Source organism: Pholis gunnellus, assembly GCF_910591455.1.
Source record: "Pholis gunnellus genome assembly, chromosome: 10".
NCBI lineage: Eukaryota > Metazoa > Chordata > Actinopteri > Perciformes > Pholidae > Pholis > Pholis gunnellus.
In genome coordinates this window covers 1,453,929-1,526,017 of record NC_136537.1, presented here as the reverse complement: position 1 = coordinate 1,526,017, position 72,089 = coordinate 1,453,929, and the positions used below count along the sequence as shown (strand labels likewise).

The 72,089-nt window shown below is 42.0% G+C and overlaps 1 protein-coding gene across 1 annotated transcript; it reads left to right on the top strand.

Annotated features, from left to right (window-relative positions):
- Positions 1-26,368: 26,368 nt before the first annotated feature.
- Positions 26,369-67,287, top strand: slc7a11 (solute carrier family 7 member 11; the record flags this gene model as incomplete). The annotated part of the gene is made up of 12 exons (XM_079167876.1): positions 26,369-26,657; positions 30,242-30,368; positions 34,653-34,768; positions 36,888-37,016; positions 39,966-40,065; positions 44,974-45,018; positions 46,125-46,248; positions 56,076-56,179; positions 59,108-59,204; positions 59,640-59,789; positions 60,001-60,178; positions 67,170-67,287. The coding sequence occupies 12 exons, from the start codon at positions 26,369-26,371 to the stop codon at positions 67,223-67,225; spliced, it is 1,515 nt and encodes a 504-aa protein (XP_079024002.1). The 3' UTR covers positions 67,226-67,287.
- Between the last annotated feature and the right edge of the window lie 4,802 nt (positions 67,288-72,089).

The following is a 72,089-nucleotide window of genomic DNA, read 5'->3' as shown; positions in this document are numbered from 1 at the left end:
GAATACAAATACACAGAAAAATATGCAGGCTAATCTTATTTCAGTGTGGAGTGGACCTGGATGTGTCCCTTTTTGTGCTCTACCAGTAAGAAAAACGTTGAGGTGTTGACATGGACTCGGTTGTTCACCCCTTCTCTTTCCTTGTGGCATGAGGTGGGTGATGTAGACAGTTAACACAGATCACGCAAGCGTCTGTCGGTCAACTGCCCGGTGTGATCCCGTCCATGGTCACTGCATCGGTGGTGCCGGTTGGCTGACACTTGTTGTAGGCTCTGGCAAGCCCGCAGCTTCTCCTGGATTAGGAACCTTCTTGCAGTGCGACGCGTGGACCCAAGTTGCTCTCTCAGCTACCTTGACAGCCGTCTGAGTGGTGAGGAGGACTTGGAATGGTCCCTGCCAGCGTCTCGCTTTCCAGTTCTTCCTTCTGAAGTCCTTTACCACCACGAAGTCACCAGGCTGCAGCTTGTGGAGAAATCCTTCAGCTGGCTTTGGGAGGGCGGCAGACACCTGTTGTCTTATGTTAGATAAAGCAGAGGAGAGTTGTGCACAATATGTTAACATTCCATGTTCGCATAAGGCGGTTGACGGGAGGTGCCTTGGGAGCTTCTGTACCTACATGAGGAGGGAAACCAAACAGTATTTCAAAAGGACTCAAGTTGCTTCGTGTTCTTTTCCGCATGCGCATGTACATCAGCACTAGAGGCAGGGCTTTTGTCCAGGGCAGACCTGTGTCTGCACAACATTTGGCCAGTTTCGTCTTAAGTGTACCATTTTCTCGCTCAACAGCGCCTCCACTAGCTGGATGGTACGCACAATGTGTTCTTAAGTCAATACCTAGGTATGAACTTAGTTCAGTCATGGCCTGATTCACAAAGTGAGAGCCATTGTCACTCGATATTTTAGTCGGAATGCCCCATCGGGGAATGATTTCAGAAATCAGAGCTTTCGCTACTGTTGCTGCGGTTTGTTTACTTGATGGAAATACTTCAACCCACTTTGACCACATGTCTACCATCACCAGACAGTGTTTCTTACCTTCCGATGGAGAGAGTTCAACAAAATCCATCATTACGTGTTCAAAGGGCCGTGTAGGTGGCGGATGTGCAGCTTGGCTGGACACCGCTACTGGGCGACCTACGTTAAAGGTAGCACATGTTACACACGCAGAACAAAATTTTGGTGCGTATGCTGAGAAACCTTTAGTGACAGGATCGAGTTTTGCAGAGAAGTACGCCACAGGGCGTAATTTGTCACCGTGCGATTGTAGCAGCACAGAAGTCATACAGCCGGAACGTTCATCAACGGTTTGTGTAAATGGTTTGTGTGGATCTGGTAAACCCAAAGTTGGCGATGTTTGTAACGCACATTTCATTTGTGTAAATGCAGCGAGTGCTTCGTCGGACCAAATTATTTTATCATGTGCTGATAAATTTTTACCGTGTATTACCGCAGAGAGCGGCTGCTCCATCTGGGAGTAGTTAGGGATGAACGCACGACAGTATGAACACATGCCCAGAAAGGACATCATTTGTTTCTTGGTGGTAGGTTTAGGTATTGCGACGATGGATGCAATTCTCTTTGGTGAGAGTGTTTTACCCTCTCCTGAAATGTCATGACCCAGAAAATGAACCTTTTGGGTAACAAACTGTAATTTAGACAGGCTGGCCTTGTGGCCCTCGGCAGCTAGATGCTTTAGCAATTTCAAAGTGTCCTCTTCACATTGTTTCTGAGTGGGAGCTGCAATTAAGCAGTCGTCAACATACTGCAAGAGTGCAGTACCGTGGGTTAAAGTTAAGCTTTCTAAACTTTCCCTGAGTGCCTCGTTGTAGATTGTAGGCGATTCGCAGTAGCCTTGACACAGACGTGTGAAAGTGTATGGCTTACCGTTAAAGTTGAACGCGAACCAGAACTGACTGTCCTTATCCACTGGGACGCTGAAAAAAGCATTTGACAGGTCAACCACAGAAAACCATTTAGCATCAGGAGGAATCTGAGCCAAAATAGTGTCAGGATTTGGTACATTTGGAGCACGTGCATGAACTGCAGCATTCACTGCTTTTAGGTCTTGGACAAAACGCCATTCAGTTGGTTTTCCTGCATCTCTGATCTTTTTTACTGGAAATATCGGTGTTCTGACAGGAGAGTCAGGACAGGGAATGATGACCCCTGCTTTCAAGAGTGAGTTAAACACCGGAGTGATACCGTCATTGGCCTCTTGGCGGAGAGGGTATTGGTGTTTGTTAGGCCTGAAATCAGAGAGAGGATGGATCACCACTGGTTGGCAGTTTTTTACTAGGCCCACGTCATATTTGCTCGTAGCCCAGAGTGTCTGTGGAACAGAGGAAAGAGCAGGAGAAACAGAGCTGGCGTTAGTAACCATTGTAAATTTAGTCTGTGGTTGGTCTGGCAAAACATATACAGATCTTAACGCAGGCAGGTAACGTGAGCATGGAGTACTGTAAAACCCTGTGGAGGTTGACCGCAGAACTGCAGGGTCAGCTGTAGGGTGCCAGTCGTCCAGCTGTACACATTGAGCTACAAATGGACCCAGGTCTCTCCATTGATCGTCGCCAGCTTTTGACAGTGAGATGTGTGGGAAAGAATCTGCAACGTCAAACGTGGCTGCTTGTGCTGGAGAGAGAGAAACAGATACTGCAGATTTATGAGTGGACCAATACAGCGTCATGCTTGTTAGTCTGTCATTCAAATCATGCAGGAATCTAGATTGAAACTCATCATCTGAACCTTCGGAAACATGCGTGGTGCAGTGCAGATGTCGAGGCTGCATGAATGTTGCATGTGGAGAAACCCGTGAATGGGTGTCCCAACAAAGTTGTCGTGCAGCATCAACAGAAATCCACCACTGATAAACATAAAGCGGAACAGAGGGAGTCTGCATCATTTGAGATGAGACTCTACGCCTGGTCACCTTCAGTCCATCAGGAGAAGAAATCAAGTTGATGCCCAAAGAGCACATCAAGTCTCTGCCCAAAAGATTTATGGGACAGAAAGAGGAGAGTAGAAACGAGTGTTTCACTCTAACGTCAGTAGGTAGGTCAGTCGGGTCAGAGTGTACACTCGTCATAGGAATAGTAAACTTTTCTGTTACCGTTAAACCCGAAGCCCCCTGAGAATAAACATAGCGACCACTCATTTTTTGTTCTGGAAAATATTTCTGTTGAATTACCGAGTGAGTTGCACCTGAGTCAACTAAAAATGATATCTTTATCCCATTTACTACAACATCAGTCATAGGCATGTCTTTGTACGAGGATGAAGAAAACATTGCATATGTGTGAGGAGGGTGTGGTGTTGTCATGTTCTGCTGTTGCTCCAGATGAGCAATGATACTTTGAAAAGCAGCTTGCTGTTCAAATCGTGTGTGTGTGTGAGCATGTGAAAGCATTTCTTAATTGCCAGCATGTGTGTGAGTGTGTCGGTGTGTGTGTGTTTCACTTCCCTGTTCCGGAGTTGTCATCGAGGCAGATGTCGTCCTCTCTCCACATGCACTTCCTTCCTCCTCGTCATTGCGTCAGTCTGAGCCGAATTGGTTGTTGTGGTGACCACCTCGCCTGTCATTCTCCCCGTCACCTGCTTGGTGCTGCTGTTGTCCCCGGAACTGGCCTCTATTGGGGCAGGTGTTAGACCAGTGCCCAATTTCGCCGCAGTTGAAGCACTCATTTCGACCCACGTCCCGCTGATTTCGTCCTTGGCGGCCATTGTGGAAACGTCCGCGACCTCGTGTGAAGCCACGTCCTCTTCCTCTTCCACGCCATGGGGAGGAACCTTGCGGGGGAGGAGCGCCTCCCTCTGTGCCAAGCATCATTTGACTGACAGCCTGCAACATTGCGAGTTGAGCTTTTTCGCCTTGTTGTTTACTGCGTTTTTCTTGGCGAGCAGAATTGTCATTGTGAAGCTGGAAGTTGTGCCGTGCGTGTTTTACCACTTGGGCAATTCTCTCGTCCTCCATCCCTATGACAGAGCGTTCTGTCATTGCTTTGATGTCAGGGAGAAGTCCGTTCATGAAAGCATTTTTCAGGTGGGTTTCCCACACCGTCATGACTGTGAGGTCTTCTGGTTCTTGAATGCCACTGTGCAAGTGGAAAGCTGTCAACAGTCGCTGATAGTAGATCGCCACATCTTCCCCTTTTTGCTGCTTTGTGCTGTTGATGACAGCCATGTTGACTTTTACCGGAAAACCGTCTGAGATGGCCTTACACACAGCCGTTACGTAGGTTACGTAGGGCGCGTTGTCTGCCTCCTCCCATGCTATTTTTAGGAGTCGTGAATCGGCCCCGACACTTGTGACAACGAGTCTGATCTTGCTGAATTCAGTGGGACCCATGTGTTTCACTAACAGTCTGTGGATTTCAGGCCCAGTGGGCGTGAATTCTTTGCAGAATGTGAGGAATTCTTTCGCAAAACTCGCACCGTTGGTGACTGGTGGAAGATGCTTTGATGCTTGTTCAATGTCAATTGTTGTCCATGGTCTGAAAACGAGACCTGGAGCGCCGTCACCTTGTGGGACCTGAATCATCGGGAAACTGTGTATTAGTTGGGTCAGTGGGGTCCGGTGGAGTGGGCGCTGAAGCAGCCGGGGTTGAGGTGAGGCCTGGGTCGAAAAAGGAGGCGATCAGTCTTGGCGTCCCTAGCCATGAGGCTGGACTAGCAAACGACCACTCTTGGGGGGCAATGGGGGTTTGTGGGTCAAGGAACGGATTGGAACTCTGTCTCTGTGGCGAAGTGACTGGATTGTCTCTGTAATGTTCCTCGAGTCGTCGAGCAGCCTCCTGTTCTTGATTCAGGCGTGTCCCTGGTCTGTTGGCGAGGGGTCCGTGGTTTTGAGGGCCAACGTGGGCGACTTGATAGGGCGGTGGTTGAGGGGGAGATTGGTAGCATGTGTTGAGAAGAGGGCCACCCGCTCCGGTGAGACTCGGATACATAGAGGAAGCAGACACAGGAGAAAAAGACGTATCAGGTTTTTCCTCTTTTTCTTTTTTCAAACATGTCATTTGCTTCATTTCTTGCTTTCTCTGTCTACACTCAACTTCTGTCTCCCAGTGAGCCAAACATTTTTGGTTCAACTCTATCAGTTCTAAGTCTTTGACTTTCTTCTTACTTTTCAATTCCTTCTCTTTCTTTTCTAAATCACTCCGTAACATTTTCAGTTTAGCGGGACTGAATGACCCGTTGCCAGGGAACCCATAATCCCTTGACCAGTAACCCAAACATGCCACACTATTTTCACCATATTTCTGTTTCATCGTCTCAACTATCGGACCCATAGGCTCCGCACATTTACTGTCCTTTCCACCCATCTTTCAGGCGTGGTTTATTAACTTTTACGTTAATTCAATACAGTCGTCACCGTAAGGCGTAGTTTCTTTATCAGAAGGAAAAACGTTGCAAAAACCTTATTCAAAGTTCACGTTGTATTATTACTTTATCACGGCTCTTGTCCAAGAAAGTGTCAGACTCACGTATTTGGATAAATATGTAATTAACGATTCTCACTTCAAACCTATTAGTAGTCAAGCGATCTGTGTCACGATCTCAAAAAGTGTCTCTTTTGAGTCAAAATCTGTCATCGTGTTTTCCACAATCCTATCTTACGAAATGTGAGAGACAATGCTTCAGAAATACAGAAATAACTGTATGATAAAATAACACAATTGTACACCCCAAATAAGACACACTACCTGAGCATTCATCTGTCCCGTATTATACGTCTTACGTATTTAATTTTTACTGTTTTACTGGAATTAAAAACGTCTTACCCGATCTTTGTAGGAATTAATTCTTTTTCGTTGGATACTGTGGAGAATTTAAGTATTAAAAGCATTATTTAGTAGAATTAATAACACCCCTAGTGGTGAATAAAATTGTCACAATGATGAGAATGTAAATTATGTTAAGAGTCACAATATATTTACTTATGGAATGTAATATAGGTTTACAGGATGTTTACTTATAGAAGATATTATATGTTTGCAATAAGTTTACTTGTAGGAGTCTTTAACATAATCATTGGAAGTATTGAACCAAAGTACAGTCACATAGGTATGGGGGTTCTGAGCCATGAGGCAGAGAGATCAGGGGAGATAGGGTCAGTGAGGAATGCAGAGGACAGGCTCTTCACGACCATATAAGGGAATAGGTTGTGGACCAGAGACATCAAAGGGGACACAGAGGAGCTGGACAGATGACCAACAGAGCAGGAGGAGTCCGGACGACTTCAACCAAACACTGAGCTGATAACTGGCCAAAGCCATTAGGGGTTTATTGTATTTCGGCCAATCACAGAGGCTGATACTGGACATTTAAACATTCGGACAGAGACTTTTAAATATAGGAGAGTTCCAGAGAGTTTTGGGTTCTGTTCGCGCCGTTACCACTCGGGAGTTGACCAGCTGGGCTGGCCGATTAGGTGGGGCAAGTGAGGACTCAGCCCCAAGGGACATATTGATATCGATAGAGTAATTCAGTTTGCAACTGTTCTAGCTTCTCATGTTAATTAAATACTTTTTGATTGTAAGCCGGATCCAGTTCATTTTTGGTGGGACTTTGCTGCAGAAAGTTAGCAGCAGCAGAAGTCCAGCGGCCTGGCTCTCCTCTGAAAAGGTCTCCCCTCGACAATACGCGTGACGTCAATCAGGTCTCCTCGGATGCCGGTTCTCTCTCTCTGGTCTAAGGAGGTATGAGACGAGATCAGTCGTTTGTTGGATCCCGGAAAGGCCTTTCTCCGGATGGTCCCCTGGAGCCTGACGGACAGTCAGCGTATCCCACTTCTGACACCAAGTTGTTGTGGAATATTTCTATGCAGATGCGGGATAAGAGTTGTTTAAATAAACAGAGTCTGATGAATACTCAAAGTAGTAAGAGTCAATTTATTAGCTTGCAAGCGGAGAACAGTTTCACAGATACGTATTGCAGAGTCTGTGGAAGTGACTTCAAAGAACAGTTGCACGTACAGAGTATTTATACACTTAGAAACCGTGTCCAGCGCGTTTCGCTGCATCTAGGTACCGTCCATCTCAAAGGTGTTATCGAGGTGTTGTTTCTACAAGGCGCTGGTTCCGCTTTTGCCGTCTGCAAACTGTCATGTTTCTGGTCAGTGCAAACTGTCATCTTTCTAATGAGTCATGTTTCTTAGAAAGGACAAGTCATGGTGAGTTCATGTTCAAGCACACGAACATGAGTTCATGTTAGGTGCACGAAAGCACACGAACATTGTCTTTACACTGTTATACGGGCCTAGCTGATTACATTGTTTGTTTAAACGTTATACGCACATAAGCATATATTTTACCATTACACAACACACCTGCCTGGCATACAGTAGTTACATCACACACCAAAGTCGTGGCTACTCACAATCAAAAACATCAGTGAAATTTACTTCACAGGAAAAAACCAGAGGGGCAGACTTTACTGATACTATAAAATAACAGTTACATGCAGTGTGTAGAATGAGTTAATGGAAAAGAAATCTTTTTTCTTTTAAACCCACAAGATGGTGGACTCTCTCTCCCTAATTTCAGATATTACTACTGGGCAGCAAACATACAGAAAATAATATATTGAATCAAGCTCCCTCAAGTAAGCTGGTGCCTAGATGAAGCTAAATCTTGCCCATCGTCCTCTCTTCTGGCATTGGTAACCGCTAGACTACCATTCTCCCCAGGAAAATATTCTTCCAACCCGATAGTAATTAATACATTAAAAATTCTGGCACAGTTTCGCACAAAATTTGGCTTCACAGATCTATCTACTACAACCCCTATTCATGATAATCACCTCTTTCCCCCACCCAGACTGGACTGTGCATTCTCACTATGGCTTAAAAATGGCATCTCCAACATTGGTCAGCTATACATTGGTGGGGTGTTTGGAAGCTCCGAGGATATATTTAAGAGATATAATATCCCTCACTCCCATTTGTTTCGCTATTTACAAGGGTGGAATTTTGCTAAATCTAACAACCCTAGTTTTCCTATTCGACCGCTGGACTCAGTGTATGAGAAAATTCTGAATACATCACCAGAGTTAAAAGGATTTATATCCCGAATATATCAAACTATCAACTCAATTACTGAGACTAACATTGTCAAAATCAAAGAAGGTTGGGAAAAAGAACTTGCCATGAACATACCAGACTCACTCTGGAACCAGGCCCTAGTTAGAGTCAATAACAGCTCTTCGTGTGGTCGGCTAAATGTACTACAATTCAAGGTACTGCATCGCCTGCACTACTCAAACTCGAACTCGAGATGTCACAGTTCACCAGCAGATCTTACACACATGTTCTGGTTTTGCCCCCAACTGACAAATTACTGGGATACAATATTCAAAGTCCTATCAGAGTCCCTTAACCTAAATATTTTACCCAATGCCTGGATGTGCATCTTTGGTGTTCAGGGGAATGAAGATCACACTTTAACTTTAATGAATAAACAAAAAAACATAATTGCCTTCTCAACCCTCTTCGCACGAAGGAGAATCCTATTGGACTGGAAGTCACCTCGTCCTCGTCCTCCTAACCCCTCCATGTGGTTGAAGGACTTGGTGTTCTTTCTAAAATTGGAGAAAATCAAGTTCTCGCTGCGGGGACACCCTGAGAAATTCAAATCTACTTGGGGTCCGATCATACAATACTTTGACAACTTGAAGACTCTCTCATTAGATTCATAACCCATCTCTTTGGCCTTGGACAGTTCTATTTATTTGTCTTGTCGCTGTTGTTGCTTTCTCCCATCCCTGACCTTGGGGGGAAGGGGAATTAGTTGTAATAGCAATACTTTCCAATTCAAAACTCATTTCTTGTCTGTACTATCCTCCTACACCATATGTACTTAATTGGTATATACTTAAGTTATTAATACTGTAATTTGCTTTCTGACAATTGAGGCAGTGATTTGTTTGGGTTTTTTGTGTTTGGGGAAATTGGGTGGGGGGGGAATGAAAAATGACATGTGCAATGTATGACTATGTACTCTGCTTTTGAGAATAAACATAATTTACAAAAAAAAAACACAAGATGAATGACTAACACATCATTTTAATTTTGAGAAAGGATTAACATGAATCCTTTAGCTGTTTTGTCCTCACATTATTAACTCACATTAAAGTTGAGTCATGCCCCCCCCCCCCCCCCCCCCCCCGAGTAAAAGGGCCCAAAACAGATATACATTTATTATGATGTTTAGATAAGAAAAACATTGAATAATGTCACTATTCTAATTCATTGTACCCTGAAATAACTTACAAAAGTCCCAAAAGCAATTCAAATATACAGCTTAAGTGTATGTTACTTAGCGTGTACTTCTACTTCAGAGTAAAACATTGTAGTACTGCATTTACTTGAAGGAGAAATGTGTCTGGTTACTTTGCAGATTCAGATTTGACCCGCAAAATATATGATTATTAAAATCTGACGAATTATTGTTCTTTCAACTATCCAGCATCATATTAGAATTGAAAGCTCCACATTGAACAGATATAAGTATATTTAAGTTTACTTACTAGAATGCAGGACTTTGACTGTGCATTATTAATAGTTTTACTTCAGAAATAAAGTTTTCTGTACCGTTTATAAAAGCTATGCAGTCAAAATTGTGTTTGGTTGGTTCAGCTTTCTTATAGACCATTAATTTCTTGTCATTCTAGCTATGTTACCCTTGTTGTTAATATTTTCCACAACAGACTACAGAGCCAACTGATATTCAGACACTTCTACTAACCAGCCTTTGTAAGTAACCTGGTACAATCTGTCCATTCAGTCAGTTTGTGTGATTTAGTTGAGTTTCCAGTCCACCCTGATCCCCCCTATCTCTCAACACCCCGATACAATGATGCTGGATAGGTGTTCTTTTGTGGAGCTCAAACCATTAAAGAAGATCACTAAACTTTGATAGCCAGCAACAGCTCTTTTCAACCGCTTTGGGTGATCTGTTTGTATAATCTACTCCAGCAGTCATAACCAGTTCACACCTTCCCTCATGTGTCTGATTCTCCTGTAACTAAGCTACGATGCTTAACATCATTGATCATTATTTATTGAGAAATGTTTTAATTGTGTTCCTATGTTGTTATCATTTGTTAAGGACTCGGATGATGATGACTCAGTTCGCCACATTGACATTGGGATCCTCCTTGTTGAGAATGAAGGTGCTGTGCTCTCATCTTCCCTACATCTCTAGGTCTGCAGAATCACCTCAACTTTGGGATGTGTGTGGTTTTTGGTGTAGCTTGTGGGTTTTATTGAAACACATGCTCACCGGTGACATCATCATTCTTGGCCCTGTGGTGCAATCTATCGGCATAGCCATGATGACACGACACATCTCACTACTCTACACTGAGACAGGAAACATTATTGTTTTGGCAGCATCAGTTCACTACAACCTTGTGCCTCTGTACTCATCATATTGTTATTGTCCCCACTTTGGCCCCAATAGCCCCTCCCAATGAACCACAAAATGGTTTCATTCCCCTTTGTCACCAACGATACTATTAACAGGTACTTGTTATTTTGAATTATGTTGGAAGTGACTCATGTTAAATGAGGAGCTGGAATCTTTCACCACTTGTGCAACATGTTGAAGTGTATACTGAGGACTGCATATTAGTGTTCAGTCGACTTGGTATGGTTAACCCTGTTCATCTGTTCTTTACCAGTCAAGTTAAAATGTTAGGCTTGTATACAGTTTGAATGCCTGTCTGTATGTGACCAGTCGTTCACAAGGCACAGACACTGTGTAATGCTGTATGTTCATATTCCTTCTCTAGACAAGTTGGAATTTTGACCAAGCAGTTTTAATGCCTGTTTTTACCTGTATTTTGGTTTACAAGGTTTTCTTTCATTGCTGCAGTAAAACATTTGAAGTGTTACAATGCAATGTTTTGAAACAATAAAACACATTAAAATGTATTGTTAAATTTCTTTCCTTCTATACAATTTTCTTAATCTCAAAATAAAACAGTATAATTAATTTAATTCAAAAGTAAAGAGATTACTTAAATAAACTCATTCGTTCTCAAAAGTGATTTGTACTACATGTGTACACTCTTCGCCCCCCCTCTAGTCCCCCAAATGGTGGACTCTCGGGTGCAAGAAGTTAAGTAGCAATAAATAATGTTATATTTATGATTTGTTATATATGATTATGTATGTTGAACTTAAGTTATTTCATTCAACTAAAATAAATTTAAGTGAACTAATGATTTTGAGTAAAGATTACAAATGTGGACTTAAATATGTCTACTGCATCTATTGTAGGTTCTATGTTAACACACCTTGACCCGTTTAGTTCCTCCATGTGTGAAAACTGAAATGGTTTGAGGCAACAGGTTTCCACATAATTTCAACTAATTTGGGTGTGGGATGTCATCATAGCTCTTGTTTCAGAGCTGTATATTACCCATGCCAGAGATGTTGATGCATACTGCTGTTTGCATTCAACCCACGTCACCTTTTTTGTTGCCACATACAGTCCCTGACAAAAGTCTTGTCGCTTGGGTACAAGTTGACCTTAAGTGCCCCTCAAATATATTTGTAATCAATTTTTTTTACAAGAAATGGCTAATTTCAATCCCAACAGCTTTTGAAATAATGTTTTGGTGCCAAACGAAACTGCTGAAAAGCATTCTAACGTTCACAGCTTGGTAAAGCCCACTGAGTCAGTTTTTGCAAAGACAAAAGTCTTGTCGCCTTGTCATATGATGCACCCAATCCTAGATTACAGTCTCACCTGTGATCAATAATTGATCAATCAATTAGTGGGTGTTTATAAAAAGAACCCCAGCACACCAGACCTTCACATCAACTGCAACTTGACCTCTGACAACATGCCTAAGATTCACCCTGAGACCAAAGCGTTGATTATCAAGAGGCTGAAGACCAGATCCACTGCTGAGGTGGCTGACACCTTCAATGTGTCTCAGCGTCAAGTACAAAGAATAAGAAAAAGAGACTGGAGATGTTTTTGACAAGCCCAGGTCCGGCAGACCCCGCAAAACAACTGCTCGGGAGGACCGTTTGTTGGCTTGAAAATCCAAGGCCAGCCCCTTTGTCACTGCAGCAGAGCTCCACCAGGCCTGGTCACCTCAAGTCCCCGTGTCAACCAGGACAGTTTGTAGAATTCTGTCTCGAAATGGCCTCCATGGTCGAATCAGTGCCCAGAAACCATCACTAAACAAAAGGCAATTCCAAGGCCCATAGCCTGCTAAAAGGATGGACGCTGGAAAAGTGGCAGAAGGTGGATTTCTCAGATGAATCTTCGGTTGAATTACATCACAGCCGCCACAAATATTGCAGGAGACCTACTGGAGCCCGCATGGATCTGAGATTCACCCAGAAAACAGTTAAGTTTGGTGGTGGAAAAATCATGGTCTGGGGTTACATCCAGTATGGGGGTGTGCGAGAGATTTGCAGGGTGGAAGGCATATATCAATAGCCAAAAATATCAAGAAGTATTAGCTACCTCTTACATTCCCAACCATAAAAGGGGTCAAATTTTGCAGCAGGATCGCATACTTCCATCTCTACATCAAAGTTCCTCAAGGCAAAGAAGATCAAGGTGCTCCAGGACTGGCCAGCCCAGTCACCAAACATGAACATCATTGAGCATGTCTGGGGTAGAATGAAAGAGGAAGCATGGAAGACGAAACCAAAGCATCTTGATGAACTCTGGGAGGCATGTAAGACTGCTTTCTTTGCTATTCCTGATGACTTCATCAATAAATTGTATGAATCATTGTCGAACCGCATGGATTCAGTCCTTCAAGCTCATGGAAGTCATACAAGATATTAAATATGGATCTCACAGCACCACTACTTAATTCACTGATGTTATGCAACATATTTTTGTATTTGAAGTAAATTATTTGTTCAATTTTCACATTACTCTCTGTAGGTGACAAAACTTTTGTCTTGCCAAAATCTGACCTTTCTGTGTTCATTAAATGATCAATCTTTCTTCAGTGAAGCAAATATATTTTAGTATATTAAACATAATTTGGGAGGGTTTTAGCTTTCATATGAGCCATTTCTGAAACCAATGGATTAATTAAAAGTCAGGTTATAAGCTGTTGTTTCTACAAAATGGATAAGTGACAAGACTTTTGTCAGGGACTGTACAGCTCCACTGCAAAACTCTCCAATGTTCTCTCAATTTTCCTGAATAATATTGCTGAGCACTCTGTTGTGCGGTGAATTTAGTATTTATTACTGCAATGGTGTCCAGTAATCTCCAGTGTGTTTTTATACAGAGATTTACGACTTTGGCTTTAAATTCCCTCCTGTGTCTTTATCTTAAACTGGGTTTGGCAAAATATATGATCTGTTTTCACCTGACATCTGTTACACCTCTGCTGTCTGGTGGGATGGGAGCTGAGCCTGTATGTACTTGCCCCTCTGCAGTATAACCTGACCTAAAATTACATAAGAAAAGGAATGTCAGTTGAGATTCCCACAGCAGTTTCCTCCTCCAAAAAACACCTGGGAATAGACAGAAAAACGACAGTCTCCTGGGAAATCATTTTCAGGTTTGTTCACAGCAGTTGAATGGGTGGTGGTGAGGACTAGCCACAATTCAAATGGCAATTTAACATGAATTAGAGGACGATTCTGTACAATTTTAATCTAATGAATTTCCCATAAAGATGTCCATTTTGGCTCTATAGGTCATGCCTCGCACTCGCTACTTCGTCATCTGGGCAAGTTTATTTATATGTGTCAGCCTTTGTGCCAGTTTTCTTTAGTAGGCTAAAAACGGGTACCTACCTGTTGCTCTCCAGACAGCTTAATTTTTTTTATTTCATATTGGTTATCAAATACTTAACCCAGTTAGTGAAACAGTGGCCTAAGCCAAAATGTTGTAGGGAGGTGAAGAGAAAAGGCCACCCTATCCTGGCAAACACCTTTTCTGCATCAAGGATTAGAATACTGTTTTAGTGTTGAATAATCTTCGCTTGTTTTCAATGGACTGCCTACCTTTTAGGAAACCAGTCTGATCTGGGTGCAGAAGTAATGGGATAACAGATTCCAGTCTTATTCCCAACGCTTTGCTTATCATTTCAACATCAGTATTGTAATATTAGGGCGGTAGTTGGAGCAGTGGATAGGGTCTTTGTTTGGTTTAGGGATTAGTGTAATCAAGGCAGTAGCTTTAGCATACGACTGATAATCATACGGTAAAGCTATGGAGTATATTGGGTATCATTTGAAAAAATAAGGCTGAAAGTAGGGCCCTGAAATCTTTCTAAAATTCTACTGGATATTCATCTAATTAATCAAGTTTTATTAATTAAGTCTGCTGTATTTTACAGAAATACAAGTAATCAAATCAAAAGTGTATGGTTCATACTCAAATACAGTCTTACACACAAAATGTCCATTAAATCAAAAGCTAGCTAGCTTTGCTTCAGAAATACAGAAATAACTGTATGATAAAATAACACAATTGTACACCCCAAATAAGACACACTACCTGAGCATTCATCTGTCCCGTATTATACGTCTTACGTATTTAATTTTTACTGTTTTACTGGAATTAAAAACGTCTTACCCGATCTTTGTAGGAATTAATTCTTTTTCGTTGGATACTGTGGAGAATTTAAGTATTAAAAGCATTATTTAGTAGAATTAATAACACCCCTAGTGGTGAATAAAATTGTCACAATGATGAGAATGTAAATTATGTTAAGAGTCACAATATATTTACTTATGGAATGTAATATAGGTTTACAGGATGTTTACTTATAGAAGATATTATATGTTTGCAATAAGTTTACTTGTAGGAGTCTTTAACATAATCATTGGAAGTATTGAACCAAAGTACAGTCACATAGGTATGGGGGTTCTGAGCCATGAGGCAGAGAGATCAGGGGAGATAGGGTCAGTGAGGAATGCAGAGGACAGGCTCTTCACGACCATATAAGGGAATAGGTTGTGGACCAGAGACATCAAAGGGGACACAGAGGAGCTGGACAGATGACCAACAGAGCAGGAGGAGTCCGGACGACTTCAACCAAACACTGAGCTGATAACTGGCCAAAGCCATTAGGGGTTTATTGTATTTCGGCCAATCACAGAGGCTGATACTGGACATTTAAACATTCGGACAGAGACTTTTAAATATAGGAGAGTTCCAGAGAGTTTTGGGTTCTGTTCGCGCCGTTACCACTCGGGAGTTGACCAGCTGGGCTGGCCGATTAGGTGGGGCAAGTGAGGACTCAGCCCCAAGGGACATATTGATATCGATAGAGTAATTCAGTTTGCAACTGTTCTAGCTTCTCATGTTAATTAAATACTTTTTGATTGTAAGCCGGATCCAGTTCATTTTTGGTGGGACTTTGCTGCAGAAAGTTAGCAGCAGCAGAAGTCCAGCGGCCTGGCTCTCCTCTGAAAAGGTCTCCCCTCGACAATACGCGTGACGTCAATCAGGTCTCCTCGGATGCCGGTTCTCTCTCTCTGGTCTAAGGAGGTATGAGACGAGATCAGTCGTTTGTTGGATCCCGGAAAGGCCTTTCTCCGGATGGTCCCCTGGAGCCTGACGGACAGTCAGCGTATCCCACTTCTGACACCAAGTTGTTGTGGAATATTTCTATGCAGATGCGGGATAAGAGTTGTTTAAATAAACAGAGTCTGATGAATACTCAAAGTAGTAAGAGTCAATTTATTAGCTTGCAAGCGGAGAACAGTTTCACAGATACGTATTGCAGAGTCTGTGGAAGTGACTTCAAAGAACAGTTGCACGTACAGAGTATTTATACACTTAGAAACCGTGTCCAGCGCGTTTCGCTGCATCTAGGTACCGTCCATCTCAAAGGTGTTATCGAGGTGTTGTTTCTACAAGGCGCTGGTTCCGCTTTTGCCGTCTGCAAACTGTCATGTTTCTGGTCAGTGCAAACTGTCATCTTTCTAATGAGTCATGTTTCTTAGAAAGGACAAGTCATGGTGAGTTCATGTTCAAGCACACGAACATGAGTTCATGTTAGGTGCACGAAAGCACACGAACATTGTCTTTACACTGTTATACGGGCCTAGCTGATTACATTGTTTGTTTAAACGTTATACGCACATAAGCATATATTTTACCATTACACAACACACCTGCCTGGCATACAGTAGTTACATCACACACCAAAGTCGTGGCTACTCACAATCAAAAACATCAGTGAAATTTACTTCACAGGAAAAAACCAGAGGGGCAGACTTTACTGATACTATAAAATAACAGTTACATGCAGTGTGTAGAATGAGTTAATGGAAAAGAAATCTTTTTTCTTTTAAACCCACAAGATGGTGGACTCTCTCTCCCTAATTTCAGATATTACTACTGGGCAGCAAACATACAGAAAATAATATATTGAATCAAGCTCCCTCAAGTAAGCTGGTGCCTAGATGAAGCTAAATCTTGCCCATCGTCCTCTCTTCTGGCATTGGTAACCGCTAGACTACCATTCTCCCCAGGAAAATATTCTTCCAACCCGATAGTAATTAATACATTAAAAATTCTGGCACAGTTTCGCACAAAATTTGGCTTCACAGATCTATCTACTACAACCCCTATTCATGATAATCACCTCTTTCCCCCACCCAGACTGGACTGTGCATTCTCACTATGGCTTAAAAATGGCATCTCCAACATTGGTCAGCTATACATTGGTGGGGTGTTTGGAAGCTCCGAGGATATATTTAAGAGATATAATATCCCTCACTCCCATTTGTTTCGCTATTTACAAGGGTGGAATTTTGCTAAATCTAACAACCCTAGTTTTCCTATTCGACCGCTGGACTCAGTGTATGAGAAAATTCTGAATACATCACCAGAGTTAAAAGGATTTATATCCCGAATATATCAAACTATCAACTCAATTACTGAGACTAACATTGTCAAAATCAAAGAAGGTTGGGAAAAAGAACTTGCCATGAACATACCAGACTCACTCTGGAACCAGGCCCTAGTTAGAGTCAATAACAGCTCTTCGTGTGGTCGGCTAAATGTACTACAATTCAAGGTACTGCATCGCCTGCACTACTCAAACTCGAACTCGAGATGTCACAGTTCACCAGCAGATCTTACACACATGTTCTGGTTTTGCCCCCAACTGACAAATTACTGGGATACAATATTCAAAGTCCTATCAGAGTCCCTTAACCTAAATATTTTACCCAATGCCTGGATGTGCATCTTTGGTGTTCAGGGGAATGAAGATCACACTTTAACTTTAATGAATAAACAAAAAAACATAATTGCCTTCTCAACCCTCTTCGCACGAAGGAGAATCCTATTGGACTGGAAGTCACCTCGTCCTCGTCCTCCTAACCCCTCCATGTGGTTGAAGGACTTGGTGTTCTTTCTAAAATTGGAGAAAATCAAGTTCTCGCTGCGGGGACACCCTGAGAAATTCAAATCTACTTGGGGTCCGATCATACAATACTTTGACAACTTGAAGACTCTCTCATTAGATTCATAACCCATCTCTTTGGCCTTGGACAGTTCTATTTATTTGTCTTGTCGCTGTTGTTGCTTTCTCCCATCCCTGACCTTGGGGGGAAGGGGAATTAGTTGTAATAGCAATACTTTCCAATTCAAAACTCATTTCTTGTCTGTACTATCCTCCTACACCATATGTACTTAATTGGTATATACTTAAGTTATTAATACTGTAATTTGCTTTCTGACAATTGAGGCAGTGATTTGTTTGGGTTTTTTGTGTTTGGGGAAATTGGGTGGGGGGGGAATGAAAAATGACATGTGCAATGTATGACTATGTACTCTGCTTTTGAGAATAAACATAATTTACAAAAAAAAAACACAAGATGAATGACTAACACATCATTTTAATTTTGAGAAAGGATTAACATGAATCCTTTAGCTGTTTTGTCCTCACATTATTAACTCACATTAAAGTTGAGTCATGCCCCCCCCCCCCCCCCCCCCCCCCGAGTAAAAGGGCCCAAAACAGATATACATTTATTATGATGTTTAGATAAGAAAAACATTGAATAATGTCACTATTCTAATTCATTGTACCCTGAAATAACTTACAAAAGTCCCAAAAGCAATTCAAATATACAGCTTAAGTGTATGTTACTTAGCGTGTACTTCTACTTCAGAGTAAAACATTGTAGTACTGCATTTACTTGAAGGAGAAATGTGTCTGGTTACTTTGCAGATTCAGATTTGACCCGCAAAATATATGATTATTAAAATCTGACGAATTATTGTTCTTTCAACTATCCAGCATCATATTAGAATTGAAAGCTCCACATTGAACAGATATAAGTATATTTAAGTTTACTTACTAGAATGCAGGACTTTGACTGTGCATTATTAATAGTTTTACTTCAGAAATAAAGTTTTCTGTACCGTTTATAAAAGCTATGCAGTCAAAATTGTGTTTGGTTGGTTCAGCTTTCTTATAGACCATTAATTTCTTGTCATTCTAGCTATGTTACCCTTGTTGTTAATATTTTCCACAACAGACTACAGAGCCAACTGATATTCAGACACTTCTACTAACCAGCCTTTGTAAGTAACCTGGTACAATCTGTCCATTCAGTCAGTTTGTGTGATTTAGTTGAGTTTCCAGTCCACCCTGATCCCCCCTATCTCTCAACACCCCGATACAATGATGCTGGATAGGTGTTCTTTTGTGGAGCTCAAACCATTAAAGAAGATCACTAAACTTTGATAGCCAGCAACAGCTCTTTTCAACCGCTTTGGGTGATCTGTTTGTATAATCTACTCCAGCAGTCATAACCAGTTCACACCTTCCCTCATGTGTCTGATTCTCCTGTAACAAAGCTAGCTAGCTTTCTGTTTGACAAAAGTCATGCTGGCCCACTGACCAATCACGGCGAACGTTAATGCAGACGTACTTAGGAGGCTACATCGGTGCCACTGGCACGTCAAAGAATACGCCCAACATGTCAAACTAAAGATCTGATTGGTTGAAGACTATGACAATCAACAATATCGTCCCCATTTACTTAAACTGCAAAGGCTCTCTAGCGGGCATCTGGCCTCTCTCCTTACATAGAGAAATAGGGGCTGAATCCGATTGGATAAAAGCTCTCCTTAAAACAAGCTGTGCTGGAAGCAGAGCAACAACGGAAGACAGGAGCTGTGCAATGAGAAAATAAGCTAATGGGGAAAAAAATGATAATACATGTAGTGTATTTGTGAAAAATGATTAAATTATAAAATAGCTATAACTTTGTGTTTCTGTTTAGGCCAGCAGAGAAGGCTTAGCTGGCCCTGACGACCCACCACTGTAACCCAAACACGCTCCTTTTCGTTCCCAACAGACAACGTTTAGCACAAAAAGAGATACAACAGTATTTTATTGTGTGGATAACTGGGTGTAAGTTAGGTGTGCTATTTAACCCTGCATTGCATGAAATAATATTAACATACAGGCATTAATATACACTCCTAACTACAGTATAAATTCATATGCGCACACGTACACAGACACATACACATTCATGCAGATGCCCACACACTGGACGTATGGTCTTGCACACACATACTTACATACATATACTCATGCCTATACACATACAGTATGTTAGAGTTACACACACATACCCACAGCAAAATCACTGTGTTCTGCCATCCACTGACTATATGTTGTTAACTGGCCTGTATTCACTGTTCCAGTCATCCTCATGTTCAGTTTATGTATTAGTCCCAGTTCCCATCAGCCAGAGATCACAGCCAGGTCTCTCTAATCACAAGAAGACAATAAGATAAAAGAAGTGGACAAATCCATTTCTATTTTTGAAATGTCTCATATCAGATTACCCATTCAGGCTAATGAGGAGATAATGCTCTGATGTGTCATTAATAATTACCTTTTAAATACAGGAGTGTTCACTTCACTTTGATCTGAGGAAGATCATCTGTGGCTGAAGGATTATATCAGAAGTCCACATAAAATAAATGCAGTTCATCTTTTCGTGTGCATGAGGCTGCATGTGCTAGTAGACACACACAGTGTGAATATTTAGATTACGCGGAAACCAGGAGTAGTAGTGGTTTTGAATACTGTGTAATTAAACTTTACATTACAATATTAACACTACAGACCCACCTGCTGTCAGTGTAGTGTGAATTTGCAAATACTGGCTGCTGCTAGTTCTATTTGAAGTCCATAACGTTAACTTTAGTTTAACGTTTTCACTTGTTGTGTCTAAAAATGTGTGGAAAACTCCAGCTGTACAGCTGTCATCCTCTGCCACTGCTGCTTCAGCAGAGTGAACAGATAGTCATGTGGAGGCATGGCTGCTGTGGGTTAACAGAGGCCAACATACCTGGGACCTGCTAGCATCATAGCCAGACCTGTAAAGCACTGTGTCAGCGCTGAAGGGGCAAGCTGACCACCTACATCTTAACAAAATATGAATGCAAAAAATGAATAACTAACGTGATGAATGCATCCAAATATATTTCTTTTTCTATAAAAATCTACTCAAGTAAAAGTTAAAAGTAACTAATTTGACAAGTACAATTTACTCAAAAAAGGTACTACTACTACATGCAACTTAAGTAATGTTTGTCAATACTACCCACCCCTAGAGAGTTGATTATATCACTTGATTTGAGAGATGCATATTTCCACATTCAGAACACAGACACTTTCTTTGCTTTGCTGTCCAAGGCCAAGTTTTGAGAGAAGGTGCTGGCTCGTGTCCCATTTGGGATGATTCAATGCCTTTCATATCCATCCAAAAAAGGACAGGAAGATGAGCCTGCTTGTGACACAGACTTGCATATGGGGCCCTGTTCCCCTGGAGGGAGAGGGTTTTCCTTCTCGGAGAAACCCCGCTAGGGAACCTTCCTTACAAAAGATCAGTGATCACAACAGATCCATCTCTGAGGGGCTGGGGAGCCGGCGTGGTGGATAGGATAGTGAGATTCTGTGGGAACCCCTTTGTTTATCAGAACATATAAATGTGCTCTAACTGATGGCCGTTCATCTTACTCTCAGGGTTCTTTTGCCATTCATACATCACACCGCCTGTGCTGGTGAGAACAGACAGCACTTCCACTTTTTACCATCTAAGCAACCAGGTTATAACGTAGTCACAATGCTCCAGGTGGCAAGGGAGCTACTGACACAGGCATGGCCTAGACTGAACTCTCTGAGAGCAGTCGACATCCCGAGTGTAGCAAACAGGGAGGCCAACTTTCTGTCCAGAACAGGGCCTCACCCTGGAGAGTGGTGTCTATACCAAGATGTTAGTGACCCAAATGGGTCCCCTGGGTAGCCCAGGTTGTTTATGGTTGTTTCTCCATAAAAACCTATTGCCTGGAATTTTACTCATTCATTGGTCAGGGGTCCAGTTTTGGCAATAGGCTTAACATATGCTTTACCCCCTCTTGCGCTTATTCCTCAAGTCCTCCAGAGGGCCAGGTGATTACATAATGTTGCTGGTTGCTCCACACTGGCCAGGAAGGCCATGGTTTCCAGACTTGATTCAGCTGAAGGTCACCTGTGTCAACTGCCATACCGAGCTGACTTTCTGTCACAGGTAGAATGGCCGATGTGGCATCCCAACCCAACTGCCCTGGACTTGTTGGTGTCTGCTCAGTCCGTCTTTTGTATGACAGTTACTGCCGTGAGCCCATCGCTTCTTGCTAGGCTGGACCTTGCAGGCAGTAAGCTGGGACTTGCCTCTTGTATTGAAGTATGAACCTAATGCTGACACAGACTTAACAGCTTTGTCTCTCAAGACAGCTTTTCTTTTGGCTCTGTTCTGCTAAATGGGAGTAGAGCTGTGGCCTCTCACTGTCCGTCAATATTGTTTACGGTGGAGGGCACTTTGGCCTAACCCTGGCTTTTTGCCAAAAGTGTTTAATCTACCTATGTTTATGAATCAGGAACTGCAGGGGGGTCAGTTTTAACGGAGTGGGAGGAGCTGCTCACCCTGTGTTCAGTTAGAGCATTGAATGCCTACGTAACTCGTACTGAGCCTCTATGAAAGTCTGTTTCTCAGCCTTTTGTGTGCTGTGGGAAGGCAAGATTGGGATAACTGCTTTCTAAGCAGCGTTTCTCACATTGGTTGGTTGATGTAACTTCCCATGCTTAAGCTGTAGAAGGGTTTTCAGTTCCTACAGGAATGCGAGCCTTCTTAACCAGACGTCAACAGTTAGATTCTTCTGTTCTACTGACCGTTTTGGTATTAATCGTCCTATAAAGACCATAGTGACGGCTGAGTGAGGTTGAAAGATATTGTAAGTTATGAATGTAACTATGGATCTCTGAGACAAAAGAATGACGGTTACTATCCTTGTCTCTCGAAACACACTGAGGCGTTAAGAGGACGAGCCAAAAGTTGACCCTGCTTTTATTGTGAGGAAAGCTCCACCTCATTGGCATGACTTTGTTTACATAAAGATCTCAAGAGCATGGGGACGAAAGCTATCTTTCTATTATGGCCATAGTGACGGTCATTCCTCAGTATTACAGATCTATAGTTAAATTCAGAACTTACTTTACTCAGCGTCAATGTAACGTTATTATACAGTAATGTATTCAGCAAACAGCAGCAAGAGTAAACTGGAGAGTTGCAGTCTGTAAAGGCCAGCTGCAGACGACATGCTCGATTCCACAGAGCCCTGCCGCTGCTACACAGAGCGCTGGTTACTTGATTATTTAATAAACCCAGCCAGTGTGAAGTAGATCGGATGAACTGTTCTCGAGACAGACACAAAGATTCATTGCTTTATAGTTAATGTTGGAGCTATTTATTTGATATTAGTATTTTGTTATTTAATTAAGTAGTATTGTTTAATTATTTTATTAGATTGATTGTTTAATATATTAAGAATGTTTTTTCTCTTTAATAGTAATTTGTTTAGTTATATTATTTTTTGTTGTTTGGGCAACACTGTGGGCACCTGTGGCTATATATAGGAGTAGATAGATGGGACCAGCATGCACCGGGGTGGGCTTATAGTTTTTACCAGCAGAGGAGAGACAGAGTAAGACAGGAGTTTTCTTTGTTCTTTTTGTATGTTTAATTGTTTTGTTTGGCTTACCTAAATAAAGAAGAAAAATCTACTCTCTTCTGCCTGCGTAAAAAGATAACCACGATGCATCAGTGGCGTTTGATTATAGTTTGTTTTATTTAGATTTATTTGACAAATGGCCACTACATAGAGTAAAAACTTCGCCCTTGGACCCAAAGGACCGATCCCTCATCATTGGACTGGTTGGATCGTTTTGGATTTCGGATGGATGATCAAAACGGATTGTTTCATTCATCACTCTTTTGGATTCAGTGTCAACGGGACAACTGCTTTGGCCCAGATCAACAAAGCACTGAAACCTCTCAGAAGAAACTGATACGTGATACGACTGCCGTATAGGAAGACGGTCAAACGATTGGAGTCAAAAGTCCGTATTCACAGTGATGTCCATGCTTCTTGATGTTTGAGAAACCTGACGGCATTGAATCGCTGCAAATGAACATTGCGCAACACCCGCACACCACTATCAGCGGCTTTCATTGATTAAAAACCTAACTTCAGTGTGTGTTTGTGTGATGAATTGGACCTGATCGGCCTGTAAGCAACTTTGCTGTTTTTTGCTGCACTTTGCCTGCATTTACGTAGGTCCGATGATGGATTTGATTTATGTGCGACAAGCAGTTTAGAAGAAGCGTTCAAAATGTCTGACGTTGAGGCGAATGATGTTGAAACGCCGTCAGCCAAAAGAAACATTAAATTGACTTCTAAAGGCTTGGGCTTCTACACGGAAATGTACCAGCAAAAAAGGACTGCAAAATGTAAACAAGCCAAAACGTGTATGAGAAACATAAGCATTAATGACATCAAATGAAAATGTAAATTCATTGAATGCTGAGATTTTTATGTTCATCAAATGCTATCAAGACGCAAATGACATGCATGAATCTTTTGTGAACTTACCTTTACCTCAAGATGAAGTTACAAGGCAAATTCAGTACTTCAAAGAAAAAATGACAATGTTCTGTGACTTCACTGAAAAGGTAAAAAGCTGGCTGTCTGAAATGGATCACCCATATGTGCAGCCAAATGAAGACTCTCTCGATGACCAAAGTGTTGCAGATGAAATAAACCCTGAAGATAGTACTTCTAACGTGTCAAATGTAAAGGTGAACTCTGTAAAGACACATTCCCAGCTATCACGGATTTCATCAACATCATCTGCATGCATTAAAGCTAAGGCCGACAAGGCAGCTCTGATGGAGCGCTTTGCTGCTCTAAAAAGGAAACATTTAATAGAAGCTCAAGAGGAAACGGAGAGAGAAAAGGAAAAGTTGAAGAGAGAAAAGGAACAATTGGAACTTGAAACGGAATTGGCAGCTACAAATGCAAAGCTTCATGTCTTGGAAATCAATTTATCCCAGTGTGGCTCAAAATGTTCGGACGGAATGAACTCTTATTTTGAAAGGAACAATTCTAAAGAAGCAAGACAATTAAATCCCTTTGTTCCAGTTAAAATGGATGTTATTTCTGTGTGTGATCCCATAACGCAACCACAAGTTGTTAGGCCTAAACAAAGTCAGAAACACAAATTGATGAGATGCTATTAAAGACTTAGGCTCCAGTTCAAGCGACACAAACTGTGAATGAAAATCAAGCAGGACTAGGGCAACCTCAAAGCTAAGCTCTGACTGAGAGCTATCAGAATGACATCTGTTGTGGCCTGTTGTAACAATGGCTACTCCCCAACGAACCCCCCCGTCCCCCGTTGACACCATCATAGGAGACCTCAGAACTTGTTTACACCTCCCCCACTGAAACTTATGGCAGAGTCTTCCCGTCCACCCACCTCACCACTCCACTGACACCCACTGCTGCCACTGCCACATCCCCCTCCTATCAGTTTGGACTCTACATCATACCCGCCCAGGTGAGGACAGCTGGAGAGATTTCACCTGGGTAAGGCTGCTGGACCGGATGGCATCAGACCCAGGGTGCTGTTGGTGTGTGCTGCCCATTTATGTGGAGTAGTCCAGCACCTTTTCAACATGAACCTGTACCTCAAGAAAGTCCCTGTGCTATGGAAAACATCATGCCTGGCTCTAGTGCCTGAAAAGGGGCGTCTCACAGAACTAAATCACTACAGGTCAATAGCACTAACCTGTCACATCATAAAAGTCTCGTCCTAGCAAAACTCAGTGGTGGGCCCATCTCCTGCAGTTTGTGTATCAGCCACATAGTCTCATGGCTAAGATCAGAGCCCCCTAGGGAACTGTATCATCCCTCTTCCTGTTTAACATCTACACATGAGACTTTAAATACAACTCTGAATTGTGTCACCTTCAGAAATGTACTGTTGACACTGCCTGTGTGTGTGTGTGTGTGTGTGGGGGTGGGGGGGGTGGGGGTGGGGGGGGTGGAAGGTGGCCAGGGGGAGGAGTATAGAGGCAGGTAGACCACTTTGTTCAGTGGTGTGGGGAAAACCACTTGGAGCTGAGTGTGGCCAAAACAAAGAAGATTGTGGTGGATTTTAGAAAGAACACCCCACCTTATCCAGAAGGTCTGAATAAACTCATAAAGAAGGCTGGGTCTGTCATTGGCTGCAAGCTGGACACACTGGGGGAGTTGGCAGAGAACAGAATATTGGAAAAACTGCTGGCAATCACGAATAACACCTCCCACCCCCTACACACATTTTCCTATATACAGTATATATTTCTGATACCGGCCGATACACATGCGAACATGTGAATAGGGGCAGTACTTTAAGCATTGAACTGGTGTGGATCTCTTTCACGTTCACAAGTAAATAGAGTATGGAGGGTTTGCGACTTGCCCAGATTCTGTTGCTTCTAACATACTACACCATACCACAACACAAAGTAATCTGTGAGAAATCAGTTATTATGAGTGAAGCCCTGTTTGCTGAGTCATGATTACCTTACACCAAAAAAACACGAAACCCCGTCCCCTTGAGCAACAGATGGTTTTATTGTGAGACTTGACAGAAACAGAGAAGAAGGAAGGGACTACAAAAAAACAGACACAGACCATACTTATAGAGAAAGAGGTACAAGAGGAAAACAGTTTGAAGTCAGAAAGGGGAAGAGTAAGCCTCCAAGGCTTTACAGTGGTTTATGAGAGAGAGAGAGAGAGAGAGAGAGAGAGAGAGAGAGAGAGAGAGAGAGAGAGAGAGAGAGAGAGAGAGAGAGAGAGAGAGAGAGAGAGAGAGAGTGTGTTTTGTAACTTTGCCTGCACCAGTCACACAGGCTGAGTGGTTCCAGGCTACACCAGAGGGACAGATTCCAGGTGAAATACACTCTGACTCTATTCCAAGGGAGACGGACTGTGTGCGGTTTTCAATGTTAGGAAGTGTTCAAAAAATGACCAAAAGGTCAGAATCTACTCAAAAAGATGGAAAAGTCGCAGCAAGTGGACACAAAGTTTCCAAAAATGAGAACCAGTCAGATCCCGGCAGGAAAATGCAGGACCAGGACGACAGGAAGGTGGGACTGGGGAAAAAGGTGACTCTGCTCCGAGGGATATCCATCATCATCGGCACCATCATCGGAGCCGGGATCTTCATCTCTCCAAAAGGCATCCTGAAGCACTCAGGCAGTGTAGGAATGTCCCTCATCGTGTGGATCGCCTGCGGTGTGCTGTCCCTGTTCGGTGAGTTGGTTCACAGGATCAGTAGATGAAAAAGATGTCTTTTCTACTTTTAGAGTAGCAACATTGAAAGGGAAAAGTGTTGGTGGAGGTTACAAAGTTACAAAACATGTCTGTACACTGATTAAATAACTAAATAAACAGAAGTCCATTTCCATGTATTGAATCAGCCCCTAAAACAGTTGATATGTAAATTACTTTATTAGGAATGAGTTACTTTATAAATCCGAATAGCCTACACAATGTGATGCAGGAGTCAGGCCTATACCTCACTCACAAAGCTGTGCTTGCTTTGCTGGTTGTGCATGAATAGTCATCAATGATGACCAAGACTGTATTCTTTTGCAATAGCAATTGCTTCATTGCTAATCGGGCATATAGGTTCAGCATTACTGTGAGTAGACAGTGTCTGCTTGGAAAGTTCTGGCCCTTGGATTAATGTAGTTGATTACCGGTGGTGTACATCATTTTTCTAAAAAAACATATATTCCACCAAGCAGGAGTTAATGTTTTTAACTTAACATTTGTAAATACACAGTGACTACATTTCACTATAAGGCAGTGGAGGGCCGTGCATTTTATACCTGGGCCTTCACTGCTGAAATACCACCTTATAAACTCATGATGGCGCCACAGCTAGGGTTATTATTCGTTTCTAGGGCTGTAAATATATACGTATTCATATTAAGCCGTTTGGTACGAGGCTTACAAATCGAACAATACGTTTGAATAATACTAGTACATTTGGAAAATGCAGAAGCTTAAATTGTGGGAAATATAATGTTTTCTGCGCTCACTAGGAGACAACGGTCTGTGTGACCTCTGAACCGGAACAACAAAAAACCACAACAAAAAACAGCTGAGGCTCCGCAAGTGTTCTGGGAGGCTAGGCTAACTAGCTTAGCAGGAAAACAACAGCAGCAACACGCATTCTGCTACACACTCAAGGGCCATTTAGATATTAGATGTAAAAAAACGAACCAGTTGACTTAGCAAATGATGATCACATCCTCCTTTGTTGACAGATTTTAATCCCACGGTTAAATCCCAACTCACAAATCCGTTTCTCCTCCAATTTCAGCCATTGAGTGTTAAAAAACAAAGCTAGGTAAAAAAAAAAAATCTACACCAAGCAAAATACAAAAATTATAATTTCTTCCATATCTTTCAATTTGAACTCTTACTACTCCGACTAAGCCTCTGCTAGCAAGCTTTATGTTTCGCGGGGACATAGTCAAGTGCTCGCCCACTGACCAATCACAGCACATGCTGCACCTCACTGCAGAGCTGCTCCTGAAAACTGAGCTGCACGTAATGCTGACGTACTTGTAGGCCAGCTAGCAGACTCTGGCACGTCAAAGAATACGCCCAACATGTCACACTAAAGATCTGATTGGTTGAACACTATGACAATCAACAATATCGTCCCCATTCACTTAAACTGCAAAGGGATTCATTTGTGAGTCTGAAGGACCTCTCTTCTTACCTAGAGACACAGAGCTGAAATCTGATTGGATAAAAGCTCTACTTAACACAAGCTGCACTGGAAGCAGAGCAACTGAGGAAGACAGTAGCTGTGCAATGAGAGAATAAGCTAATGGGACATTTTTTTGAATAAATTATGATACATGTAGTGTATTTAAGCTATAACTTTGTGATTCTGTTTAGGCCAGCAGAGAAGGCTTTGCAGGCCCTGACGGCCCACCACTGCTATAAGGATGCAAATAGTAACACTAACGACTGTTAAATAAGTACGCACAAAGAACACTGAACTTGACCTTGGCTTCTGGTAGTATAAGAATATTTTTGTACCTTTTTTAAGATTGATAAAAAAAATATATATATATACTATATATAAGTCTGATCTGGTCTGAACTGATCTGTGGTGTCTTTCTACAGCCTCCATCTACCCAAACCTACTCCTTTTCACTCCCATCAATAAAACATAAGACAAGCAGCGATTAGGTTTGTCACTACAGTGTAATTGGGAAAACATTATAGAACAATATAAAAGTAATTTCGTGGAGTTAGGGTTGAAATACTGGTGCTGCAGGAGGCAGTGCTGAAGTATTGCTGTGCAGTGCACATCTGTGTATTCTAGCATACAGGACTGTCTCAGAAAATTAGAATATTGTGATAAAGTTCTTTATTTTCTGTAATGCAATTAAAAAAACAAAAATGTCATGCATTCTGGATTCATTACAAATCAACTGAAATATTGCAAGCCTTTTATTCTTTTAATATTGCTGATTATGGCTTACAGCTTAAGAAAACTCAAAAATCCTATCTCAAAAAATTAGAATATTTCCTCAGACCAAGTAAAAAAAAGGATTTATAACAGCAAAACAAAATCAAACATTTGAAAATGTCCATTAATGCACTCAGTACTTGGTTGGGAATCCTTTTGCACGGATTACTGCATCAATGCGGCGTGGCATGGAGGCAATCAGCCCGTGGCATTGCTGAGGGTTTATGGATGCCCAGGATGCTTCAATAGCGGCCTTTAGCTCATTTGCATTGTTGGGTCTGGTGTCTTTCAGCTTCTTCTTCATAATACCCCACAAATTCTCTATGGGGTTCAGGTCAGGGGAATTGGCAGGCCAATCGAGGACAGTAATGCCATGGTCAGTACACCAGTTCATACTCCATGGAGATGAGGATTTCATTTTCCAGCATGATCTGGCACCTGCCCACAGTGCCAAAACCACCAGTAACTGGTGTACTGACCATGGCATTACTGTCCTCGATTGGCCTGCCAATTCCCCTGACCTGAACCCCATAGAGAATTTGTGGGGTATTATGAAGAAGAAGCTGAAAGACACCAGACCCAACAATGCAAATGAGCTAAAGGCCGCTATTGAAGCATCCTGGGCATCCATAAACCCTCAGCAATGCCACAGGCTGATTGCCTCCATGCCACGCCGCATTGATTCAGTAATCCGTGCAAAAGGATTCCCAACCAAGTACTGAGTGCATTAATGGACATTTTCAAATGTTTGATTTTGTTTTGCTGTTATAAATCCTTTTTTTTACTTGGTCTGAGGAAATATTCTAATTTTTTGAGATAGGATTTTTGAGTTTTCTTAAGCTGTAAGCCATAATCAGCAATATTAAAAGAATAAAAGGCTTGCAATATTTCAGTTGATTTGTAATGAATCCAGAATGCATGACATTTTTGTTTTTTTAATTGCATTACAGAAAATAAAGAACTTTATCACAATATTCTAATTTTCTGAGACAGTCCTGTATATTGTTGCAGTATCCCTAAATCTTTCAGTTTTTGCACAGTAATGAAAACTCCAAGCACATTATCCCTAAATACCCTTCCATAACCCCTTTTCAGCTTCCCTTAATTTGTATTCCCTGAACTTGTAATTAAAATGTGTCCACCTAAATCTGTTTCTCTTAAATTATGGGTTGAGATCCTGAAAGGCTCCCACAGTCATATATCTGGGTGATTGTGGGGGCCAGGGAGGGACTGTACATTTCTATAGATGTGGCTGACACAGTTAAACCGCCATGGGACTGTTGTGTGCCGGCCTTCTTGCTTCAGAGCCAGAGCTAATCAGTCACCTCTGTCCCTGCAGGAGCCCTGTGCTACGCTGAACTGGGGACTTGTTTTAAGAAGTCTGGTGGACACTACACATATATACTGGAAGCCTTTGGACCTCAGATGGCATTCATAAGACTATGGGCTGATCTCATAGCTATAAGGTAATGTCTGCCTCCTAACCTCAAGCTTACTGAGCCTAACTTAAAAAGTGCATAAATATTTTTTATACTAACAATGGATCAAATCAATATGTTCTCTTCCCAACTCGTCACATACGGATGCTTGGCCAGGACCCCTTGGCGTCAATTTTAACACACTGAGTATCCTTTAGCGTAATCTTTCTAATGTGCAGGGTCGTCCGATAGACCTCATTGTGGTTACCATTGTGAATTTGAACAAAACTACATGGTCAGGTTTAGGGAAAGATCATGGTTTGTTTTAAAATAACTTTTTGTTAAAAAAAATGTGTTTTAAGTTACGTAAGTTTGCATGTAAGTTAAAATAAGTCGGCCTTAACATTTTGTTTTGTCTTGTGGGTGTAAATCCTGTGTATGTTTTTTAACTTACATAGGTAACTTAAGTATGTTACACAAGTAACTTAAATATGTAATTTAAAATAAGTCACCATCCTCCTGGGTGAAAGTCCTGTGTCCCTACGCTTACTTTGTTGCTCTTTATACTACATACCTGCCTACCTTCTTTACTCCTTTCATAACTAGAGTCTGTCCTTCACGTGCAAAACTGAAATCTGAATTCTTTATCCCAAATTGTGTTGAATGGTCACGAAAAAAAAGGATGGCCCAAAGACATTAGTAATCTCTTGGCCACTAAACAAAAGCTTCCTGCTAATATCATTCATTCATTAGCCTCATTTGGGACTAGCACTATCCATTGCACCTACGTTATTAATTCAATTTTGTTTTGTATTGTGAATTCTGCGCCACAAATCGATCAGACTCAGTGTGCAAGGTCTCTGTATGTGATGATTTTTATTGGATGATGGATTTTTTAAAAGGCATACGGAAAATTCTGTGCAAAGGCCTTGATCAGAGGGGTACGTGGAGACTCAATATGTCATGTTAAAGGAGTACATTGTAAAGATAATTATCCTATTCTGCAGGTCCCCTCAGTTCTACTGAGCCTTTTCTTATTCATCAGCTCGTCACTTTGGTTTGACGGCCCAAAACTTTACTGTTTTTGATCATTCTCAGTGATCTTATCAGCCTGGACAGACAGATATTTTTCTTCAAGAATTGATGAACACCAAATCAGAACTAAAAGAGGGTGAATATTGGACTTATATTGTAATTGGCCCGTAGCACCAATCTAAATGAATGCTAATGGTGTTTACAGCTGGTGTTTTATCTATTATGTTCACTGTCACAACTTTTGCATAAACAGTGGATGAAGTGCATCGATACAAAGCTTCCTTGTACTGTTCAACTTTGGTAAACTCACACAAATCATATAAATTTGCCAAATTGCAAATTGTCTTGTCAGTACATGAGTCAGGAGTCAGTGGTACGCATACATTCCCTTGAATTAAGTGTGTTAACTAACTGTCCAGTGAAGACGAGTGGATGTATTTCGCTGTGCCACTTATACTTTGATTTGATTGCAATAAATGGATAAAAAGGAGGAACGGGGAACACCTACGGCTACATCCATTTCGTCAGGACGTCAGTGATGACAGGAGGAACATTTTGACGCAGATATGCCTTTGTGAAAACAGCGTCATGCAAATCATTCGTGCCTTCTTGCGTTCATTTCCGTCTTTGCATTATAATCTTGGTACGCGAAAATGTGCTTTGTGTTTGGTGTGAACACAGCCTAACACTGGTTGTAGGAATACTCCACAAAGAATGTATTATTTAAGTTTCAAACACTGCCTGTAGGCTTAGAAAGGTACCTCTGGAAGTTTGAATAACAGATTCATGAACAACAGCTAGACACAGTTGGGATTTGCGGCATTTATAATGGATTCTAATGGCCTTAATTGAGTAGATACGTTTTAAAACACTTCAGCATGAAGCTGAAAATGGTGGTTATTGATTGGTGATCATTTGCAAAATATATTTCAGTGGATTATGGTGTAATTTGATACATTTTGGCATGTGGTATATTTTTGGTTACCATTGAAACCCATTGTAAGTGCTGTGAACCCAAGTTGACTACAGCTGCTGTTCTAAATGAAGCTACGACCTTTCATTCTCTAGCATATAATCTGTGTTTCAGAATGTCTATTAGACTGTGTTGGGTGACAGAGCCCAGCACACCAGGCAAATAAAAGCCCTATCTGGCTGCGACCTCGTGAGGTGAGTTACTGAGTTTAGTTTAGACTAGTGAGGTGAGAAAAGGCTCTGTGTGCAGCTGTTTATGTACACAGCCAAGGCGAATAGTATAAACAGTCCAGTGGCTATCCTAAGCTGTCCAATGTTATGCTGGCCTCGGGCTAGTGGGACTCAATGGAAGCCATGGGAAATGAACAGAGACAGAGGCAGAGAAGGAAAACAAGAATGAGGGAGACAAAGAGAGATGTCCATGGCTTTAGCAGCTCAGTGGCTGCTGTGGGAAATGAGGGAAACACTGATGAGCCATAAGATGAGCCTATGGGACCAACCAACCTTATTTGATTCTTATTGAAGCCAAGTCTATAGCTGACCATCGGATACTACACACACACACACACACACACACACACACACACACACCATGGGGTTAGAAAAGATTATAGAGGACAAGATGCACGTACACATGGGTGTCTGATTATTTCCACAGTGTGCGTGATTAGTAAAACTCAGCCATGCAGATGTACGTGTTTTTGAAACCACAGTGGGCCTTCATAGACAATGAAGCCTGTTAGGCTGTTTCTTTCAGTTCGTAAAGTGAACTTTAATGAAACACCTTGGGAACTTGAACTTAACCACTGCATTTGCAGGTATATTTTAATTGAAAAAATTGTAATCCCTCCAGTAGCGTGAATTTTTTTACTCTCTTGCCTTCTCTCCTCATGTGGACACAAATGTAATGTGATCATACACAACAAAACCAAATGTGAAATGCTCATTTAACATCCCAGAATTAAATCCCTCTTTCAGTATCATGGATAGCGCAACTCGGTCAGGTAACGTATTTCCTATATGCATGTATATTGTACACATGCAGAATTTAAATGTTTAACTAAACACTGTGTGTATTTACTAGAGCTGTGAAAAATAACGCGTTAACACGTTATGATTAAATTACAGGATTAATTCGTTATTTTTTTTAACGCATTTAACGTATGCGCAGAATGAGCTTCCAATATCCCACAATTGACCGTTCGCCCCCTTAGTTACTGTTGCTACGTCGACAAAACTCCCAGGACTGTCAACCCAAAAGCATGGCGAGGACGGGGACCAGCGCTATATCTGTCAGTGTCAGTGATACTTTTTGGAGTAATATCTCCGCGATATTCTCCGGATCAAGGCAAAAGGGACTGCAATATGCAGTGGAAGGATATATCCAAAACATTAAGATCACGAAGGTGACACAACAATAATCGAAGCAAAAGCATACAGGTCTCAATCAAAACATCTCTAATGCAGTCAGACGTTAGCTGCTATCCAAACAAACACATGTAACAGACTGTCTCATGTTTGTCCTTTCTGGTGTTGAAGATATGTCCCATCAGCGTTGCCGTAGAGAGGGGGCAATTCCCGCCTCTAGGAAAAGGGGCGTAAACGTGAACGGGAAGATGTTATCGTTTCACCGTAGCACTACCAGCCTAAAGTACCATCTCAACGCGACGCATGCGTTGGTCGGTGAGGGGAGTTTAAGTGGAATGCGCCAAACCACCCTCACTGAACAACGTAGTTCCCTCACTAAGTCTGCCTGTGACAAGTTGACTAGCACAGTTGCCAAATGGATTGCAAAAAGCTGTAGACCGATTAATATTGTTGAGGACGAGGGGAAGTTTTGCGAGTGGCAACGGGGGACTCGAGCATCAAAGCACCGCAAAGACGCACAATAATGACAAAAGTCGGTAATATGTGATTAATCATGATTAATCCACAGAAACCTGTGATTAATTTGATTAAAATTTTTAATCATTTCACAGCCCTAGTATTTACTTTACGTGTGAAGTGTATTTACACTACACACGTGTGTAAATGAAAGCTACAACAATAGAACCGCGAATCAAGCTGTCTGTCTGCAGACAGATATTCTCTATCTTTTAGCTCTGCATTTGGTCACTACCAACTCCTGAGGAAATAACATCCCAGCTCTGTAGATGCTAAATGCTCCACTATGTTTACCAGCTAGTCTCTCACGGAGTACTTTGGATTTATCAGAGCTTTCTCACTGAAGTTGGGGGCTGTACAACCAAAACCATGTGCTAAGACATAGAGCTGAGTATTGACTAATGTTCTTCGTCCATCTCTGTGTGTGTATGTTTCTTCCAGGCCTGCAGCGATGGCAGTCATCTCTCTGGCCTTTGGTCAGTACATCCTGGAGCCTCTGTTCATGCCCTGTGCTATCCCCCCTATGGCTGTCAAACTGGCCACCGCCATCGGCATAAGTATGTATACCATTAATACATCGGTGTGGCATTATGTCAGGATATTATCCTTTTGATCTGTTGAATCCTATCTGTAAATGACAGGAAATGTGCACGTCTCTAAAGGAGGAGGAAGACAGTGGTGGAAGAGATACCAGGGTCCTTTACTTAATTAACAGTAGCAATGCTACAATGTAAAAAATACTCCATCGGGGGCAGCCTGGTAGCTCACTGGGTAGAGCTCGAACCATTAAGGCTTAGTCCTGGCTGAAGTGGACCAGGGCCTTTTCCTGCAAGTCAACCCCTCTCTCTCTCCAGCATTTCTCTATCACATAAAGCAGAAATGCTGAAAAAATGATCTTAGTGCAAAAACTACACAAGTAAAAGTCCTGCATTCAAAGTTTTACTTCATACAATTCTGATTCCAGCGATAAATGAGAAGCAGTTTTCTGCAATTTCCCTATACGGAATAAAAACATTTTTATTTCATCTTATCTTATTTCAAAGGACAGAAGTATCATAAACTAAATGTAAAAAAAGAAAGAAAAGTACATAGTATGAAAAATATTGACCCCCATGAGTGTTATAGTCAGTAAGTTAAGCTTTATTTATTAAGGAACTCTTGGTAAGATCAAGATGTCTATTGCAAAAGAGACCTGAGAACAAATGATATACACACAAGATCACAACAAGAAAATGCATTCACTCATTACAACCATCAACCACATACAGCCACTAATTCAAATGTATTTTATTTCATTATTATATTCCTGACACTTTAGCATTTTGCTATTGTATGTGGTTGAGTTGGGACTTATTTGAACTATTAAATATATAGTATGGTAGTTCATTCTATAACAACATAAATGTATCTCAGAATTCTACAGTACTTGAGTAAATTAACTTAGTTACATTCTGCCACTGGAGGAAAGAGAGGATGATGTCAGCTGTCCACATGAAAACAAACCCAGGACTATCTTTTCTGTGCATTAAATCAATACGTAGACATTACCGCAGCTGTTAAGTAAAATACAACCTAGAGTGAAATTTGCTGTTGTTGGATAGCTCAGCGAAGAAAACGCCTAACATTGCTGCCTCAAAATCAAATCTTCCCATGGTAATTTCTAGCATAATAAAGCCACATTCATGCATGTGTTTTGAATTTTGAATTGGCTGAATAATGATGTAGTATGTATCAGTGTCATAGGTTGTAATGTGCACACTCCTATAGTTAGGAATTAGTTGCAAATAAGTTACAGAAATCACAAAGATTATACAAAATCTTTGATTCCAGATATTTTCAAAGGAGTGACACATTATACAACGACAAATCCACTGGTTTTGGCAGTTTTAATCCAGTGCATGGATACATTTCTTTCCTTCAATGTCACATTTTCTCAGCTCCTTTCTCAGAATCCAATAGAATTGTTGATCAGATCAACGAAAAAATTATAAATGGACTGTATTGTATTTCTCTTTTCTAGTCTTCCGACCAGCTCTGTAACACTACATGTCATCATTCATCCATTCACACCCATTCATACACTCACGTATGCCACCTGCCCATCAGGACTATCTAACATTTATACTACAATCACACTCCGTAGGCACATCAACATGGTACTAGCAGAGCCGGGGATTGAACCGCCGATCCTCTGATTGAAGGAAGACCCTGCTCTACCACAGTTGCCCCAGTCCATGACATGTCCATACTATTTCAGTGCAAGTGTAGGCACAAGAAACAAGACAACTTAACACAAGAAAGACAATATCATGTGGACCAAAGTACTGGTTGTGGTTTGATCAGGCCATTAGGTTTTCAAAGGTTCTATTTGCTCTACCATCTATGGGTAAGGTTAGCCAACTAAACCACTTGGTTAAATTGAGGCAAAGATTAGATTTACGGTTAAAAAGATGCAAACATGAACTGTTAAACTGTGTTAAGACACAAACTTAAGTATACACATTTAAGCCAAACCTGCCCATGCACCATCTTAACTGACCTAACTCTCTGATTTGCTTATTGAAGGACACACTACTTGCTGCATTGGCACTGAATGTTGTCACTGGCCATAAATTGTGTGCTATAAAATTCCCCAATAGCAACCTAAGTCCTGTCTGTCTTTCTCTGTCCCTGTAGCTTCTGTTATGTACCTGAACAGTATGAGCGTGACATGGACAGCGAGGATTCAAATCCTCCTCACCTTCAGCAAGCTGCTGGCCATCAGCATCATCATAGTACCTGGAATGTACCAGCTCTTTATTAAGGGTAAGACACCATCATCATCATCATCACCACCTCTAGTAGAATCTATTAGTATTATTCTAGAGCCCATATACTCCAAGATATATAGCGGCTGTGCTCAAGTCGACTCGCTCTTTTTTGGTTTGCCATTAGCAAAATGTGTGGATAGTAGCTGGTAATTTTTGGCACTATGTCGGTGGTATACTTCACCGATACTAGAAGGTGGAGTCAAATCACTGCAGACCACTGATTGTTCAGAAAGACTTGTCACGATTGCGACACGGAACATTCTGCACAAACCTGCCATTTTAAAATAGCTAAGCTAACGTCAATAGCGACCTCAGTTGTTTTTCTTTACTCAACCTAAATTTTAAAAAAGCCTGCAAAAGAGTGCCGTACAACTGACAAAGATTGTCCTGTGTTTAGTTGCTGATGAAAAGATTCAGCCAGTGTCGTATTGTAGGTGATGTCACGGCAGTTTCATGCTGCCTTCAGCTGACAATCCCGAATACACTGAAGGGGCACTATCTGCAGTGGAAAGGGAAATAGGGAATAGGACCTGATTCAAAAAGTAAGTTGAGTTGAGTCGAGCCGAGCCAAGCCGAACCATGCAGTGGAAATGAGGTGTTTTGTCTAATGTATGATCCTACGGTTGCAAATGGTAAATGGACTGAAACTTGTATAGAGCCTTTCTAGTCTTCTGACCACTCAAAGCGCTTCCACACCCATTTATACATTGATGGCAGGGGCTACCATGCAAGGTGCCATCTGCCCATTAGGACTAACTACTGTACCTCATTCATACCCCACACATACACTGTAGGCACAGCCTTTGAGGATGACCCATGCTTCCTCTGAGCCACAGTGCAGGCTGGCACTTGCATGTCTTGTGCACGCCAGGCATACATAGTACTGCAGTGGCTTACACATAGCATGTCATTTATCTTAGATTTGCACCTACGGTTTTAAATCCTTTGTCAGACAGTCTTTGATTTATTTGATTGCTGCACCAAGAAGTAATCAGGTTGTTGTTGCAATAGATGTAAGTAACTGCTGAAATACTGCCTTCCGGCTCTTATGTCCAAATCAGATGTCAGCGGTGTCTGACGTATAACAAATGTTGAAGAAATCATTCAAGTCCAGTTCAGAAGTTGCTGTGGTGTTGTGAGTTTCATAAAGCATACCGGTATACTGGTGACCTCACAGACACAGAGCAGATCTGAGCCGGTGAGTTGACCCTGCACAAATGAAGAAAGAAGCATTTTATACAGGGAGCCAGATCAGTGGTTAGACTGGATGTAAATACTAGAAGACAGAGGTGAGGGGGGACTATGACAAAGGGCAGGAAGGGGGACATCCACATTCAGACCTGCAGGACAGACATAGAGTTGGCATTTGGTCAATCAAGGGGTCGACACAGCAGGGGCCTGAAGTAGCACCTAGGCTTCATCTGGTTAGGAAGTCTGGCCCCAATGTGTATTCTTTATCACTACGCCTGACACAGTCACATTTTTATGGAGGTGCGCAGCGCGTCTCTACAGCTCTGCTAGCTACGAAAATCTTCACTGCAGCTTTGCAGAAGCTCTGTGCAAGATTTATATAAGTCGTATAGTAATAAACTACGTGTTCCTGTTGTTGAGGAACATTCTCAGACTTCACACTGAATTTTCAGCTGTACAAATTAATATAGCTTTCTTTGTCTCAAACAACAACAACAACATGTACTAAAAATATAACCTTGAAACCTTGCAGTCCGTGATACACAGCTGCTCACAGCAAGAGCTCAGCCATTTCCCAATGTCTTCACTGCTGGTGTTAGAAGAGGCCCTACATCACAGCACATGGACACCATCTTCAGCTATGGACCTCACTTTTTTTTGGTGAATGTTCACCTCTACTGGAATTGATATTACATACCATATAGAATATTACTCAAAATGACTTCAGTTAATTATCATACACATCACACAGACCAGCTAAAGCCAATAACATTAACAGATCCTGATGATTACAGCATCTGTATTCATCCTATGACCCTCCATCATAAAAAGGATTATAATGAACAATTGTTCATTTAAAATCTGTATTTAAAAAGGTATACAAAGGCCCCAGTACAGATGACCAGGTTTCTGCCTCTGTTTTTGGAGGTTTATTGGTGTTTATTTAGATTTTATGCTCATACATGATTTTACGTAGATCAGGCCCCTGTTGGAAACACGGTTCCTTGGCATAGCATAGTTGGATATCTCTAACATGCAAATATTCAAACCAACTGCTGAATAAACTGTATATATTTAATATTTAATATTGCTTTAACTAGTGTGTATGAATTATTAATTTGAGAGTTATCAAAAACTGTACTCCTGATAGTTTAATTTCACTTCAGAAACAGACAACTATTTTTAACACAATCGAATAAAACTGCACTCAGAAAACTGATAGGGAATAATGTTAATTTCTGTAATCATACGTCTTATATGTAATTGTTTTAAATACATTACCACAAATGGGGGGGGGGCAGTGTATTCACCTCTGCATGTCTTCACAGAGTGCTCATTACAAACAATTCATGGCTCTCAACATGTTAGTGCAAAATGATTGTCCTATTAGATTGTTTTATGTGTTTATGAGCAGTTCTTGTCCGTAAATGTGAGCTCCTATATAAAAAAACTGATTGCATTGAGAGTGATTCAATCTGCCTGAAGTACCTTTGTTGACCAGAAGAATCTACTTCTCCAAGCTAATAAGGCAGAGTACTGCTGAATTCATCGGTTTTATTGTTGAAATTACTTTTATGGTTACTATTATCATTGTTATGGCTATGACCACTACTGGTGTAAGAACTATTTGTACAAATCATTCAATTGCTGCAACAATCCCTCTTCATTTAGGAGCAAATATGGTGCTTCAAAATGCCAACGAATAGTGTGTGTGTGTGTGTGTGTATGTGCGCATGCATCTTTGTGTTTGTAGGAGAGACCAAGAACTTTGAGAATGCCTTTGAGCTGAGCAATGTGAAGCTGTCTGGAATGCCACTAGCCTTCTACTCTGGGATGTATGCATACGCTGGGTGGTAGGTATGGTCCTCACACACACAGAGACACACCACACACTCTCATCACGCGTCAAGCTTTATATACCTGGGCAACCCATCCTGACCTTTTTGTCTGAGATTTCTGAATGACAGAGAGACCGTGATTCATACCTAATCGTATTATCTAAACCAGGGGTGTCCAAACTTTTTTCAAAGAGGGCCAAATTTGATAAAGTGAAGATGCCCGGGGGCCAATAGTTCCTTCTGACATTTTTTTAACCACAAAAGTTACATGAAAATACACACTGTTATAAAACAATTTTCATTGTCACAATTACCTTTTATTTTTCAAATGACAATGTAACCAAATATAAGCCACTCAGGCAGACGTGAACAACTCTAAAAACACAATTCTGCCTTTCATTCAGTCAGATAACATTGAACAAACTGTATAGAATACCTTCAATTTCCATGAGTTAAATATCTTTGCCTCATGAACATTTTAAAACAAGTGAATTTTGCCTTTGTCTTTTACAAGATCTTTCACAAAGCAATAGTTTGTGTCACATCTACAGGTACATAACATCAACAGTTATAACACATATCTTATTCAAGAGTTTAATAACATAAGTGCCATAAGTCCAAGTGCATTAGTGTGCTTTAGGCTTTTCACTGTTAATAGTGACAGATGTTACCGTTCAAAACACTCAATTTCAGATTGATCAAGGAACAGATAACTTGCTGACACTAATGGGAAGGGTGATACTGAGATCTAGATTTCAGTAAAGAGACCATGTCTGGCTTGAGAGCAGTGGTTGAGATGTGTAAAATGTCACGCAAGTGGGAGTCACTCATCCTTGACCTCAATCGGTTCTAGTTAAAGTTCATGACTTAGAATGTTTGCTCACACAAATATGTGGAGCCGAATAAGCTCAGCATTTTCTTAGCGAATGACCGCATTTCTGGAAACCTGCTTTTGTCCAGCTGCCGGTAAAAGTCAACAAGAGAACACTGCTGGTGTTTTCCGTGGCACTCATCGTCACACTGCAGCTCAATGAGCTCCAGCTGCAGCTGTGGAGGAGCATCATTATGGTCCACGGAGAAGGGAGAAGAGAACAGCAACATGTCCTTTTCAATAACTGCAAAGTCCCGAAAGCGTTTGTTAAATTCCACAGAAAGAGATGCGATAGCTGTTGCGTAACTCTTCATTTGCGCACCGATGTTGTCCTGTGGGAAACTGTCAATGACCTCTTTCAAAGCTGGGAAGTGCGCGGTGCAGGGCTCTGTTTGGGACAAGTGTCTTTGGAAAAGTTGCAGTTTGGTTCCAAAAGCCTTGATGTGAGCGTATAGCTGGCTCACCACTGCATCTTTTCCTTGAAGATTAACATTCAGCGCATTCAGATGCTTCGTTATGTCAACCAAAAAAGCCAGATTTGCCAGCCATACAGGATCGGACAGTTCTTCCATTGGTTGTCCCTTCTCACCCAAAAAATGTCCAATTTCCTCTTTGAGAGAGAAAAATCGCTGTAGTGCGGACCCCCGACTTAGCCACCTCACATCGTTGTGATATATTACGTCACCGTATTCAGCCTGGATGTCACGCAAGAACTGCTGAAACTGTCGGTGGGTTAGAGCTTTAGAGCGAATAGAATTGATTGCCTTTGCCACTGGTTTCATAACATCGTCAAATTTGAGATGTTTGGCGCAGAGAGCCTGCTGGTGAATGATACAGTGAAGTTTGATAGCGTTACCTGCTTCTTCGCTGACTTTATTGCAGATCAATGTGGACAATCCACTTCGCTCACCAGCCATGGCAGGCGCACCATCGGTAATGATCCCAGAAACTTTACTCCACGGTAGTTTCATATCATCAACAGCTTCACAAACAGAAACGAATAAATCTGTTCCTCTGGTTTGCCCTTTAAGGCTTTTGAGGTCAAGCAGCTCCTCTGTCACGTTCATGTTGTCATCAACTCCTCTTAAAAAAATAAGTAGTTGTGCAGTGTCAGATGCATCGGTGCTTTCATCGCAGGCTAATGAGAAATAATCAAAAGGCCCTCCCCTGTCCCCCAGTTGTCTCTGAATATCTGACGATATGTCCTCAACTCTCCGTGCCACAGTGTTGCGTGCCAGGCAAACATTCATAAATTCTTGCTTCTTCTCGGGGCAAATGTACTCCACCATTTTCATGACACAGTCTTTGATGAACGCACCTTCAGTAAAAGGTTTGCCATGTTTAGCTATTAACATGGCCACTTCGTAGCTGGCTTTTGTTATGTTTTCCTTTGACTCAGAGGCCCGCGTGAAGAATCGCTGTTGTGATGCCAGAGCAGCTTGGAGTTGCTTCACTTTTTCAGCGCGGTCACTCCCTGTTAGCTTATCGTACGTTGTAGCATGTTTAGTCTCGTAGTGTCTCTTTACGTTGAAATCCTTAAACAAGGCAACTGGTTCTTTACAAATTAGACAAACACAATTGCCTCGATTTTCAGTGAAGAAGTATTGTAATTCCCACCGCTCCTGAAAGCGGCGGCCCTCACTGTCAACTTTTCTCTTTTTTTTCGCGGTCGCCATGGCAGAAATGATTCGAGAAGGGTTCGCGGCACGGATGCAGAGCCAGATAGCATTAGAACGGTGCTGCCACCGTGTGGTGAAAGGAGGAATTACATCTTTACATTTGTATGATTTATTTATTCTGACAGAGCTAGCGAGCCATAACTAACACATTATAAGACCGAAGCTGCGGGCCGTATGAAATCTGACCGCGGGCCGTGATTGGCCCGCGGGCCGGACTTTGGACATGCCTGATCTAAACTAAACCATCTAAACTTACAATCTGTTCAAAACCGATTATCCTGCAGCCATAGCAGTCACAGCAGTCAGACTCAAGGTGTCCTTACGAGATCTTTCCGACTCGCGGTAGATCTTAAGCCTCCACCCCTCGATGGCCAAAAACTGCATACACCAATGTAATAGCCAACCAACCTCTCATTATCAGCAACCTCCTCCCTGCCAGTACACAACCCACAACCCTGCAGCCTGGCCCCCATGGAGCGCTTGCATTGCTACCACCATCCCCTCTCCCGCATCAAAAATATGGTCACATTATTCCATTCACTAGAACCAACCACAGTCAGTGTTGTTACATGACGTGCATGACGTTACAGGCCTTTCTGCTGCCTCAGCGGCCACAGCCCTCATCATCACCCCCCATCCTGGGGGTGGGGGGGGGGGCAGTTTGTCTTTTCCCCTGTACCTGCTCTTTCTGTGTCTGATAGGTCTCAGAGCATCTTAGACCAAACCATCCAGGTCCTCTGCCGCTGGTCATCTCAGGCATATTTGTTCTACATCTGCAACAGTCTTAGCGATCTCTGTCAAGCCCACATTCAACTCAGCTCAATTTAAATCTGACTCTTTTGGGGTCCTCTGTTCAGCTCGGGTTGAAACACGCCTGAAACGGAACCCCTATACTGAGTCATATAGATCAGAGGTCCCCAACCTTTTTTGCTCCACGGACCGGTTTGATGTAAGACGATACTTTCAAGGACCAGCCTTCAAGGTGTGGCGGATAAACACGACGAAATAAAATGATACGATCGGCATGAAAACAAATATGAAATGCATTAAAAATACAACTCACCATAACGCTGAATCAGTGGAGCCCTGAGCTGTTTCTCTGCAACGAGACGGTCCCATCTGGGGGTGATGGGAGACAATGACACCCGAAGTGTGTTCCTCATGTCCAGTCTACTCCGTTTTGTTTTGATTGCTGTCACTGCAGAACATCCCGCTTCACAAAGAGGATGTGTGAAATGGAAGCAGGGTTGTCAGTGCTTTAGTGGTGATCTCAGGATATTCAGCCTGGATTTTAATCCAAAACACCAGCAGAGCTGTTGTCTCAAACATACTTTTAAGGCCACCGTCATTTACAATCTCCAGCAGCTGATCTTCCTCTGTCGCCACATATCATGCAGAGCAGGTTTGGCGCGTCAGAAATACTCCTGATATTTAATTAGATTCCTGATATTGTAGGAAGTTGTCGGCTCTTCTTCTGTCTCCTTAGTGGCCTTTCTCCCTTTGCAAAGAAGCTCTTCAAAAGTTATTTACTCATTTTCGCTAGCTTGTGGGCTTCATTTTTTAGGTAACGTATCACGTGACCAAGACAAGCATCTTGACATGTGTCAAGAGGCACAGGCGGATGAAATTGGGAGAGAACCCGGTAATTTTTCAAAATAAAACTTCTTTCAGACTCTGATAATCAATAAAACGGAAATAATATAATATTTATTCTTTCTGTGTGGCCCGGTACCAAATGACCCACGGCCCGGTACCGGTCCGCGGCCCGGTGGTTGGGGACCGCTGAGATAGATGAAATTCCTCTTCCACCTGCACCGCTCCCCTCTACATCCATTCATCAGTACTGGACATCCAATACCTCCTGTTCTCTGCTGTGCAGCTGGCATACCACACATTAAAGCACTGACAGAGGATGCTTTACTGTGTCTGCAATGATCACTGCTGGGATGTTTGATTCAACAAAGGCAACCTACAATTGTCTATCCTGCGTCTAGACCAAGAGCGTAACAGTGTTTTTCACTCTCACACAACAGCTGTCTTTTTAATCAATGCAGGGGCCTACATCGGCGTCACAGCTCCGTCTCATGGGAGTAAACACGACTTGAAACGATACCTAAGGCTTCCACTCTATTTTTTTGACAATAGGCATGTAAACCTGAGCAAAGTTAGGGCCGTTGGCATTTTCACGAGAGGTTTCAGTTGGTTGCAATCTGCAACCTCACTGCTTGATGCCACCAAATCATACACACTAGATATTTAAGTGGTCTCAGTTTGATGCATATTATTTTGAATGACTTCAGTTCTGTATACATTTCACATGATTTACCATTCATTAATCCTTGGAGGTTATATAATAACTGTTTCCTTTTGCAGGTTCTATTTGAACTTTGTGACAGAGGAGGTAGATAACCCTGAGCGGTAAGTTTAATCTATGTATTGGCTGTATCAGCATAGTTTATCTATATTTGCTGGATTTAAAACCCAATGGAAAACAAGAAAATATTTTCCATCAGATTTTAAATTCAGCAGTAGTTGCACAAAGGTTAAATTGCACCATATTAATGGGAACGATTTTGAATGCAGCGATAATCAATATTTTTATACAAACAACAGACTGCATGATTTGTGAAAGGAGTTGCTCATAGTGATGAACTCAAAGAGTTATCTCCAGCTTGGCAGTATTAATTAGATCTAATTTAGCTTGTTGTTTTGATTTTAAGTCTGCAACTCTATTGAATTGGTTCACTCTCATGGTTCTCATCAACCTGGTTTTCCACCAGCAGGTAGCTGTTTTCAGGGAAAACCCGTTGTACACTACCTGCCTAATAGCTAAAAGGAAACGTTTTTGACTTGCTGGTGAACACAGGGAAGCATTTAGGAGCTTAAGAGACCAAAATTCAAACTAAAAAAGACAAATGATTATTTTGTACTGTGAACAAGTCACACAATGAATAAACTAACGTATTGTGTGTGCCTATCTCATCCGGTGGTGCCATATTGTCTACACACACTGTACTAGGTGACATGTATCTTCATTACTTTGAACACACACACTGTAGTTTGTTTCACTCAATCCCACACACACACCATCCTGCTGTAACAAAAACTCACTAGAGCACCGAATGTGAATTAGTCCGCTACTGGAAAAACAAATGCATTTCAATTTCCTCCTTTTTGAGTTTCGTTTTTTAAAAAGTACAGTGGTCATCTGTTTAAAAAATAAAGCTATATTTCGTTCATGTCTTCAGTAGGAACCAATGGGCTTGGGGCTGAGAGTCACAAACAGTGTAGGATAGACCACCATTTGAATAGCAGCTTTTATTTGATAATTTATGTTATATCCTCCTGAAATATGTTAACTGTGCATTGATTTCCTCCAGCAACAGTGTTTTATTTAGATGAATATCATACAGATAAAGAGAAAGTCAGAGGTCATAACAGAGGTGAAACAAATGTGAATGAGATGCATAAGTGAATTACAGCAATTACAGTACTGCTTCTGTTATTATCCCTCATGCCATCAGGACTATGCCATTAGCTATCGGTATCTCCATGGCGATTGTGACTTCCTGTTATGTGCTGACCAATGTGGCATACTACACTGTGATGTCAGCAGACGAGCTCCTGGCCTCAGAAGCTGTTGCTGTGGTAAGTAATACTAATGAGAGGCTTAAAAAATATTGCCCAAAGAAAACACATTATTTTCTGGCTACCTTCTATTTTACCCATTGTAGTATTGTATTTCTATTTACGGGGCACACGACTAAGTTGTTAAACTCCATGATTCCTTTCTGTGTAATCAGAAAAAATGCACCATTTAATAAAAACCCGACTAATGACTTCACTCTAACAGCAATGTCCTAGGACCCCTCAGCATCTCTACAAGCTACTCTAAAGTAATTTATTATGGTCTGTATCTGGGACAGGGACAAGTTGATGTGGTTGACCATACTGTCTCTCTAAGGTTGCCATTGTCTTGAGGTTTTGGGTCATGGGCATAGGAAATGGCAATATGGTGAGCAGAGGGGAGATGTTGGTAATCCAAAATGTGTACAGTTCAGGTTCCTCTACTGGTACAAGGTTAGTTAAAGCCATCTTCAACATTACAAACTCATGAATGGTAAATGGACTGTACTTGTATAGCCTTTTTCTAGTCACCCATTCATACACTGATGGTAGAGGATACTATGCAAGGTACCTTCTGCCTATCATACACCGCATGCACAAATTTGGGGCCGAGCGCCCCCTTTTTTGGGGGCTGTAGAGAAAGTTTAGTATATACCGTCGGAAAAAATGCACTTATCACAAATGAATATAGTAGTGCTGGGCAAGTTAACGCGTTATTATCGCGTTAACGCATTAATTAATTAACGCCGACAATTATTTTATCGCGCATTAACGCTTTTTTTAAATTATTATCAAGCGGACATTTTCAACACAAGAATCGGCCAGCCGGCAGCGAGCGGTGAACAGCTGTTTGTGTGGTGTCTCTTCCTGTTTCCTTCACCTACATTCCCCTGGGTCCCAAGTCCCTCCAGTACAGCTTCATATCACCCTCTATGTACCAACGTACATTTATAACAAATACCACACATATTATGGTAATCAGCATTGCATATGTGTCTGACCAAAATACTAAAAAAAGCAAAAAATAAATTATTGATTTATATTATTTTTTGTTTTGATTTTTTGTTTTGAATATGTATAATAAGCATATAATTTAGTTATTGCTTCTGAGAATTTAACAAACATAAAAAAATATATAAAAAACATGAAGGTTTGCAGTTTTCAAGGTGTATATTTCAAATTGCATCAATTACACACATGAAAATAAAGTTGTGAACACTGGCTGAATATCTATTATCAGAATCATTATAACTGTATTTTAACTGCTACTGTGTAAAGGGAATACTGCTGTTAAAAGTAACCTTATTTGTTTAAAGTGTTTGCAAACCAAATGTTATTCCACTTTTGTTCATATAGCAGTACTTTTAAATTAAAAGCAATACCCTACTTTTGAATTAATTACTGAATTTTGTGCATAACAATGCGATTAATTGCAAAAAAAATCATGCGATTAATCGTGATTAAAAATTGTAACATCACTATATTCTAGTGCTGGGCAACGATTACAATTTTTAATCGCGAATAATCGCATGATTTTTAATGCGCAAAATTCAATAATTAATTCAAAAGTAGTGTATTGCTCACTTTTAATTTAAAAGTACTGCTATATGAACAAAAGTGCAATAACATTTGGTTTGTAAACACTTTAAACAAATAAGGTGCTTTTTAACAGCAGTATTCCCTTTAAACAGTAGCAGTTAAAATACAGTTATGATTCTGATAATAGATATTCAGCTGGTGTTCACAACTTCCTTGAAAACTGCAAACCTATCTACGTCATGTTTTTTCCTTTTTTTATGTTAGATAAATTCTCAGTAGCGATAACTAATTGATATACTTATTATACATATTCCAAACAAAAACAACTTTAAAAACTCTCAAAAAATAATTTAAATTAATCATTTCTTTTTAAGGTTTTTTTGGTATTTTGGTCAGACACATATGCAACGCTGATTACCGTAATATGTGTGGTATTTGTTATAAATGTACGTTGGTACATAGAGGGTGATAAGGAGTTGGACTTAGGACCCAGGGGTATGTAGGTGAAGCAAGGGAACCTGGAGGGGGTCTGTACAGTGGCATTAACCTGCATGAGGAAGTTATGCTAATAAAGAGTTGCAGTTGAGAGCAGTTTGTTCTCACATGCTTATATGTTCATTTAAAAACGCGACAATATGTATTTTAATATTGTCACGTTTGATCCTGTAATGAGACGATCACGCATGTGTGTGTGAGACGGGAGGGACCGACGGTGACGGAGTGAAGGGGGGTTCCAGACCGGACGTGTCACCCGGGGGGGCGGCAGCAGCAGCAGCAGGAAGTAACGACACACAAACACAGCTGTTCACCGCTCGCTGCCCGGTTGTTGTGTTAAAAATGTCTGCTTAATAATAAAAAAAATAAAACTACATTAATGAGCGATAAAATAATTGTCGGTGTTAATTAATGCGTTAACGCGATAATAAAGCGTTAACTTGCCCGGCACTACTAAGTGAATTACCAAATATCAAAATCCATATAGCGCCACCTAGTCAACCCACTCGCCACATTTCTGGCTCTACCGCTGTGGTATTTTATGCAATACGCACACACGATATCTCAAAAGAAAGCAGACACATATACATCAAATCCAGCTACAACAAAGCATCAGCGAGATATGAGCCAAAGAACACCAACAACAGTAGTGTTGTGTCCTTCCGTGTCGAGGCTTCGAAGCGTGTGTCGAGTAATCCAGGAAGATTTTAGTGAAGCGCGTATCGAGGCTTGTGTTGGTGACGTATGTGGTGACGTTCGAAGCCTCACGAACCAGCCGTACCACGTGACCGATTCAGAAAATGGTTTATGGGTTTAGCGTGCTATTCGGTATATAAGGGGCAGCGAAACGCAATGGATCCCCTCTCACATTTTGTGGGACTTTATTGCACATTTGTTTGCAAACTATTCGAGCATCACAAACATCATTCATTCATTTATTCAATTCTAAGCTTCACACACCAAATCCACGGTGTCATTATAATCACTCTACCTGTTTTACATTTATTGTCCACTCGATTGCGCAGTAGAGCAAATGAAGCACCATGAAGCTTTAAATTTGATGTGTGAGAGAGATATAGAGCAAGACCCGCAGCGTTGTAACTAAGTCTGAAAAATAAAACTTCTAAAACTTTGGTCTTAAGTCTCAAGCACGACCTTTCATTATTAAAAACTACTTTAATACTCTGTCGTATTTTTTTAACTAAGCAACCAATCTACTGCCAGTGTACATGAATAGTCATGTAATATTCGTTTTCAGGCATATTAGTATGGACGTATGAACGATGCTTTGTTTTAAAACAAAAATGTAGTGTGGATGTAGCCTGAATCTCCCTCTGAGTAACCCTTTAACTGTGCCACTTACTGTCTTAATAGAACAGTCTCTGAATCAGGTTGTGCACAGTCTCTTAATTACACGATATTGTTGATTGTCATAGTCTTCAACCAATCAGATTTTTAGTTTGACATGTTGGGCGTATTATTTGACATGTCAAGAGTGACCGAGGTAGTCTACAAGTTCGTCAGCATTAACGTGCAGCTCAGCATTAACGTATGGTGTGATTGGTCAGTGGGCTAGCGTCACTGTTGTGAAGCTACATTTTTTTGCGTTTTGCTTGGTGTAGCTTTGTTTTTTTAACACTCAATGGCTGAAGGACGAGAAACGGATTTGGGAGTTACTGGCAACGCCTTTCTGGAAAAGGACATTTCCAGAAAAGTAAGAAAGGGTCGGCCAACCCCACAGCTAGCAGCCCTGACCCAGCCAGGAAAAGGATATGTACGAACGGTATTTCTGGCTAACAGCTTCGGAGAAGCGTTGCACATTTTATAGCTGGGAATGCATTTTATTTGCAATTGAGCGTCTTGGTGTTTGGAGCTACGCTACGCTAACCTGAGGTGGCTAACCAAGGCAGCAACACGACACCATAGCACGACAGGACACTTATAAGCTACGGTGCTTTTGAAAACTTTTGCTGAGACCCGAGTGGATCTACAACTCAACCAACACGTTCGCAAGAGGACCTCTGGCTGGAACTGAACCGCACCGATGTTCTATACAACCCCGTCATTAAACTCTTTGTAATCAAAGAAAGGAGGATGGACTTTGTCTTTAAGTGAACTCAGGCTTTGGTAAGTGAAGTGCTTTTGTGTTTTTACATCTGCACTAGCGTTACTACTGTGTTAATTTGTCTATTGTTGTCACGGGAGTGCAAGAACTAGGACTCAATCGCAAGACCACAAGAGACAGAGTCTGGTAAATCAGATTTTATGATTGCCGGAAGGCAGGCAGATCGACGGTGTGAGTCCCGTGGCTCGACAACGGAGGGCAGGCAGAGCGACGGTGTGAAGTTTCGTTGGAACACAATGGGGGACACGGGGAATTCCCGGACCGGCGGACACCGGAGGACAGGCAGAGCGTCGGTGTGAAGTCCCGTTGGAACACAACGGGGGACACGGGGGATTCCCGGACCGGCGGACACCGGAGGACAGGCAGAGCGTCGGTGTGAAGTCCCGTTGGAACACAACGGGGGGGCATGGAGGATTCCCAGACCGGCGGACACCGGAGGCAGAGACAGAAGACGATACGGGGTCCCTGGTCCAGACTGCAGGACCAGGGTTGATTAAGTGGCAGGGGAAGGATTAATGTGATCAGAGTCTGGTGTGTCAGCCTGCGAGAGGTAATCGGCTGGAGTGTCCGCAGCTGTGCACTAGTCAGGGGTGTGGCCATGGGAGTGACTGGAGTCAGAGGAAAATCCCAGAGCACATGGCACATAACAAAAAACAGGGGAACGACAGAACACATGAGGAGAGGAGATCAGGGGAAACTGAGATAACACTCAACAGGTCCGACAGGGATCCTGACAATTGTGATGTTTTTATGATATGATTAATATTGTTTCCTCTGATGTGAATAATATTTGAATGGCCCATGCTCTTCAGTGTGTGGATGAATGCGTGTTTTAGCGCCGCAGTGTTGCTGGATTGATTTGTCATGCTTTGTTGTCATATCGCCATCGTCATGACTGGTTCTTGTGAGTTTGTTCTTGTCATTGTGTTAATTACATTGATTTTGACTACATGTATTGTCCGTTAATGATGAAGCATCCCGTCATGCGAGTATTCATGTATCTGTTTTCTTTTACAAAGCAAGAGTTATGGTCTGGAGAAATGGGGATTGTGTTGTGATTGCTTTAGCCCTGTTTGAATCAGTAGGGAACAGCTAAATGCTGCGGGGAGAGTTTGTAGCGTGTGTGCTTGTAGCGTGAGTTTGTGCGTGTTGTTTTCCTGCTAAGCTAGTTTAGCATAGCCTCCCAGAATACACGTGCCTCAGCAGAGTACATGTGTATTGTTACACCTCTAGAAACAAATAATAACCATAGCTGTGGCGTCATAATGAAGTTATTAGGAGGTGGTTCAACTGTAGTAGGACTGTACTGGAGGCCCAGTTATAAAATGCATGGCCCACCACTGGGTTCATGACAAATTGTTTGACCATTTTCTTTAATTCTTACCCTGCTTTGTTAGGTATATTTATATTTTGTATTGAAATAGAAGCCAAGCTTAGCTGTACATCTGTGTCATGTACACAACTGCTATTTATAGGTAGGCACTGATGCGACATATCTGTGGAAAGCTAAGATTCTTGTGATTCGATTTAAAGATACAATCACAATAGCAGGTACAATAAATGCCTCTGTCAGACCACCAACCCACAAACAAGCAGTTCCAAAATTGAGGCAACTCACCGATGAATCCTCATAGTATTCCACCCAGGATTCTGCCTGCTGAGGGAATTCTCAAGGTGTCGGTCCTGCGTCCATTTGTTGCTACACAATATCCAACGGACTTACCCGTTTCACAACACAACTTTTAAGCTAAACCACCTGTAAGTCAGAGCTTCTTCTTTGTACGGGGAGCACAAAAGTGCCTCGCCCGGAGTGCTTGAAACCTTTGCTCAATGACCACGCAACACTATTGCAATTGAGCACATACATAATTCTTATAAGTTCAATGCCTCTATATATTTTTTGCATATTTCTACAGTAGGGGGCATTCAAACCCCCACCAGAAAGAAGTTCACATCTAGGTGTGAACTCTTCATCCAAATGCAACGCTGTCCTCCCATTGGCCAAGGCCCACAGACACCCCAGGTGCCCCATGGCTCAGCCCTGTTTCCACAAAACCGTCTTTCTCCCCCACCTCTATGCCAGTCCATACGATTCAGTTCGCAAGTAAAGAGGCAAACACAACGTTGGACAAGCCGCCAAAATAAAAAATGGTTTAATATTTTGTCAACCTCTTGTAGAGTGTACACATGTAGTACAAATCACTTTTGAGAACGAATTAAATGATATTTTAAAATATTTCAAAAACGTACATGACAAGATAAGATAGACTTTATTGTCCCGAAGGAAATTTGTCTTGGAAACATACATACAGTGCCTGCTGTTAAAACAATACAAGTAACATATTGCATACATACATTACATACACAGACTGTCGGCAGTCCACATACCCGCACACACAGTACCTACTGTACATGCAAAAAGACTACCACCAGCCAAAAAAATACATTTCACACCTGTACAACACACCTGTAGTGTATAGTTAAAATAATTAAAATACAAAAATGAATTTAAGGAAAGAAATCTGTGTTACAGGGGTTAAGCTCTGGCTAGCTTGCCATTTAGGGCTTTGATGGACAAGGGGACAAAGGAGTTCTTAAAGCGGTTGAGCTGCACTTGGGGACTCTGAAGCGTCTGCCTGAGGGAAGAAGCTGATATTCAGGGTGGAGGACATGAGTGGGGTCTGAGATGATCTTCTGGGCCTGTCTGATGATAGTTTTATCAAAGACAGCCTGTAGTGTGGGATGCTGTCTGACTCCCATGATTTTCATGGCTCTTTGTGTTAGCCGGGTGATCTGGGCTTTCAGCTTTACACTGAGGTTGCCAAACCAGGCTGAGAGGCCAAACAGCAGGACGCTCTCAACTATGGCGTGGTAGAAGAGAAGCAAGACCTTCTGGTTGACACCAAAGACCCTCAGCCTACGAAGTAAGTGTAGCCGCTGTTGGACCCTAGTGCAGACATTTACTACCTGAACACTCCATGTCAGTTTATTGTCAATATGTATGCCCAGGTATCTGTAGGAGTCAACCTGTGCTATGTTCTGGTCATGGATAACCACTGGTGAGTGGTCTCCAGTGTATTTGGGGTCGAATACCATCTCCTCTGTTTTCCTAACATTGAGGATGAGGAAGTGTTTGTCGCACCACTGGACAAAGTTCTGAATCTCATGTTTGTATACAGCCGCATCCGATGTGTCAGACATGAGACCCAGGATGGCTGTATCATCAGAAAACTTGATCATGTAATTGTTAGCAGTGCTGCATATGCATTCATTAGTGTACAGGGTGAACAGGACTGGTGAACTGACGCACCCCTGGGGGGCGCCGGTGTTGATGGTCAAGTGTTCAGACAACGTCCTGTTCACCCTGACCTGCTGGGTACGGTTGGTGAGGAATGAGTGGTACCACTTAATAGTGAAGGGGTTGACATTCATCAGCTGCAGTTTATTAAGGAGAACATGGGGCTGTAGGGTGTTAAATGCTGAACTGAAGTCTACAAACAACAGTCTAGCATAGGCCCTCGGATTCTCGAGGTGTTTGGTCACTAGATGCACTATACTGTTGGTTGCATCATCAGTGCCGAATGACAAAGAGATTCTGATCAAATGGACCATGTAACCTATTTTAATCACTCAAAAACATATATATACACAAAGTACTTCAAGGTACTACAAGTACTACCACAATTTCACCTATTTCTCGCCAGGAGAAGGGGAGCAATGTTCACCGTTATCGATCCCAGCCGCGATCTACGGCACTTTCACACACACACTTCATATCCAGGAGCACTAGGAGAACAAACTGCATCGAACTATCGCCTCCAAATTATTCTACTTTAAACCATTATAAAGTTACTATTGATCTGCCACAGATATCAACTCAGCCCATCATCATAAACATTGAAACGCTCCGTACCTTTTAGATGTTTCCTGGATGAAAATCGAAGAGAGAAAAAAATTAATCCGTGCGGCCATTTCGCAGCCGTCTCTCTGCTCGTGCTGTGGAAAAAACTGAGTCTCTGACGAGCTTCTATGACGAATGAGTATTAATTTCAGTTTGGGCCAATGGGTTTGACCCATGGGGGCGGATCACAGTTTTTGATTATTTTATTGGCTTAAAATTCTGTAAACAACTCAAAGAATGAATGACTACACTTCCCAGACTCTGCCGGGTTCAAATCTGTGGGAATTGCGCAAATCGGCCAATCACAGGCTGTGTTAGGTTCAAATACATCACGTAAAACTGAAATTCTGACGACAATTAGCCATATTTTACAAGTTTTCATATGGCCCAGGCTCTCAAAATGATGCCAAACTTCTGTATTAGATAGATTGAACACTATTAGTGATAAAAGAAGTGAAATATATAGATATATAGTATTTAAAAGTACAATAAGACAGCGATAATGTGCGCCTTCCAAAATCAGAATTGACGTTGGCTGACCTCAGCTGACCTGTACACCGGCATTGATTTCTCAGGCATACTTCACTCTATCAAAGCCAATTTATTTTTTTAAAAGGACTGCTGACATGTTGTGATATGATTTGGGAGAGTTTAGGCCTGCGTTTGCATCATTTAAAATCAATAAAAGTACTTTTTAGGCACAAAAAAAAACCAACCTGAAAATGTTCAATTTGAGCTGTGTGTAACATTCGTTTCAGCATTTACCAGTAACATATACAATGATATGTACACATATTAACAAAGCTCACATTTATTTGTGTTATTTTGCCATTTAAATTATTCAAATAGACCTTGTAGTTAGAGATTTACACTCTCTAGAGTTTGAGTATGACATTTTCGAGCAGAGGTCTCAAAATAGGCCTAGGGTTTAAGAGGTTTACAATTACTGCCAGCAGCCCTGTCAACTGCTCTTATTTCATCTGACCAACTACAGTTAAAAAAATAAGGCAAACTACAATTCACTAAACTGATACTTGAAGACTTTGATACATTCACAGTGGAACCCTGCTTCCCTTTTAAAACAATATCTAACATTTTGCAGAATAGGCTACACCTGTTCTTTCCAAAAGTGTCAGTGCATTGTTCAGAGCTGGAGTCAGGACACGGGACGCTGGAATGAGAAAAGTCACATATTCCTAACAAAATATTAAAATGTCATTTTGTGGGGGTTTTCGTAACTGTTTCTTGACAAACAAGCTACTAGCAAGTCTAAACGAACAGCAAGCTGCTTGGGATAATGCTACCAAGCATGGAATGCTGAATGAGACAAAATGAAGGAAAGCAATGTTGTGGGTGACCAGAGGTACGTCTTGCCTCCTCATTTGTATTGTTGCCATCTGGGTGGTGGTATTTTCCCCCTCTATTCATAAATACAGTTATTACATTGTTAAACAGGTAATGCACTAGCTCTTTAGAGGATGTCTATCTATCTATCCATCCATCCATCCATCCATCCATCCAAGTTATATTTCTATATTTTTTTTTTCTATATTTTTAAGTGTTGAAGTTCTCCTTTAATAAGAACAAAGTGTCATTAACACTTTCTTTACTTGGAAAAGGAGGCCTTGAAGTGACAAAAACAATGAAGGCAGAGTTTTTCAAATGAATGAATAATATACCACAAGTTTGTGGGAAGATACACTGCTGATATATGTTGGTGGCTTATTACGTCCTTGAAGCAACAAATATTCTTGCTCTCTTTGCTCCCTCTCTGTCTGTACCCGTCAGACTTTTGCAGAGAAGCTGATGGGGAAGTTCTCGATAGCGGTGCCGATTTTTGTGGCCTTGTCCTGCTTCGGATCCATGAATGGCGGCCTCTTCGCCTTATCAAGGTAAAGATGCTTCCTCTCTGCTGTCTCACATATATGTATTACCAACGACAACACACAACATATTTATTTTAAATTCAGGAAAGTGCCATATAGCACTGATGTTTTGTTCAGTTGTAGAAAGCTATAGAAAGAATAATGACTGGTGTCATGGTGGTTAGTATACTGTAAACTCCCAAACAAAAGTTGGTATTCAAATAATGGCTGAGTCTTAAACAAGAGTTGAGTGTGAGGCCTGAAGGAAAAGATGAAGTAAATCACTAGTAAACACCGGGTACAAATCATTGAACGGGTGAAATGATCTGCATTCTATTAGTTCGCATTGTAAATTGAGTAAATTATACATTTCCACGGACAGCACTACTTCCATCAGTCAAGGAAAATTAACACTTGCTGCAGATTTTTCATTTTAAAAGTCTACCAGGAATTGGAGGGATTTTTTATTTGAGACACAGGAAGGCTGTAAATGGTAAATATCTGTTCAGGAAGTGTTGAGTTTCATAAACAATAACTTTTGAAAGACCCCAAAATAGCAAATTGGAAGAGAAACAGGGAAGCTTCTTACAAAAGTGTAATGAAATACATATCTACAGATCTCCCACCAGAGAGAACGCTGTTTCTTCTCCATGTGAAACGAGGAGTCAACGTTGATAAGTCACCTAATTTGCTTGCTTCAGTAACGGCACATCGTTTTTATTTTTTATTTTAACCCAAACACATTCGTTTCCGAAACTTAACTAAGTAGTTTTGTTGCCTGTATTGGTTGTTTCCTGTTTATTTTTTAAAGACTGTATGCATGTAACGAGTGGAAATTGACACGTGAGGCTGGCTTTCGTAGAAATAGCCATGGAAAATGAGGAGTTACTTTTCATAGGGTACTATACAAACCGTTTAAGTTGTCTTAATGCTTCAAATACAAGGTTTTGCAGCTGAGAGCAATATGCCTCCCTTTGCTTCTGATTGCAACTATCCATATGACAAAGTATAAATGCACATGATGCCGATGGGCCACGACGGTCAGCATAGACTTTCAGACAGGAAGGTGATGAGCCGCTGGGCCTGGTGCTTCCCTGTTCGTCTGAGCTGACACACATCTTCTTCACAGTGCAATTGGGGGTCAGTGGGTGGGGGTGAGTGGGGTGAAGGTTGTTGATTGATGTCAGAGTCAGAGCGGGTGAAGGGTGTGAATGCAGTAAAACACATTCAGCTCGTCAGCCAGTTGATAATCAGTGTATGTGTAATATATACAGTAGCGGGCCGTCAGGGCCTGCAAAGCCTTCTCTGCTGGCCTAAACAGAATCACAAAGTTATAGCTATTTTATAATTTAATATTTTTTCTTAAATACATTTAATTTTTTCTTAAATGTATTATAATTTATAAAATTATTTTTCCCATTATCTTATTTTCTCATTGCACAGCTACTGTGTTCCTCAGTTGCTCTGCTTCCAGTGCAGCTTGTTTTAAGTAGAGCTTTTATCCAATCAGATTTCACCTCTGTGTCTCTAGGTAAGAAGAGAGGCCCGAGGCCTGCAGACTCACCCAGTGCTTCCATGTGCAGTTTAAGTTGAATGGGGACGATATTGTTGATTGACATATTCTTCAACCAATCAGATCTTTAGTTTGGGATTCATGGACGCACCAGAGCGGTTTGCAGGCCTACAGTGACGTCAGCATTACTGCAGCTCAGAGTCCAGTTGCCTCTCTGCCTCAAGGTGCAGAGTGTGCTGTGATTGGTCAGTGGGCGGGCACGTGACTATGTGCCCGCGAAACATAATGCTTGCTAGCAGAGCTTTGGTTGTAGCAGACAGAGTTCAAGTGGAAATATTTGAAAGACATTTTACCTAGCTTTGTTTTTTTAATATGAAATGGCGGAAGGAGGAGAAACGGATTTAGTGGCGGAGTTACTGGGAACGCTTTTCTCAAGAAGGATATTTCTGAACAAACTGGACAGTAAGAAATGACCCCACAGCTAGCAGCCCTGACCCAGCCAGGAAAAGGATTTGTATGCAGCGTCGGAGAAGCGCTGCACATGTTATGGCTGTGAATGTGTTTCATTTTAACTGAGCGTCGGTACTTTTGGAGAGACTCGAGTGGATCTACAACTCAACGACCACGTTCGCAGGGAATCAGCTCCACAACCGCGGCCCGCCCTTCGCCGGTCCACGGCCGAAGACGACCACCGAACAGCTGCGGAAGACGGACAACCGACCTGCCGCGGAAGACGGACAACCGACCTGCCGCGGAAGACGGACAACCGACCGGCAGCGGAAGACGGACAACCGACCGGCAGCAGAAGACCGACGACGACCCGGCGAAATACAACTGTGGAGGCTCGACTGGCGTCGATGAATCGAGAAGGACTTCTTACTGGAACTGATGTACTGGGATTAAACTCTTTGTCAACAAAGAAAGGAGGATAGACAGCATTTGGTAAGTGAACTTCGTTTGTTTACCTCTACTGTTCATTTGTCTATCGTGGCGTTTTTATGAATAATATTTGAATGGCCCATGCTCGTGTGGTGGAATGCGTGGATCCGCTGCAGGTCTGCTGGATTGATTTGTCATGCTTTGTTGTCATACGAATATATTCATTGTGTTACATTGATTTGGACTGTATTGTCCGGAAATGACGCAGCGTCCCGTCATGCTCGTATTCATGTATCTGCACTCTGCATTTCGTGTTTTGTATGCTAGGCGTTGAACTTCATGTAACATTTTATTTCATTTGTCAAATGTTGCAGTTTTATGTGAATATGCGGCTTGTACACGAAACAAATAATAACCCGTAGCTGTGACGTCATAATGAGGTTATTAGAAGTGTCGAACAGCACTGAAGGCCCAGGTATAAAATCCACGGCCTGCCACTGAATATATATATATATATATATATATATATGTATATTTGTAACGTGTGTTTTTGTGTTCACTAGAATGTTTTTTGTAGCATCCCGAGAAGGACAGCTCCCTGAGGTTTTGTCTATGATCCATGTCCACAGGCACACTCCACTGGCTGCTGTCCTCATACTGGTCAGTTTACTACAATTTGAACAATAATGACAAAAATCAATAACTGTTCATTAGAAAAAAACTGACAACACTAAATATTACTCATACCCACATTTGAAATAACAACTATTGATAACAGTAATTGCAAATATCATTTAACAACAATCTACAAGGACATTAATACTAATGTTGAAACAAATAATACGTACCATATTATATGTTAATTATTGCCAGTGGTAACATATCATGAAGCATAATGTTGTTGTTGTGGTTACGTGCATATACCTTGCATGCTGGCATATGTTAAACAAGTGACCTATGTTTGAGGTGTCCTGATAGTAGATTTTAATGGACAACTGACCGTGGCAGAAATAGGACTGTCTACACAAGCCATTGGTTCTCCCACGTTGGATACAAATCTTTTAACTTCTTAAATGTGTGTGTGTGTGTGGTCAGTACCCTATGACCATACTCCAGGTGTTTGTGGGAGACATCTACAGCCTGTTGAACTTCATGAGCTTCCTGCGGTGGCTGTTCATCGGTGTGGTGGTGTTGGGCCTAATCTACCTCCGATATACAAAACCTGGCCTCCCCCGCCCCTTTAAGGTAAGTGTTTCCACACTTGTCCACATATGTAGCTGTACTATCTGAATCTGTGCCACAATATTGGTGAAATAAAGTTCACTCATTTTGTTCTTGTAGCTGTTTCATTTTGCTGAGAAAATCTTAAGTGATGTTTAAAAGTAACTTGTGTGTATCTGCTTGCAGACAGTATATGGATAATAATAACAGGCGTCACTTCTGACTTCTGATCCAGGTCCCGCTCTTCATCCCAGTGGTGTTCTGCCTCACATGTTTCTTCATGGTCTTTCTGTCTCTGTACTCTGACCCGGTCAACACAGGGATTGGATTTGCCATTTCCCTCACTGGCATCCCTGCCTACTACATCTTCATTTACTTCAACCACAGACCAAAGTGGCTTCAGAGGGCTTTAGGTAAGTCGTTGATTATACAATGGAACATCACATTCAGCACCACATGACTGGAATAGATGAATCTGTTTTGGGATGGTCATGCTGAACCTTTATGTCATCTAGCACAGAGTTAAAGGATCACTCCACTCATTTGTCACATGAAAGTCAGTTTATTTGTCACCACACAGCTGTAGAATGTCGTCTGTGGTGTAAAGTCTGACAAAATAGTTCAAATATTTGATAGAATCGCCACCTTAACGTGGTGGAGGAGTTTGAGTGGCTCAGTGATCCTGGGAGCTATGTTGTCCGGGGCAGTAGCCCCTGGTAGGGTCTTCCAAGGCAAACAGGTCTCAGGGGAGAGCCCAGACTAAGAGCGGTTCAATACAACCCCGATGATAAGCAGCCCACGGACTTCAGCCACCTCGCCCGGACCAGGGAAACCGGGGCACCCTCCCGGAGCCAGACCCAGGAGGGGAGCTTGTCGGCAAGCGTCTGGTGGCTGGGGGCCCGGTCGGGCTCAGCCCGAAGAAACAACATGGAGCAGTCACCCTGTGGACCCACCACCCGCAGGGACAAGCATCGGGGTCGGGTGCAATGCAGACCGGGCGGTGGGTCAGGCCGGAGGCCTGGGCGAGCCGATCGCCGGCAGCATAGACTAGCTCTAGGGACGTGGAACGTCACCTCGTTAGTGGGGAAAGAGCCGGAGCTGGTGCAGGAGGTGGAGCGATACCAGCTAGATATAGTTGGACTCACCTCTATACACAGTACGGGCTCTGGAACCAAGCTCCTGGAGAAGGGTTGGACTTTGTCCTTTTCCGGAGTTGCCCAAGGTGAGAGGCGCCAGGCGGGAGAGTGGATACTCACGAGCCCCCGGCTGACCGCCGCTGTGTTGGAGTTCTCCCCGGAGAATGAGAGGGTCGCCTCCATGCGCCTACGGGTTGCGGGGAGCAAGGCTCTGACTGTGGTTTGTGCTTATGCACCAAACACGCTGACACGCCTCTTCAGTGTCGCATGGGGGTCGGGATCAGTGCCCATTGACTGGCAGACCGGGGTGGTGGTTCCCATTTTCAAAAAGGGGGACCGGAGAATGTGCTCGAATTATCGGGGTATCACACTACTCAGCCTCCCGGGGAAAGCTTATGCCAGGGTGCTGGAAAGGAGGCTCCGACCGTTTGTCAAACCTCGGATTCAAGAGGAGCAGTGCGGATTCCGTCCCGGCCGTGGAACAGTGGACCAGCTCTTTACCCTCGCAAGACTACTGGAGGGGTTCTGGGAGTTTTGCCCAACTAGTCTACATGTGTTTTGTGGACTTGGAGAAGGCTTTCGACCGGGTCCCTCGGGGGTTCTTGTGGGGGGTGCTGCGGGAGTATGGGGTGCCGGACCCGTTACAACGGGCGATCCGGTCTCTGTACGACTGCAGTAGGAGCTGTGTCCGCATTCTCGGCAATAAGTCAGACACGTTCCCGGTGGGTGTTGACCTCCGCCAGGGCTGCCCTTTGTCACCGGTCCTGTTCGTGACTTTCATGGACAGGATATCTAGGCGCAGCCAGGGTGGGTGAAGAACGTCAGGTTCGGGGGTCTCGGGATCACCTCTCTGCTGTTTGCAGATGATGTGGTCCTGTTGGCCTCTTCGGATCGTGACCTCCAGCATTCACTGGGGCGGTTTGCAGAGTGTGATGCGGCGGGGATGAGAGTTAGCACCTCCAAATCTGAGGCCATGGTGCTCTGCCAGAAACCAGTGGATTGCTCCCTCCAGGTGGGGACGGAGTGCCTACCTCAAGCGAAGGAGTTTAAGTATCTCGGGGTCTTGTTCGCGGATCGGTGCGGCTGCAGCAGTAAAGCAGGCGCTGCACCGGACAGTCTTGGTGAAGAGAGAGCTGAGCCGGAAGGCAAAGCACTCAATTTACTGGTCGGTCTACGTTCCTACCCTCACCAATGGTCACGGACTATGGGTCGTGACCGAAAGGACAAGGTCGCGGGTACAAGTGGCCGAAATGAGTTTCCTCCGTAGGGTGGCCGGACTCAGCCTTAGAGATAGGGTAAGGAGCTCGGACATCAGGAGGGAACTTGGAGTCGAGCCGCTACTCCTTCGCGTCGAAAGGAGTCAGCTGATGTGGTTCGGGCATCTAATTAGGATGCCTCCTGGACGCCTCCCACTGGAGGTTTCCCGGGCACTGGGAGGAGACCCCGGGGAAGACCCAGAACACGCTGGAAGGGTTATATCTCCCAGCTGGAGTATGAGCTGGAAAATGTTGCGGGCGAGAGGGAAGTCTGCGTCAGCCTGCTTGGCCTGCTGCCACCGCACCCCAACCCCGGAGGAAAATGGATGGATGGATGGATTTGATAGATAGAAAATTGTGTTTTAAACCATGCCGTGTTCACACCAAACGTGGCGCAAATTATTTGTGCGAGTACATTACTTACAAAGTCTATGCACAGGCGCGATGAGACTGGAGTGACGCAAGTTTGCGATGCCCCGGCATGATGCCCCAAACGCGTGAGTTGAAATTTTTCAACTTTGGCGAAAAAATGGCGTGACGCTGCGACGTGATAGCCTATCAGCATTGAGATGTTTCTCCTGTCATTACTGACGTCCTGCCATTGTTGAATCAGGAAACAAACACTGTAGCCGTCTGTGTTCACCCAGAGCTCTACGATACCTCATATCAATAGAGACCGAACCAAACTGTGTATAAATGTGTGTAAACCATATGGTACAAACAATGAAAAAGACACTGCCGCATTTACGTCTATATGACGTTATTGTGAGTGTTGATGGAGCTGCTACAATGTTAGCATAGCCCAGCACCGATCGATCCGAGCTCTATTGAGAAAACAAGTATTTTACTTTTCCGTCGCATGATGCCATGGCCAAAACATACATTTTTCAAATTGACTCATGTCAGGAAAAAGACAACACCATTAGATACTGAGCGAGGACCATTTGGGGTTCCAGCGAGACAGTTTATCAAAGAGTGTCATAGAATGCACTTTTCAGAAACGAATATAATAAATGCTACACACATGCTATATACCAGATTAAACAGCAACATCTGGGCAATACTACCATGTAAGTCATTTTTTACACACTCCAAACACAATTATACACAATATATCACGTATTTGTCGCCACGAGTCAGCGAGCTATGCACTCCGCTTCGATTTTCCTTCACAAATCTAATGGCTACACGGCTGAGCAATATATCGCAGAGCATGAGAATTCAAGTCCAGAGATATCTTCAGAATTTCTCTCCGTGAAATCAGTACAGAGCTGTGAGCAAACAAACGCCATAACAACAAACCGCTTCACCGAAAAAAATTCCAAGCAGGACCTTACCTTTACGTTGAATCACGAAAAGACCGGCATAATTCCCCGTTTGCCTGCTAAACACTGCTCCTACGTATGTCCTGTGTCTCTCTCCTCTGTTTCCTGGTGAAAGGGGGGTCAACCTAACTTGTGGGACCCGGGGGGAGGGGGTCAGACTTTTGGCGAATGGAATTTTAGGCACGGGGGTGGAAGGCGTTTTTACGATTTTTACTGGCTAAAGACTGTCAATCAACACCAGGCTTTCACTACCGCATTTGTAAGACTCTGACGAGTCTAAAATGGTGTCATTTTCTAATTGACCAATCATAAGGCTGGCTGAGCTTCCAACACACACATGAAGACTGGAGCTCAGACGAGAATCATCCATGGTTTACAGCCTTAGAGAGGATTCTGGCTCTCAAAATGATGCAAAACTGCTGTATTAGGTTAGATTGAATACTATTAGTGATAAAACAAGTGAAATATATAGTTATATAGTATATAAAATTAGAATAGAACAGCTGCAACAGCTGGTTCCAAATGAGAATTTGGCTTGACCTCGCGTGACCCTTTGTACTGAAAACTCTATAACTTTGGCCTGCTTCACTTTATCAAAGCCACATTTTTTTTTAGACTACTGACATGACTACTGCTATGATTTGGGAGAGTTTTTAGGCTAGCCAGGGCCTCAGTTCAAGAACAAAATAACAATAAAAGTGCTTTTTTTTCAGGCGAACCTGAAAATGTTCAATTTGAGCTGTGTGCCATCTTCATTTAGTATTAACCAGTAACATATACCCTGATATTTACACATCTGATCAAATCTCACAAGTGTTTGTTATTATAACAACATTATTAAAATAGACCTTGTATTTACAGAACTACAGTCTTTTTCGTATGGGTATGCAATTTTTGAGCAGAGGCCTAAAAATAGGGCTAGGTTTTATTAGGCTAAATCAGGGCAGCTCGGAGGAGTAGTGGTCAGCAAGTTTGCCTCACATTAAGAGGCGTCCGGGTTCTATGGGGAGTTTGCATGTTGTCCCTGTGTCAGCTTCAGTTTTCTCCTGGTTTTCCAGTTTCTTTCCTCAGTCCAAAGTCATGCAGGTTAGGTTCAATGTTTACTTTGTATTGCCCATATGTGTGAATGTGAGCATGAATAGTTGTCTGTCTATATGAGTCAGCTCTGTCATAGCCTGGCAACTTGTCCAGTGTGTGCCCTGCCTTCACCCTATGTCTATTGTGATCGTCTTCAGCTCCCCCCGCGACCTTAAAAGGGTGAGCGGTTAAAGATAATGGATGGACGTCTGTTAATTAATTAATAAGTGGATCATTTTTTGGGAGGTAACTCAACTTCCCAGTACAGACACTTAGCCCTTATTTAAAACATTAGGTCCTAAAAGTTGTAAAATGCACGAATGCCAGAATCCATAGTTACTTTCCTTCCTCCGTTACGCTGTGAATGAGACCGAGACCGAGGCTGGACCAAGGGATGGGAGGTAGGGTTAAGGAAACGCTAGTGTGATTGCTCTATGGGCCAATGGATGTGGAAGATGGCCAGAGGAGCTTTACTCATAAGTCAAACTTGTTTGCTTCATGCACCAATGAGCAGCTTTCATGGAAATGAACAGGGCCCCACTTCCAATGCTGTATCAAGTTCCCTTTATACATCCATGGTTGCAAAGCCTGGTCCACACGTGTTCAGGTAGGCAAGTCATAATTGTGAAAAGTTTATATCTGGAAACGTTATAGAATCCTCAATGTGGAATATTTGAACTCTAGTTTGAGTCTTAAAAACATTGACAAATATGCTTGTGCAAATTTTCAGTGGGCTTGTGAGTGGAGAAGAGTATTAACCATAGGAAAGGCACGGCAAGGCAAGTTTATTTATATCGTTCATTTCAGCAAATTCAAAGCGTTTTAAATAGAAAAAAGGACAAAAGACAAAGTATAAAAGAAACACATTATAAAAGGACATTATACATTGAAAAACAGTAATTTAGGAGACAATATAAGAAAATAATAAAAACAAGCGAAGATAGAATAAGACAGCTATAAAATACAAGAATACGGTAGAAGTGATTTTGAAATCAATTCTTGTGAAAGAGAGGCGTAAAGACCTCAGAACTGGAGTGATTTGATCCAATTTCTGGGTCTTAGTGAGGACTCAAGCATTAGTGTTCTGAATCAGCTGCAGCTGTCTAATCAATTGTTTAGGTAAAGCTGTGATGACACAGGTGCAATAGTCGAGTCTGCTGAAGATTTTCCAAATCCTGCTGAGACATAAATCCTTTAATCCTTGATGTATTTTTAAGATGACGGTAGACTGACTTTGTACTTGGCTGTTGAAATTCAGGTCTATATTCATGACTACATCAAGACTTCTGGCTTGGTTTGTGGTTTTTAACATGGCCAAAAAACCTAAGCACTGACTTTTTTCTTCTTGGATCCAAAAACACCAAATTCTGGAACATCCAATTTCTAGAACATCCAAAAGTTGATTTGTTCAATGCATTTACCCTGTGCTTGTATTGGACCATAGCACACTGGCAATATGGTTATGTTCATTGTGTGGAATCTACATAATTATGGCAACTTGTTTTGTTGTTTTCCATAATCTGAGTCAGTGGAAGCATATAGATGTAAAACAGAAGAGGCCTCAGAATGGAGCCTTGGGGATCTCTGCATGTCCTATTTGTCCGCTCAGATATGTTACCTGTATTATTTATAGACACACTCTGTCCTTAACGTAGGAGTCAAACCACTTTAGTACTGTGCCAGAAAGTCCCACTCAGTGTTCCAGTTATTCTGGTAATTGATTGTGGTCAGCTGTGTCAAATGCTTCATTGACATTCAACAAAACTCCGGCTGAGACTCTGCCACCATTTGTGTTTGAGTGGATGTCATTGAAGACCTTTACAAGAACAGTCTCACGGCTGTGGTGTGGCTGATTGGAAGACATCAAAATAGTAGTTTAGTGCCAACAATTTGGCATTTCAATTATTCCACTTGTAAACGGGAGGTTACTACAGTGTGTAGAGTGTTCTACATAGAGTCGAATAGAGGGCGCAGCCTGAGTAAGAAGGAAAATATAATTTACATTACAATGTAAAAGTATGACATGAATAAAAAATAAGGAAACCTTTTCAAAAAAGGAAACTTTTTTTTCTCTTTCCTTAATATATTTGTAATCTTAGTATTTAGTTATTATCTTAAAATGCCTGATGCTCTGGACAACCATCTTATGTGCCTTTGATATCCTTCTAGACATTGGGAGTAATTTGAAAAATGATTAAAGATATTGCTGGGAATCTCTTGATTGCATATTTTTACTGACTAATGGCCAGTTATGATCGGTGGCCAGTCAATGGAGGAATCCCAATGAAAAACTACACAAAAATTGTAAAAATTATACTTTTGTTATCTTCCAAATGTTCCAATGAGAAGGCATTTCAATAAAAAAAGAAAATGCTTTACTAATGTGTGTTTGAGGTGCGTCAAACCCTCAGGTAGCAACAAAGCATGTTGATTTTGCATTGCGAATATGTAACAATATTACTAATGTAATTGCTAGTAGTATCTAATTCCCAAATTGTTACAACCTCTTTGTGAATTTAAAACACCACTCAGTTTTTTCCACCACACTATTATGTGTCACCATATAACATGAGAGATGACGTAATTGTTTGGTTTTCTTTGTGTCCCCAGATTCCTTCAACAGGACCTTGCAGATCATCCTGGTTGTCATCCCTGCTGAGCAGTAACAGTTCAGATCATCACCCCTTTGGTCTCCTCTAATCACACATACATGTATATACTGAGCTGATCTCCATCTCAGAGAAAAACTGGTGTGCTCATTTAGTACAAAGATAAAATCATGAATGTCTCTGCTGAATGTGAGGGAGTTAACATAATGTGTTTTAATGAAGAATAAAGATTTTTGTAAAATTCCCTTTGTATCTGCATGACATTGTGTTTGTGAGTATTGCGATTGTTTATGTCACAGTAAAAGCCATCTGATCAACTTTTTCTACTCACCAACCCACAACAACAGAGCAAGTCCCTGCACATTATACAAACATTGTCTGGACTAATGGGATTCTATTAGAAAATGGTTCTGTCACGGGGCATGGTGGAGGACTCAAATGCAGACCAGGCAGAGTAGTGTGAAGAAGGTATCTTTAATGAAGAACATCAACTTACAGGACACGATAAAGAATCCATGGACGAGACAAGAGACGGGAGTCGGACAAAATCCAGCAGGGTAGGCAGTGAGCCGGGAATAGGACAAGCTGAACGGGCGGGTAGACAATACAAGAATCTGGCAAGGAGTGACTGAGGGGCAGAAGTTTATGTAGAGGGAAGAACAGGTGAGAGGAGTTGTGCTGATGAAGGGGAAGTGCTTGATTACTGATCAGAGGCAGGTGAAGGGAATTAGGCTGAGGGAGTGACTGACAGGTAGAGTGGAGTAACACAAAGACACACAGAACACAGAGGCAAAGCCTAATCGTGACAGGTTCTTTATAGAAAGGTCTAAGTAAAGTCAAAGCAACCACAAACTCAAGTGTGTTATTTCAGTAGATTAGTTCACTGTTTGGTGCTATCTGAGTATCATGTCATCATGTAGCTGGTTCAGATTTGGATCCAGTTGCAGGTGGAAAATACCAAACTATGCTCAATGGCTAACAAATCTAACCCTGAGCCTATCCTTGCTTTTTATATTGCAATGTGCAAAATAATCAGTTAACATTAGTATGCTTCTCATTGTTAGATATACTACAAGAAATGCCATAGTAATGTCCTTGATTTTAAAATATAGTTATGTATTAAATCTAACATCATAAAGTTCTTTTTTTGACTTTCAACAATGATGGTACTATAAGTGAGTGACCCATCGTCTGGGGTGTCTTCTTAGCAGCATATAAGCATATAAAAAAACTGCTCCTTAAAAAATGTAATGTATTGTTACATCACCATCATCATTTTGAGTATGAACAATGATCAAAAAATACCCGAGTCATCCATCTTCTGGGGTGTCTTCTTAGCACTGTGTAAAATAAAAACAGCTTCTTATAAAAACTAAAATGTAGCATTGTTTGTTGTAGTTATAAACAAATACAAACAAAAGAAACAATCCTGTTTTATATGGAACGGTGTGAGTGTGTATGTGTGTGTTTCTACTCAATTTTTTTTTTAAATTCAGAAAGATGAGAATGTCCACATTTTCTGTAGACAGCACAAAACTGCTTGAAGGAGTTCACCTCCCCCTCAGCCATTTTGGCTACAGACTTGGTGCTTGAGTCCTCCTGGGTCAGGTGATGTTGAGGGCTCCAAGTCTACTGTCAGTCTCTGCAGAGGTGGCTGCCTCTGTGGTGCCTGAGGCATGGCCCTGAAGAAATATAAATAATAATATATTTGTTACATTATTTGATTAAAATAAATGACACGGTATGTAAATACATCAATTGATCAAAAATATAGGAAGCAGCAGAATGATATATAATATGCTCACAATCTCTGTGGTGAGAGCATCACAGACTCAGGCGAGTGGCAGCATCCAAGTGCAGCAGTGACTTGAATCGAGGATCCAAAGCAGTGCTGTTGTGTAGGTAATGCTGAAGACCAGGGTCTGTGTATCTCTCCTCCAGGTCATTCCTCATGGCTGTTTTGACATCGCTCACTGCTGGGCTGTCATCATCAGACAGTACCGTAGTTTTCAGGATCATCATTTTAGGCAGGACCATGGATGCGGATGGAGAGGACTCAGTGCACATAGAGGTTGTCAGTTTTCAGGGGTTTCAAAACTGTGATGACATCTTCAGCCAGTCTCACATCATTTTCAGTCAAAGTCACAATATGTTTAAGAGTTTTCTTCACAGTTTTGTCTGTCATTGCAGAGTACACTGCAGTCGGCCGCTCAAGATATCTTTTAATCATATCATAACTGGAATTCCATCTAGTTTGTACATCTTGGATTAGTTTGTGTGCAGGAAGCTGCAGCAACTCCTGTTTTGTCTTTAACACATGGGCTGCCGTTGTGCTTATTTGAAAGAAGGTCACAATGTCTGATCTTTGGAGGAGGCGAGAGGTCTGCTCCACTGCCATTGCTTTCTGAGATGCTGGATTAATGACATGGGCAAAGCTTCCTATATGTGGCCCTAGTCCAGCAGCTCCAACAGCATTAACTGGCATTATCAGCAGTCACAGGAATAGTTGTTAGCTCGCTCATGTAACACACCATCACTGCTTCTGTCATTACTTGGGCCAAATCCTTGCTGAGACTCTCAAGGGGGCATGTCTGAAGAACATGGCTCTTCATCTCCCATTCAGTAGTGAGGTAATGTGTCGTTACAGTTTTATGTAGTCCGTGATGTCCGGCCGTCTGTTGTCAGAGCCATAGCGGGTCCTTCGGAATTTTGATTCTCTGTTTGGGCTTTTGTTTTCTTTAACAAAGCAGGAATTATGGTCTGGCTGAAATGGGCTCGTGAATGAGTAGTGTCACGGGGCTCAATAACATTCAGCATGTTCGTAAAGCCTGTGTTTTCCACTACAGAGTAGGGTCTCATATCCGCGGCTATAAATGCACCAAAAGGCCGTGTTGATTGCTTTAGCCCTGTTTGAATCGGTAAGGAATGCCTAAATGATGCAGGGATAGTTTGTAGCTTGTGTGCTGCTCCAGGTTTTTGTCTAGTTCAACCCACTGACACACTAGGGTGATGTCGGTGTAAATGAGTTAACATGTTTGAGATATTGCCATTGATGTAACCTACTCTCGTATAGTAAATGTGACTTACCGTTGTTTTTTATCCACCACTCTCTTGCCATCGCCCTCATAATATACAGGGAAACCAAAGTGGCTCCAAACGCCAGACTTGTAGGTTATTGGAGGATCTTCTATTTCTAGTCTGGTAATAATGGCATTACTAGTCATATTGCAATGAACTAGCTTATTGTAGCGTGCCTCACACCGCAAACGTGCCTCACTGGAGTAGAACGTTTTCCTTTATTGGTGGGATTGTCAGACAGCACGTTGCCTGTGACGTCAAGTGGGTTTCCTAGTTGAGCGCAGTGGCTCCACTGAGAATATTATATTTCACACAATTTAAGCTTATTTTTATTTCCAGATGCAATAGTATTATTCCAACGTATTGTTCGGTTTGTAATGCGTGCCGAACTGAAAGCCTCATACGTGTATTGCTACATCCCTAATATACGTTTATATATATATATATATATAAATATATAACAGGATGTAAATACTTTTGTGATTTCCTGTATTCTTTGAAGGTTGCAGGAAAGTGTCTGACTTGACTGCAGCTTTTTGTAATGATTAGACACAGTCAGGAACAAATCAGGCCCGGGCAGGGAAATAAAACCAGACATGACAAAAGGTGAGTATATCTAAACTAGAAAATTTCGCAAGAAATTTTGACAGTGTGGCTTCTACTGCCCGAAGACGTCGCAATATACACACACGCCAATGTTACCGGTAGTGTCGTTCAGGTTCAATTGAGATAGTGCTACTCTCTTTTCTGCATTTTAGATTCATACTCTTGGATTGACAGTCCACAAATGGCTCCCGTCATTTCTGTACTGGACATATACATCTTTGTTTGAGAAGCCTTTGGAAATGATGGGAGCGTTAGCTCCCATCATTTCTGTACTAACCTCATTCTGAGCTTCATGTTAAGATACAGTTACTCTATGGGGCTTTTATTTTGAAAGGGTGGGACTGGGTGGGTGAGAGAGGGGGAGAGGAGACATATTCATAATGTTTGACACAAACACAAAGGTTATTAAATGGCAGGCTTCATCACAAGTATTCCAGTTAGGATTCACTCTGTGGGGCTTTTATTTTGAAATGGGAGGGGGGGGGACAGAAAGATAGAGAGAGACAGAGAGTGAGTGAGACAGGCAGAGAGACAGAGAGACAGACAGACAGACAGACAGACAGGCAGACAGAGAGAGAGACAGACAGACAGGCAGACAGACAGACAGACAGACAGAGAGACAGACGGTGTGTGTAGAGAGACAGACAGACAGTGTGTGTAGAGAGACAGACAGAGAGAGCCTGCGTGCGTGTGTGTAACTGGTTGCCATGGTGAGGACGCACCTGGTGTTAGAGGCAGACTGATTCAGAAACGTTACAGTAAACAGTGATTTTGAACAAAACTCCTGCCTCCTTTTAACAAAAACCAGGAGTCTGAGTGCCAAAATATGGATACCGTGAGAAAGATAAGACTCTGGCGAACGCGCTGATGTGTTTTTTATGTTTGTGGTGTTAAAAATGTGAGCTCCAGAGCAATATACAAAAGTGGTACCATCTGCTTTCTTTGAGAAATGAGTGGTCAGATTTAACATGGAGTCTAATGGAGCAGAAAGCTGGTTTTCCTGTCAATTAAGGTCTGTAGTGCAAAATGTGTAAATGTGCTGGATTCCACAGTCATTTCTCTAGACCAGCACACCATTAGCTAACTTTTCTCCAAAAATAATGCATGAAGAGTGCAAATTGTGGGACTCTGAGCAATTTGTTTGTAGAAATCACAGAATATTTTCCTGCTCCGCTCCACTCTGACAATTATGCCCTCACTCTAGCCCTTAACGAGCTGCGCAATACAAACCCATTAT